The following is a 72,089-nucleotide window of genomic DNA, read 5'->3' as shown; positions in this document are numbered from 1 at the left end:
GATAAACAGTTATGCATCTGATTATCTCAATAGTTTTGGGCTTGAAATTAAAGCAGTTATCAGCACAGCAGAGAGAAAACAACCTTCATTTCAGGCATTTGCCTAGCATACAAGCCCTGATCCACAATTTCAGCAGCCTATAACTTTCTATTTTATTATTATTTGTACTGTTTTCAAAAGGTTCTAATAGTTATTTGCTAAAGAAGGAGACCTCAAGACCATGTCATGGAGTGTGGGTTGATCTTATTCTTCAGTGAAGATTGCCAAAACTAGCAGAGAAAATTGTCTCAGCAAAGAGGCTGGAGGCAGTAAATGGCTGCAGAACATGTGTGGAAAATGGGAGCTGAAATCAGCATGGCCTTCACTTTTACCTGAGTACGACAACAAGCATCCAAGGCAGCTGTTTAGGTTTGTATTGAAGGCACATAATAAACAGTAGTGGATGGAAGTGGTTGGAGAGAGGAGGGATGGCTCCAAATCTTTTTTTCTCCCCCATGAATCTTCAAAACACTTTGGCCAAAGAAAACAAAGCAGGATGTACCCAAGGTTGGAAATGCTAAGCTGCTGGAGAGAGTGCAACCAAGGTGCTGAGGGCAACGTCTGCCCCTTTCCACTGCTATAAGAACATCTATAGGAAGGCTTTATCCAAAGCAAACTGCAAGGAAGCTATTTTTTGTGGCATGGCTTTTTTGGGGTGGGTTATGGTGAAGTTCTTGCTTGGGTTTTGCGATATTCTTAATGTGGCTCGGAGCAATTCAGGTCTGTCCTGACCTCTGGGACTGGAGTTGAAACCTTCTTCAGAATTTCTCCTGGCTCAGTTTTTTTTTTTTTTTCCCTTTGGACAACTTTTGTTCCTGCCAATTATTCAACAAACCCTTCCTTGTCTTTCTGGAACAGGGTGGCTGTGTGGGAACCACTCAGTTTTATTTGGTAGGAAATGCCATGATTCTGAAATCTGGTTTTGTTCTGAAGTGGAAGAATATACAAACAAACACATTTTTTTTCCCCAAAGTTTCCTGCAAATCACAATCAAAATGATCTGTTTCAAAAACTGAGCCTTTTCATCCTGGCTGCAACCTTTCCAAATTTGATAGGAACATTTTAAGAGTTGGTAAACAGAAGCTAATGCCTGCCATTTCGACAAGTTCAAAATGTTTTGTTCTGATTTTTTAATCTGTAAATAAGATGATTCCAAAATTGACTGTTTCCCAGGACAAGTTTTGATGTTGAAAAAAGGGCACTTTGGGATAAAGAGCATTCCCTTTTGTTTTTCTGTAGCCATGCCTTATGGAGAATTGTGAATCTTCTTGAAATACAAAGCATAGTTTTTTTAAATGCTACAGCACTGTTATCTCAAAACCTCCTAAAATGCTTTACAGGACACAGATAATACATGAAACATAGCCACCTTAGAGCCGTATTTAACAGGTCATGTACAAAGCCTGGGAATACCTTGCAGTGCCAGGGGAGACAGACTGGAGCAGGCTCTCCTACATAACTGGGGAAGTTTAGGGGAAGAAGGAGAACGGGAGGGTGGGTTGTCGTCTGGAGGATAAAGTTTAGCCCACTGATCTGCCAGGACAGTGATTCAGTGGCTGGTAACAAAATGCATTTCCACTCACCGAGTTACAATCAGAGCTGGGCAATGTTGCCTAATGGATAAAATGCTGTGCTAGGACTCACAAGACTTTGATTCTGCTCTGAGTGCTACCCTTGAACTTCTGCGTGGTGCTGGGTGAGCCGTGCTGTGCCTTCAAGTCCCCATTTTCTCTCCATTGGCCTTTGCTAAGACGAATTATTCTCTCATAGGGCTCACAGTGTGTTGACTGCAACTTCCTTTGGCTCCTGACTCATCCCTGCCTGATCCACGTGTAGGATTTTAAGGATGCAGACAAGACTTTGTAACCTTGCTGTTCTTCAGTTAATGGAGCCGTTGAGTTTCAGGTTTGAGCCTAGGCAGAGCAGCTTCCCATGCCAGCTATCCCTGCTGAGGAGCTTTTCTGTGGGACCTGGGTGAGAAGTGCTGGCTCCTTCTCTCCGTGTTTTCTGAAGTCACAGCCGATAAACAAGGCTGAAGCGGGAAGCTGTGATTAGCAGGGGCTTCTATCTGCCAAGAATTCATTAAAAAAATAATTGTTAGCTTCCCACCCTACTGCTGCCCGGGCTTTGCGCAAACATGACCTGTATGGAAGAAAGGAAGGGGACAGCGCGGAGGGTTTGTCACGTACGTGCCCCGAGTTTTTGTAGGGCAGCTTTGTTGGTGGTGCTGAGACCAGCCTGACTCCTCCTGAGGACAACTGCCTGGGTGCATTCAGCGAGACGTGACTTCATGTGCCCTGGCCATTGTGGGCTGAGGTTTTTGTCCTTGGTTAACATCAAAACAGTAAGGGCAGTGACTGCCATGAGGGGGCAGAAGTTTAATGGACTCTTATGCACCTGATTCCCAAACAAAGCCAGCAGCCTGACCACCCAGGACTCACACCACCTGGGAGTCTGCATCCCTAAACGCTGCATCAGATGTGAAAAAGAAGGGAGTGGATTTCTAAGCATGCCCTAGTCCTGCTGGCTGTGATCAGTCTTGCCAGTATTGTGGGACTACTATCAATATCTTTGTTCTTAATATAATCTTTTTTTCATTTCCTTCTGTGGGAGTAAAATCCTATCACAGCTTGTTCTTCTTCATATGAAGCATCAACAGTGCCCTGCTGGGATACTCCCAACTCTTGACTTGGAAACTCCTGGCTGGTGCAGTGAAGACAGCGGGAGCAGATGGGTCTGAGCTGGCTGGAGCCCAGCCAGGGAGGGAGGGAAGCTTAACGTGGATGGGGAGGCAGCAATGAGAACAGGGTGAAGAATAACTCTAGGGTGGTGAGGTTGTTGTTATGTGATCATGGGATCACATCAATGGTTGCTTTTAATGTTTGCATTTTTCCTTTTCAATTAATGGTGTGGTTTTATACTCTAATTAATGGTTCATTCTACTATCTCCTAGTGATCTAGTTTTCACTAGATTACTGTAGCCCTTTAATGTACACATATATATTTGTGGCACATATTTCCAATAGATGCATCAGAGAATGCCTAGAAATCTATAAAAGGGAGAGAGTATATATCTTGGCACAATGTTTAGCTCCATGTAATATCTTGTGTTTGGCTCTGTACAACTCTTTTCACAGCCTTTTTTTTTTTTTTTTTTTTTTTTTTTTTTTTAATATTCAGCTCTGTACTTACATAGCTCACCCAGTGACCCAGGGTACCTGTGCACACCCATCACATAAACCAATAAGCACCAAGTGCTTGTCACTGGCTCTCATGCTTTGGTTACACGGGTAGGCAACAGGTGCAAGCTGTCTCCTCCATGACCCACTCTAACAGTAGCAAGGGGGTCTTAGGAAAGGTAAGCATGGAAACAGGTTGTGAGCCTGCTTTTTTTGTATGCCAAACCCAGAACATGGTTATCCACCGCCAGCAGATGAACGGTGATGGGACCTGGGCTTGGAGCCAACAAAACCAGAAGAGGAGGTTGGGGGAGCAGGAAGCATCAGCAGTTGGCAGATGGTCTGCGCAAAGGCAGGGCCTGGCTCTGTGTTGGCAGTGATTTTCCAGGCTGGAGTGAATATAAATACCAACACAGCTGCTGTTGTTCTTGTGTGGGGCGGGAATGGGGCTTGTGTGGGGAGGGAGGGGACAGAGGAGAAGGCGGATGCAAGCGGGCATATCATCATTGGTTCATTTCCACAGCAAACTCAGATCATGTCTGAGAGCCTGTGAAACTCATATTTCCTCGGTTAATTATAGCACTGATGCTGAGGGCAACAGCTCCCGCTGACATTTGTCGTGTTGGTTGAACTCTGCTGCTCTGTTTTGGGCAGGGGAGATGAGGCTGGAGTCAGAGAACATTGCAGGGTGGGCTCCAGGGAGGGGCTCTTGCATTCTCCTTTTCCTATTTGCTCTGTCTTCTTTTTCTTACTCCCTTTCCTGTCCTTCTTACTGTCTCTCTCCCTGTCCTTCCTAGTGTTGATTTTAGCCAGCTCAAACATTAGCTTGCTGTGGGTGATTAATTGCCAGCTTTGGAAGGCAGCTTGGCAAGGCAGACCATTTAGTTGGTGACTTAGCAAGCTCTCTGGGTGGTGCTTAGTGGAAATACAGCCCTGCCCACCTCAGCCAAAACATGAGTGCTGATGCCCTGTGCAGAAAGCCAGAGCTAGAAGTGGGAGGGCAGAAGGACAGGATCAGTTCCAGAAGCTGAGCAGCATTGGGAGCTACATGACCTGATCCATATTTCAGAGCGAGAGCAGCAGTTACTCAGCTCCCATTTCCACCTGTAAAATGAAAGCTGTTTGCAGAAAGTCCAGTGCAGAATTAAGTACTACTAAGGGTTTGACACATCTTAATGTGCAGCGTTAATGAGCTTGGTCCTAGGAAGTGACCACAAGGTCAGTTGAATAAGCCATTTTGGTAACAGCAGATCCCTTGTTCACAGGGACTGGAAAAAGCCAGGAGTCTGCATATGATGATATGGGCATGGTATGAGATGAAGCACTACAGCCATTCGTCTTTGGACGCCACATGCCTATAGAGTTTCACAAAGGCCACCTCTTCTTTAACTGTCAAGGTCTTTGTTGAGCATCAATAAATTGATGTGTGCTGGGCCACAATTTGTGACCTCTTCCCTTTATTTCCAGGTGCTTGGGAAGCCTTCCTCCCAGATGCTGAAACAAGTTAACAATTAGTTAACAATTTAACAAGCGTTGATGATACAACCTTAAAGCTGGGAGAAAAAAAAAAAAAAAGAAAAAAAAGAAAGAGAGAGACAGGATTTGACTCCGGTGCAGGACTGAAGATGACAGTAAGGTTAGGAGGAATGTCTTTGACACTACAAACAAATAAATTGAGCAACGCCTCTGATGCAACAGAAAAAGAAACATCATGGGAAAGATGCATAGAAACAGGTGAGGGGAATGACCTTGTAGAAGCAGTAGAGGAACTTCATAGTGGTCAAAGCCAGGGAGAAGGACATAGTAAGAATAGATATCCAAGATGATGAGAGTTTTAGAAACCTTATATTAATTTCCAGACTAAATTTATTCCCAGTTTGTTTACACCCATTTGTTTTTGTTCCAGCACTGTCCTTTAACTTGAATAACTTTTCACCCTCTGTGATTTCTACATCACCGATGTATTAATACACACCAACACATCTTTGTTTTATCTAGGATAAACAAAACAAGCTCTCCTAGTCTCCTCACAATTGATGGGCTTTCTGTCCACCTGATCACCATAGAAGCCCTTTACTTTATCTGTTCCACTTCAAATTCACCTTTTTTGGACTTGGGTTGCCAGAACAGTTTCTGTTATGCCAAGGGAGATCTTGTCCTATGCTATTAACGCTTCTCTAGCTTAACTGTAAATAGTTGTTGTACTGCGTACAGCTACTGCATTCTGCTTTTCCATAACTGCATCACATCAGCAGTGCCTGATCGTGCTATGATGAACGCATGGACCCACTTCCTTCTCCTGCAACTTCATTGTTTCCAGTGGATGAGCACCCAGCTTAAAGCAGCTATTCTTGTTACTAGTCTCCAAGTGCTTGGCTCTGTAATATTAGATTTCATTCTATTTCTAATTCTCCTGTGCTTAAGGTCATCCAATTTTTCTTGTGTATTTATACCAAGTGCCTTATAAATATGCAGGTTGATAGAGTGACTAACTTCTAACCATCATACCTCTGGATTATGGGATAGTCTTGTTGTATGCCAGCCCCTCCATCTAAGGCAGAGTTTTAGCAGAGTAAAGATCAGATGTGCAATGTAATTCTCCTCACCTTCTTCGGAAATGTCTGGCATTAGCTGGTAGAGGATAAGAGACAACAGGTGAGAGGCCTTTTTGCTCCGAAGCAACAGTTCTCCGGCTCCAAACCTGAATATAATCAGGCAGAACAAATTCAGAAAGTGGTAGGGTGGCAACTAGATAAGGGCAAAACTCAATGGAAAGTACGTATTTCATATCCAGGACCCAAATACATCACATCTTGGTAAAAGCACCAGGTCTATGTCTAGCCTTCCTGATAAACATGTTTTCCATAGAGTAAACATGGAGCCAAACAAACAAGAAATCTTAGTTCTTTTAATCTGGTTCCTCTTTTATTCCAGTGAGCTTTAGTTTATACACATTATGTCATCCTCTTTGTCATGTTCTCCCACTGCTTCATGGTTCCTCAGTTACTTTAACAATTTTGCCTGTTGCGCAATGCTCAGAGGCAGCATTTGCAGTTCGTTCCGAGGTTTTGGTGATCCCAGGACCCAGGTCAGCATTTTCTTAAAAGATGCTTACCAATTAATAAATCGAAGAACTGGAGATATTGACATCTTCAGAGTGGTGGAAATTACATCCCAAAGATGTCAAAAAAATGGAGCACACCCAATCTTGCCACCACAGTTTGATGCAGCAGCGTTGAAGCCAGTTCCAGGGGCATTACTGCAAATGGCCAAGTTGTTGTCCTTGGGATACCATGGGAGGGTGAGCTTCAGTGAGGAGTAGACTGAAAGAGAACTCTGCAGGGGAAGGTAAAGCACCTCTATACACAGCTAAAGTGAAGACGCCTGTCTTAATATCCAAATTTCATTATTCTAAACTCTCTTGTGCGTCAGCTGGAGCAATTATTCCACCTTTCCTTCTTGGACTGATGATGCATCAGCACCTTACGGGAAATTACTACCAGGTGCCTCTCCAGAGGTAGCTGTAGTTCAGCTGTGGCAAATGATTCCTTCAGAATAAATAAATAAATAAATAAAATAAAATAAATAGAAATCTCCCCCTCTCCCCCAAAACAAACAAACAAAACAAAACAACAACAACAAAAAAACACAAAGCAAACCAAAACAAAACAAAACAAAAAAACACACCTCGTTCCAGCCGCTTTACTGACAGACTGTGTGAGTAGCAAGCTAATGGGGCTGGGAGAAGCTGCTAGCAATTCTCAGCTCTGCAGCTTTCCACTTGAATGCTCTGCAGCTGAGCTAATAGTCAGCAAAACCCTTCAATGGATACAGAAACCATTTGCACAAGATGAGGGGATGGAAAAGAGAATGCCACTGCTTTTTCTCTCCTTTTTTTCTTTCCTGCTGCTGCTTTTCTGTGTTTAAAATGGGGGCTGGAATCCAGTGACCATTGCTTGCTGGTCTCTACCCTGTTCTGAGCATGCCTCGGTCTTGTGAAAACTACTTTGCTTCTCTCTCTGCTTATACTTCCCTCAAGAAATAATAAATAGTAATAATAGTAATAATAATAATAATAACAACAACAATAATAAAATCCAGGCCTCAAAACCTTTTATTTACTCCGGCTATTTTGGAATTTTCAGGTAAAATAGAAAAATAATTTAACCAGAGAACACGCATTTCTTCCACAGTACACATATTTCAAAGTAACAGACAGTTGGACAAGCTGATCTTGAAATGCTGGGAGAGGGTTTTCCACCTGGTAGAAATCAGATGATTAGTCAGACAGTAGAGCCTCCAAAACCTTGAGAGTCTCACCAGGCTATTTAGGCTGACCTAAGTCTTGGGAATCTGAGATATCCAGCCTCCAAGACATACCACTGAGATCCTGGAGCCTCTTGAGAGCACTGGGCTCCCCAGAGCATGGGCGCTCTCCATTGCCAGGCAGGGAATCTGAAGTTTTCCCATTGGAGCTCTCAGAGGCATTAGGCTTTCCACCCCAGGCACATCTCTGTCTCATTTGTCTACCAAAATTCTGAAATGAAAAAATGATATATTTTTTTCCCAGTGAAAATTTTCTTCGCTGAGGAAAATGAAGTAGTCTTTTTTTTTTTTTTTTAATTTCATTTGGAACTAAGTTTTTTAAAATAAAAATGTTGATTGATGTAGCTTTGTTCCCTGTCTTAAGGCATTGTTGTTACACTGTTTTAGTACGTAAGTTAGAGCAACACCAAGAAGTTCTGGGTGAAAAGGAGATTTTAATTTTAGATTGATATATATATGTAATGATGAACAGTCTTTTCCCCAGACAGCTTAATATATAAGCAGATTTATTGTCTGGGAGGCTGCAGCTGTGTCAGAATGCAAAGCATCCTGAAAAAGAGTTTCAAAGGTTAAGATCCTCTTGCCTTACTACATCTACAACTGTAACATCCAGATCACAGAAGTTATTTGGAAAATAAAGATAGTGGTGATTAAATCACTGTAATGTCCTGGTCTGACTCTCATTGACTGCCCACTGCATTCAGTGAAGATTTAGCGACTGTAAAAAGAAATCAAATGAAGTACATTGATGCAGAGCAACATTTCCTGCTAGCTCTGAGAAGAAGCAGTTGTCCCTTTAACAATTTTACAACTAATGAATTAAAATTGTCCCGTCTCAAGGCAAGCTCATTCCACTTACCTCTCTGCCCCTTTCCAGTAAATCCATGGCTGGGGATTATGATGGTGTTACTGTGATGGTGCTGCTATTTTGGGATAGGGATTTTGGCTGTCTGTTGGAGGCAAGAGAGGCTTTAAGCAGCAAGAGTTCAGTCTTCACCAGCTCAGCCGGTGGTGATAAATTAATGTTTATGATGACCGTTGGACATGCAGTTGAGGTTCTGGCCTGCCCTTTGGATTAAGCTTTGATTACCTGTCAAACCAGGCCGCTTGACAAGTTCTCAGCTGGTGTCAGTGAAATGTTCGGCACATTCCCACCCCAAGAGTGACCCTGTGAATTTACATGTGAAGTAGCAATGGACAAAAGATAAGGCCCTGTACTTTTTTTCCACTGTTTTCTTAGAAGAAAGATATTAATATATTATGAAACATTGACTTCGCTTTTTACCGAGTTCTTTCCAACCACAAGATTTGCATCAGTTCTCTTTGTTTTTGGTTTCTTCTTATCCAGCTTCTTTTTTCTTTTTCTTTTCTTCGTTTTTTTTTTTTTAATTTTATTTTTTCATTTTAACTATCACTCTTCCTTACTGCTCTCTCATTTCCTCTTCCAAACAGAAAGGGAATTTAAATTGCAACTGGTCGCAGATGTAAAACCGGCAAGAGCATGCTCCAAAGACACTCTCTTTTATTGGGTTCATCCAGAGGTCAAAGAGGTTGGCTGCGGGACAAGACAGCAAAAACCTACCCAAGCCCTACTGTGTCATCATCATCCTACTTGGCTGCCAGCAGGATGTGACAGGAGAGGTGGAGGAATGCTGCTCCGTCGCTGCGCTTGCAGAGAGTTGGGATAATGAAGACACGTTGCCAAGCCTTGGCATGGGCCACCACACTTTTGGGGTGGCCCAGGAGAGAGGCGGGCAGCCAGGTTGGCGAGGGAACGGGGAGGGCAGCCAGGAAGGGTGGAAGGGGGGACGCGGAGGAGACGCCAGCCAGCTGTCCTGCTTGCGCTCAGCAGTTGCAGCTGTGCAGGAGGGGTGCTGGGAGGAGGCCCAGCTGCTGCTACTTTTGCTGTGGGGCTGCACAGCATGCCAGCTGGTAGGGTGGGAGAAAGAGAAGGGGGAACGGGAGGAAGAGGCCAGACTGCAGAGATGGGCACCAAGGTGCTCTTTAAGGTGGGGTGATGGGGGGGAAGCTTGTAGGAACAAGACTTTGGTAGTCAGAGGTACATGCAGACATGAGAAATTCCCTTGACTTCTCCCATCAAAGGCAGCCCTGCCTGACATACAGTGCTTGGAGTGACAGGTCAAAGACTGTGACATGCCTAGTTTCCATCAGCTTGCCCATGACTTGAAGAATAGGTAGCACAATGACCCGGGTGCCATCTCTGAGGAGCTGAAAAACACAGAGAGAACCTGGACGAAGCCAACTGCTCAAGGAAGGCTGGCAGTGTCTTGCCCCAAAGAACTAGTTAAGAAATCCAAATTACCAGTCACATCAGGAAATGCAGATGAGGCTGGTCGCCTGCCCAAGCAGCTTGATGACACCATGGAAAGATGGCAACAGAGTCAGGAAGGGCATCTCCAACACTCGCTGACTGCAGTGGCATCAGATATACATGAGAAGGAGCATCCAGCTCAGATTTGATCTCATTGCTTACTTATAAGAGTGGGAGAGCTCCCAGAGCATCATGTGAGAAATGAATACCCTTCGGAAAAAATGCCTATAGGGAATCCCAGACATTGAGTAGAAATACATCATCACCAGGGAAAAATGGAAAAGCCATTCCCTGGCAAACCCTCCTCAGTCTGGAAGAGTTCCCCAATGAGGCCATAAAATAAACAATGACCAGAAAGAGGAAGTGCTAGAGTCCTCAGGAAACCCCAGGAAGATCAGAGGACACTGAAGCAAAAGAACTGCAGAGCAAGAAAATTAAAAGTTAGGAAGAATAAGAAGCAGGAGAAATGACTCAGAAGAGAACTGACTGTATGTCAGAGTTGGCACACAAAGAATGAAAGAATAAAGGTCATAACTAGATCCCATCATAAAGAGGAGGTCATTAGTCTATAAATCTCATGGCGAGACCCTCAGGTTGTTCTATAAAACTTCTGATAAAAGCCCGTGAATGCTATCTGATTACTGTGCTTGTCATGCTGTCACCTCTTAAATTTAGAAAACATCCTAAGCCTTTAAAAAAAAAAAAAGTGGCATTTTCAATTCATTTCAATAGCACTTTCTCTTTCGATATGTCCATGTAAAGCAAAGCACCACAGTGATCCTGGGGTGCTCCTCACAGTGGGACCTCAGCTTGGTTCCTGCTTCTCTTCATTAAATAAAGAGATCAGAAAAATCTACCCTCACCATATAAATCCCAGCAACCTTCGATGTCATCAAATCAATTCCTCCAGTCCCAGATGGTTCCAAAGTAAGTGTTGGTTGCCTTGCCCAAGCCAGTCTTGAATAGTTCACGTACCAGAGTTTCCTTTGAAGAGACAGTCATACAAACTGGCTGTACTTAGTTACAGAATGCTTGCCTTCATTATCACATTTTCCTTAGCTCGGTTTCATCCCATTACTCTGTGTTATTAGCTCTAATATCACCCTGATCTCTTTGAGATCCACAACATCCTCGTTTACAAAAATAGCTATCTGGCTTTCAGCAAACTGCCTATGGCAAGAGTATGTGAAAGTCAGTGAAATAGGACTCAAAGACCCAAGGGCCTATAGCGACTTTGAGGGTAAGGACACTGGCTTTTGCTATATCTGTGTAGCACTAAGATATTTGTGCTAGATAAGATCACCAGACAAGCAATAAATGATAATGTGTCTCTTTTGGAAACAAAACATTTATTAGAACTGGATGGAATTTGTTTCATTTAAAATAAAATAGAATTAACAGTTCAAATAATATGAACAATTTCAAAAGGCCTACAATCATTGAAGGCTATCTCTCTGTTTTGCTAGCTGAAGGTCTGCCTGGAATTTCCCGGCTTAAAAAAAATAATAATCAGAATATGCTTTTCTCCCTATGCTTCAAAAATTAACAGCGTGAATCCCATCTGATTTTTTTTTCTGAAACTTGATACTCTTTTTAAATTGCACTTTCATTCTATTCCAATTCATCTGTTAGCCTGAAGGTATTTATTTTCTATAGCATTTGTTGCACAAAGATGTGAGGCCCAGACTTGGTGACCTATCTCCAACTAGTGGTGAGAAGAATCATGGAATGAAATAGAAGAAATAATAGAAGAAATTAGCTGCTCCTATCAGGATTTTCCACAGGGACTAAGATTTACAAAGTTTTGATAAGGTAAATGCCTTAGATTTGCAGAACATAGTAAGCACAAGCGAGCAACTTAGAAACTGAAAGATGCAATACCTAGCCAGGGGTCTTTTCCATAGGCTCAGTCATTGAAAGGAGGATGTTTACATGATTTAAAGAGCACATGACAAATGTAAGGAAATAGTATTCATTATGGGAAATAGCAATGCCAGATAGGTAAATGTGAATAATTACTGATCTCAAGACACTAGGTAAAACAGGTTTCTATTTGCACAAAAGAAACATGAGGGGGAAGAAGGCAATGAAAACTGGATTGTGGAATCCTTCATCAAGAACCAAAATGAATAAAGTTAACGTATACTGAGGCCTGTGCAGTCCTGAGTGACAGCCTCTTTATTGGGACTTCATGGACCTTGGATAATCCATCTGAAGAGTGATCTTGGATGCTTTTACATAGTTATCCTCCAAGTTTACAAGCCCTTTGTGAGGCGGAGGAAGAGAGAAGAGCTGGTTTTCAAGAGGAAAAAGACTAAAAATAATATGTCTTAGATGATACAAAGCAAACTGAAAACAAATGAACAAAAAAACCCAACAAAACAAACCAAAAACCAAACCCTTCATTAGGCAGGAATAATGCCAAATCGGTGAGGCACATGTGGAGGGTGTCCCACACTACTGAATCCGGGTGTGGGATTTAAAGACAAGCAAAGAGCCACATGTTCTGTGGGGACAACCCGCTGGTGCAGGTGTTGCCAGCGGCGCTACCAAGATCTTCATCCTACGGAAGCATGGAACAAATTTTTTTTTCCTGATTCAGAGGAATCAAGGGAAGCAGAGATTTTGGACTCTGGTGTTGGGTGAGTGGTGTCAGAGTGGAAGTAAGTCCTGGTGGGAGGCACTCTGGGTTTTCTATGTAGATGTTAAATCTCAGTCTGCTTGTCTGGGAAAAATTTCCCTCCAGACAATTAATATTGCAATTTCACCCCCTCAAGTAAGGTTTTTCCTTCCCTGGTTCTTTATCCTAATGCAAAGGCCTTATCATACCTAATGGCATGAGAAGAGGAAGGGAAAGAAAATCACACATAAAGCAGAACACTTCCAAGACATGTAGAGGTGCAGTGTCTGTACTCATATGCCTGGAATTGCAACCATGAGGTTTATTGTCTGGGAGCCCTTCACTATCTTACACGTTGGAAACAAGGTTGGGGAGGAACAGGAATTCACCCCTGTTAGATATATCTGTTCCTCCAGATGTCAGTTTAACTATTTCTGAGCAGCAGTCACCTGTCCTGAGAAAGGACAGGGACAAATGAAATGCCAGAGATGTTCATCTTGGCTGCTGGAGGGGAGACACTGAGTTGGAGGGAGAAAAGCTGTGTCCTTTCAAAAGCCCTCAGGTTGCCCTGGCTCTGCAGCAAGTTGCAGGGCTGCTCAGAAGAGCTGGGCAGTGGAATTGCTGCCAGGACATGTGTGGGGTGGATGACCGTGTGCTGATGTGTTAAAGAGGTCAAATGGCAGAAGGGGGAGGAAAGGCTAAAGGGGGGAGCTTCTAGGAAATTCTCATGTCATCCATCATGTTGCTTTCCAGCCCAATGAGCCAAAGAATAGATATGGGAGGGATGTTCTGTATTTTTTCCAAGCACTGATTTTCCATAGAGCAGGCACAAAGGAGGCAGAAGTGTTCCTCTTCAGGATAAAGAGTTGGGATCCTTCTCCCCTTGCCTGTCCTCATTTACACCATCTCTGTGCAAAAGGAACAAAAATGAGCACAGAAACATCAGATTGCCTCCCTATTCCCTCACTGTACTGCAACAACAGCTCAAAAAAAACTAAATCAAGAAAGATTTTAGCCAGTAATCTATCCCCTTGGTTTGCAACAGGACTTTAGTTCACAAGTTCTTATCTTGTGTCTGCAAAAGATGAGCATTATTGCTACTTCAGAGAAGAGGTCACTGTTCCATAGAAAAGGGGACTAACTGCCCCAAAAGTTTTGGCAGACCCAGGAAGAGGCAAAGCAATTGTGCCTCCCACTCCAGGTCTGTTTTGAAAATCCTCCTTTCAGTCTGTGAACCTTTTTTCTTTTTGGCTGGATTTGGCCAGTTTCAGTCTGGGTGGCTGCCAGTCCAACCTGTAATTTTCCTATCCTCTGCTACCCAGCATTCACCCACCACCCGTCTCCTGCCTTGTTCTTTGGCTGAGAAAAGTGGGGTGAGAGCTGGAAGCCAAAAGGACTTGGCTTTGAAAAGGTTTTTGAAAGAAGATATAGACCTTGCACAACAAAGAAGATGGGGGAGATAATTCCAGGCATTGTTATCAGGATTGAGCAGGCCTAGAAAGGAAATATGAATGGAAGGAGAAGAGCCAGGGTGCAGGGCCAGAGAGAGGACTGGGATTTCTCTTCCCTGTCACCACTGGAGGTGATGTTCTTGACTGCAGAACAACACATCTCTTCCACATGTTCACCCCTTCCTCAGCCTTTTGCAGAAAGAATGCGTCCACTGCTATTCTTCCCTCAAAACATCACTGTAGAAAGCCATAAAGAACAGAGCATCACTGAAGGTGGAGGGCCATAGATGGTCCTGATAGGAGGACCCAACACATCTAATTGCGTTCCTTGGTAGCCACTGGATGCTGGAAAACTTTCAGTTCCCCTACACAAAAGACAAAGTTGTGAATGGCTTTCATTAATCACTGCTTCCTGGGACAAACAGTACTCTGGCCACAGAACAAATCCTTGGTCTCCAGTGCCTTGGATAGTTCCCCTCTTACTCTAAGTTCAGATGCCAAAAGTATACCCTAAGCAAAATCAATAAGTGAAATTCACCCTGACAGCACTGCCCTATCTGATCTGCAGCACAGCTTCCTAATATCATTCTGCTCGCTTGTTGCCTCAGGTGCAGCCATGCCATCTCACCAGTTTTCCCACTTCTTGTTTTTTCAATACACTCATTTCTGTGCTTTCTTACACAGTTACTCTCCAATCTGATATCCTCTGTTGGCTCCATTTAATAAAATTCCAGACTGTCTTTTTTTAAGAGACGTTGCCATTAACAAAAACATACAACTATATATACAAATACACCTACATGCCCATCTGCGTGGTTGCACAGGTATAGAGATGACTCCCCAGACAAATTCACTCACTCTGGTGATTCAAACACATATTTTTACCTCCTGACTCCCCAGTTTCTCTCCCTCTTACGGCATTTCCTCGCATACTTTTCCTTCCAACATATGGCTCATTCTACCCTTGCTTCTGCAGGATGCCACTTGCACCCAGTTAGTAACGTACCCAAGGAAAATATCACGTTTGCATATTGTCTCCTTTTTCAAACTCATTGCACTTCATATTTGCATGTGATATGAGCTATTCCTTCTTTATCTGAGAGCATGTGTTCTCTTTGTGGACACTCCCTTCCCCAATTCCTGATTTAAACAAGACGATCTACGTGGCCATAACATCCAGCACTCTAAGATCTGCTAACAATTTCTCTCTGTTTTTCCATCCAGATTTTTCGTAGTTGTTCAGGACACCTGTTAGTTTAATCAAGAGATGTTTGTCTGGCTGACAATGCTCATCCTCCTAAAACGCCAGCTTGAGGACACTCTCCTGAAAGTTCAGACTGTTTATCTTTTAAGGGAACTGCTTATTCAGAGCAAGCTAAGAGAGGTGATCCAAACTCAGGTCTGGTATAAATTTAGAAAAGCAGGATACTTCTGTTTGGGCTATCTGAAATTCAAGATCTTCTCCGTCTTGAACTTGTGATTGTTTGACATCCAGAAGTGGATTTAAGTCTAGACTACTTGATCACCTCAGAATGATAGGTGATCACATCACTGGTCTTTTGATCTGATCCCCATTCAAGAGCTCTGCACATGGGAACAGCAGCTTGTAAATCAATAACAAAGAGGAATAAGGAGAGGCACACACTTTGTCATTCCTCCCTAAACCCACTCTCCTTATTAAGCATGGAAAAGTTCTTGGACTTCTTGCAATACATGAGGGAAGCTCCGTGGAGACTCTTGGATTTGTACTAAAAGAGCGAGAAGGGAAAGTCCTGAAGTTTTGGAATTCTTCTGCATGCTATTAATAAAAATAATTCATAAATCAACAACGGCCGAAGGGTCACGCAGAAAGAGTCTGCTGCCTGGCTATATAAGAGACTCCTGTGTGGGTGTGAGAACCTCTTGAAATGGCAAAGGACTCTGGAAACAATGAAGGAGAAATGAATTACATTTTTTGGCAGAAACATATCAACACTTCCATCCCCCCTTCTTCTTCTTCTTCTTCTTCTTTTTTTTTTTTTAAAAAAAAAAAAAGGACAACAGAAATAGATACTTGAAAAAAAAAAATAAAAAAAATTCTCCTGACTCCAAAAATAAAACATTTCAATATCCAGAACTTGCTCTTTTTAATTTTTCCTACCCCCAGCCCCTCCCCTTACTTTTCAACATCAGAGTTCTGGCAGTTCTCATTACAAAAATGTCTCTCTTTGTCCAAGCACATTCATGTTGAAATTCAGACAGAAGACTAGATGTCTCTAGGGATTGGTAATGGGATACACAGCCTTTCACCTCGACATCATCACTTCAGCTAGCGCAGCTCCACAGTGGCTGGTTGGTGGTCCCAGCTCCTGGCACTTAGAGAGATTCCCCTGGGAAGGCCTTGGCCAGGGAGGTTTCCTGCAAGAAAGGGGGCACCTTCACTCCCAGCCGTGCCCTGCAGAACTGTTCGTGGATCATTCGTTCTCCTGGTGCTTCAGCCTTGCATCTGAAAACTGAGATTATTCCCTTCCCCCATAACGGATTTCCCTGTTGAGGGTAGGAGTCCAAGCAGCAGGGCAGAATGTCTCCCAATGATCTCGTAGTGCTCTTTCCACAGTCACAGCACAGTTGAATTACAAGGTTCAGAGGCTCTCTAGCACTCAGACAGTTTTCCATCCTACAAAATTAATGGAGGTCAATCTAAACAGGTATCTGTGCTTGTGATGCAGATTCTGCAAGTGATCTCAGCGAGAATTTTGTTGTTCTTGCTGTTGAGAGCCTTTCCCTCATGTCCAGCCTGAGTCTTCCTCATTTCGGTTTAAGGTTATCTGACTGGCTCTGATCTCTGTAAATGCCTCTAAAGGTCACTTCTGCGATAAAGTTTTTCTACACTTGTCTGTAATATCTAGAGGTGACATTTTGTGGTGTAGAGCTAACTTGATTACAGGTGAGGATGTTGTACTCAATGACGACCTAAAGCCCAGACACTGAGGAGCTGTGGAAGTACCAGCAAGGTGTAATCCCAAGCAAGGCAGCCTTTTTCCTTTCAAAAGTGCAAAATAGCAACTTTAGCAGCATCTGGTTCTTGCAGGCTGAGTGTCACCCCAGGCTGTTAATATTAGCAGGCAACACTCTGGAAAAAGCTGTCCTCGCTAGCCACCAAGAGTGTAATAAATGTACACCACCGTTTCTTCTGCAGGGTTAGCCACCAAAAACGTGTCCTGTTTTACACTGGGCCTGTCAGTCCCTTGGATGCTGGCCCACACAAACAGATAACCCTCCTGCTACCCGGGTAACAACACCGGTGTGCGGGTCAAAGTTATAAAGAACATTTTTTTTTTTTTAGGAGCAGGAGAAAGGAATGTGACATTCAAATAAAACTACGGGGGGGAAATTTTCAGATAGACAAAGAGTAAGTGATTACACAAGTCAGGAATTTTTGCTGGGGCTCAACAGTCTTGCCAGCAGTGGTGAGGACCCTCTGAGGGCCAAGATCAGCTGAGGTGCTGACTGCACATGCAAGGCCAGATTTGTGATGGGTGAGGAAGGAACCTGTCTCTTCTGAGCACAGTTGAGTGATACCGAGTTACTCTGCTTTCACACTGAATCCCAAACACACTCTGTCAGTAGTTTAGCAGTGGCTTTAAAGGAAGATTTCAACCTACAAGGTGTTCTTTGGTGGGCTCCTTCTGCTCTGCCCACTCCTGCGGCATGTCTGTTTATAAGAGCTGAGGCCATGGTGTCAGGACTTACATATGTCTCACTTTCCTTGGAAAGGAAAATATATATACCAGGAAAAAGGACTGCTCCGCTGCATCATCATTCACCTGTAGGTACCTGAGAGCTCATAAAGAAGCTTTTTGTGCTACACTTCCATTTCCATACAGGCCTTGTTTCTCTCTTATTTGTAGGGATACAATTTTATTCAACTTGCCTGTTTAGCACCGCAGAGGACCTGGTAGGAGACCCCTTTTTCTCCCTAAGGTGAGAGGATTGATTCAAAGTTCTTGGGAATCCTTCTAACTCTTGTACAGACTCCTGATGCCCTTAGGCATTCACGATTTCCTATTTACTGAAATTGATTTATTTCTAAAGGCACAGATGCCCAGAACCATTTTGGATACCTGGTGGTATCTGAGATACCTTCCTGGTACTGGCAGTATAGCATTAGACCTACAGAAGCTGCAGCCTAAGTGGGATTCCTATGCTCAGGCAACTGAACTGAACCCATTCAATTTGTTTTGTAGGCTCACACTGAATGCTGGTTCTTGTTTCCAGCTCTGTCCATTTATTTTACACTACTGACTCATAAGAGAAATTTATAAACAGAGTTGGGAGCAAGAGGCAAGAAGGTGAGGCAGTGTCTGAGGTCCGTCCTCCCAGCCCAGCAACGGTGGACCTTTTTTGCAGAAAAGCATCACAATTTTCTTCAGATTATAAATTTTTAATGAATGGTGCTGTGACTGCCTGGTGTCCCTTTGTGCTGGGATCTCCCTGTGGAGCAGGAGGGGACAGGGATTGAAGTGGTGTTTCATTCTACCGAGATGAGGGCTGCTCTGGCAAGTCACAACAGTGGAAACAAGTCAAGGTTGTGTATCCAAAACTAGTGCATGTATGAATGTGTCTTAAGTAGGTAAATGGGGATTTTATGAACTGTTTCTTTAGGGGTCCAAAGTCTGTCTTAAATGAAATATAAGTGTCTAAGTCCTTTTGTGAGCCTGGGCCTCTCTGGTACTTTTCTGCTTCTGTAATCTGAGGATCAGCACACTTGCCTGCTTTAGAGGATGTGGTAAAGATAAATATATTAAAGACGGTGGGGTGCTTGATATTGTAATGATTGAGGCCAGATATCTGTAGCAGAAGCAGAAGTAAAAAGAAATAAGATAATAATTGACAAGGATACTTGCCAGGGTATGTCTTGGCAGCCAGCTGCGCAGCAACCTATCATTTAAGATGGCGGGGTTCCCCTCACCTTCTAAAACCTAGCGGCACTGGGGGATTTGTGAATGTGAAACAAGCTCTCTCCAGTTCTCCGACTCTATTTCCTCATGCTGCTCTTGAGTCGTTCTTAGGCATGCTTCCCAATGGCTTGGAAATCTCCGGGCACGCACTGAAGCTTCTATATTTGCTCTCAGCTTCTGCCAAGATTAGCATTACCACTCTATGGAAAAATATCCGTCAACCGGATATAAAAGAATGGTGCGAGGAAGTAGAGCTATGTCAAGGCAGCACAAATATAGCTTATGCGTGTAGGGGAAGCTGGCATATTTTATTTTTCCATCTGGCACTCTTTTTTCAGATTACCGTAGCTACAGCATAAAACTTAGAATCCTTCTAAGACTCCTGATTTTGGTTCAAAGTATTTCCCCAGGCTGCTTTGGATAGGGATGGGCCAACTTCGAAAAGATGTGCAGTTTGCGTTCCTTCCAGATAAACATCTCGGGGTTTAGATGCTTATCTGTACTTCTCCATCTGATCTAAGCTCCTAGGACTGCATTCTGAGTGGGCAAGGAAGGTTATTTTGCTCATGCTGCCATAAGACCTGACCCTTTGAAGAGCGGAGCACTGGAGGATCTCTGTACACTGGTGAGAGTTGAAGGAACAGAGAAGGTTTCAGGGAATGCCTTTCACCCTGCTTACATCATGTTGTATTTCTACCTGCTTGCTGATACAGGATTGTGAACAAGCGTGACTTCCATTCCAAGAAGCTGAAAAAAGGATTTGAGGTTTTAAGGAGGAGCTAGTTACAGCAGGAGGTTAAAACACATTCCTCTGCTCTGGTCTCTCCAGTGTGGACAAAAGCGGCTTAGACTCCCTCAGAGTCATCAGGGCAAGTCCACGGTGACACATACAAGTTACCACGAGGGTCATGATGCTCGTCAGTGTGAGTCCAGCTGCAAACCATTTTGGTGCAGCACACACGATGAGGGGACAAATGTGTCAAGGTACCCGGGTTAGACACTCCCAAGGCTCACTGGGGCTGTCGGTTCATTATGGGGTGACTTTGCAGTGGCTGAGCCAGGCCGTCATCACCGTCTTCGCTTGATGATTCCCACAGTAAGGATATTCCCTCTCACATCCTTGTCTAGTCTTTTTCTTAACTTTGTCCCTCTTCTCATCCAAAATGGCCTGGTAAATGCATGTGGCTTCTAATAGACTGGCCACTTAACTTTGATACCTAATTGATTCCTGTTGTGGCTTATGGAGAGCCAGGTAATTCTAGGAGGTTGGCTAGAGACGGGAGATGAGAATTTAAGCTTTAATATAGGCTCTGAATTGACAATATAGGCAGCCTTGTGTGAGCACACCCCTGGCATGGGGTCATTGGCATAGGGACCTTGATTCAGGCTATTATTCCCAGTCCTCTCTTGATTATATGGAAACCACATGCAATGGGAGGAGACCTCCTGAATCTGCCATTGATGGATCGGTTTCTATTTCTGCAGGTTTATGAAGAAAAGGAGTGATAGAGGAAAGACTTATTTTCCCCATCTCCCTCGATCTCATTGCTTTCCTTCAGAAATGATAGGAGAAACAAGTCCACATTTGATGGTTTTGTTTCATTTTCCCCTGATGTCACATCCTAAGTGAAAAATCCACCATTTTGAAAGTTCCTTGGGGATTTCTTCATCTAGTTTTTGAACTAGTGTACTTCCCATTCGAAGCTGTCACTGAATTCCCTCCAAGAGTTTGTCTTACACTGAGATTTGATGGTTGGGATTAAGTCAAAGAATAAACACTAATGAAACTTAGCCCCAGTGCTATTCCCTGAGAAGTGGCCATTTTGGAAAAGTTTCATTATTAATATAGTATTGGTAGGATGTGATTGCAATCAGCATTAGTAGGATATGATTGGGATTCCTCTCTGCTGGGTCCTATACAAACACACCAAGCAAGCTATAGAGCAGTCACAGCACTGACCTAAGTTAAAGAAACCTAAGTTACAGATTAATGAGGCTGGTTACTCACTTCCTGGACAACTTTAAAGATGCTGCTTGTTGTAAAGTGACAGCAAAATGGCTACGAGTCTGAGAGCTGCTTGTGTAAGTACACTACACTTAGTCCATTCTGTATTGCAAAACCACTATTAATAATTATAACAAAAGGAAGGGAAAAAGGAACAGAAACAATGAGAAGGAAAATCGACCACCAAATCCCACACAGTTTCTTAGAAACAGAAGTTTAGTTATTGAGGTTTCTGGTCTTCTGAGGAGCTTTGTAATCTACAAAGACACACAACTCATGGTAGTACATCAGGTAAGCCAGAAATAGCCTGCAAGACTGGAGGATCAACCTATGAATGAAGACAGGCTGGGGTCCCCTGGTATCTTCAAGAGTAGTACAGCAAGAAGGTGAACTGAGGATTTGGGAGAAGAAGAAGCATCTAGGTAGACTTGCTGTTTCGTCCTCCCTGGAAGAGGGGAATGAGTAGTCCCATATGCTGAGCCAATGGTCTGAGCCAACCCATCTAGCCGTGAGCGCTGACCCAGGGCTGCTGTACAGAAGCACTCTCCTAAAAACCTGGCCCGTCTACTAAGTAAGCTATTTTCTTTCTTTCTGGGAGAATCTTAATGGGCAAAGATGTTCCAGATGGCAGGCAGCCACCTGCCACCAGGATTAACAGTCAACACAGAAAGCAAAGCTTTGGGAAGAGTGCTCCGCGATTGTTCCTGCATGCACAGAAGCAAACAGATTCAGAGCAGTGTTCAGCGTAGCTAAATCTTTCCCTTATTACCTTACTGGGAATTCAGATAGTATTACCCAGAATCCTCCTTGCTGCAACTCTGCCTTGAAAAACAATCTGTTTTGGAGCTCAGCATACCCTTAAGTGACTGTATTATTAGGATTTAACTTTGAACTGCAACATTTGGAATCCATTATTCAATCATTAATTTCCTCTGGTTTTTCCCCCAGCTTTAATGCTTCGTGCTGGATCCCTGGGCTCTGTGGTCCAAGCAACACTTCAGTACAACAGTTTGTACTTCAGCAAATGCCGTGCTCCATCACTCTTTCCTACTACAGAAGCCTGTGTTTGTTTTAACCACTGATCCAACAGTGTGCCCTGGCTTGAACGTGCAAGAACCAGACAATATCCTACTACCCTAGGCTGGCCTCTGCCATTGCTCACTCTGGCTATGCATGGTCAAAAACCCCAGGCATTTCTAAAAAAGATACTACAAGAACAGCATAAGAACAGTCCTTAAAAGGCTTTTCCCCTTCAGAAATAGAAAGCTGATTTATTTCTAGCATTTATCGATCACCTAACAGCGTGGAACCCAACCCATAGTCTGAGAATCAAATTGTGTTTATGCAGGCTCTGGTGGTCATCAAGATAATGTGCGCAGAGTTTGATCTCTCAGTTTAGTTTGGAGACCTGAGGTTCTTCTAACTGGATAAACTCCAAAACATTAAGGAAAATTTTTAAAAGTGCTTTCCCCATAAAGTAAGCAGTTGGAACCTACAGCTGTCAAGGGAACAATATTGTATAAGAAGGTGACATTTTAACATAGTGGCTTTAAGCACATAACTCTTTCTCCAGGGCTAGGGTAGACAGCTGATCCAAACATGGTATCACCCCTTATTCCAGGACTGGTTGCACTAAACTCAGTTAGCTGGAACCTCAGCTAGTGCAAATTGGTGTAGATTCACTGAAAGCCATTATTATGGCGTTGTACAAAATCTGAAAATAGATGGGCGTTATAGCCATTTATACCCACAGAGGTTCTGGCACAGTAAGGCCACTTGTGGATTATGTGTGCTCAGTGTAGGCTCAGATAGCAAAATTTGGCCCTAAAAGGAGGTAGAGAGGAAACATTAACTCCTAATGGCCCAGTTTATAGGAATTGTTGCACAAATACTGTCCTTAAAGGAGATAACATGAAAAAAAATTCAAGAAATATGAGTGGTAGCCTAGTTCTGGAAGCCAACTGAATGGGATTTTCTGTAAAGCACCCTCCATCCTACAGATCTATAGCAGTAACATGCTGGATTTGAAGACAGAAAGCAGAATCTAAGTTGCTTCTCAGCTGAAACAAAGAGAAGAGGAGAAGAATATAAAAAAGGTATAAACATCTCTATGTAACTGCTAAACCAGAATCTCAGATCATAGACATAGTAGTGTAGGAACTTCAGTGATTGCTGGGGCCTGAGATTTTGTTTTAAATCTCATTCAAAGTCTGTTGAGACATATGGAACACTTTCTCTCATTTTAAAGTTTCAAAGATTTTTACATGAGGGCTGTTTTAACTCTAAGTGGAAGGCAAATTTTAATTTGGTCTGAACTTTATGAGGCACTGACAGATTGTGTGTTTTGAGGAAGATGAAGCAAATGTATCAGGATTTTGTGGTCAAAGTAGGAGAGATGAATGCAGGTGACATGAGTTGTCTTCTTGGCCCTGCTACAGGCTTTCTGCAAAGACTTTGACTGGTTCTTTCCTCTTTAGGTCACCTGTGAAAGAAAGATATTATATTTTGCCTCATCTCAGTGCTTGGACAGCAAAATTATGGAGTTTCTCTGGCTGGTGGGAAGAGAGAGAAGTCCTATGGAATTATGGGGCCTTGGGCTATGTGGTGACCACTTCCAGCGTTAGGTTGGAAGTCTGAAAGGGAAGACACTTAAGCTAAGAAAGTTTTCAGTTTCCAAGACCATATAAGAGGATCTGGAAACCTTATTCAGGACATGCTCTCTTCCAGAGTGTTTATTGCATAGACAACAACCATCTTGCCTAGAGTGCCTGAGCAGAGCAAAAACAATCACCCCCACACAATACCTCATAACAACATGATGAAACATAACCCCAGGCAAAGTTAATATGATCTGAAGTAGAAGTTATATTATGCTGCTCAGGCAAATGGTATAGTTATAACACAACTGAATGTGAGAGTTTTAGGGCCACTGGAAATTAAACTTCAAATGCATACATTGAGTACATCTGAGAAGTCATGAAATAAAGGTTTAATATACTACTGTCAGTAGGTAAATAGAACAGATGAATTTAAATCATGTTTAGATTAAAGAAGACTGAGCATAAAAAATATTTTCATTTGAGCTTTACAGTACAATTAAGAACAGTTTAAGCTTTCAATTCTAGTGGCTCTCACTCAGGTCTGTGGTTAACCAAATGCTGAAGATATATTCCTATTAACTTCTACTGGGAATGCCATCTCTGTTTAGATGTAGAATTATACCTTCCTCTAAACAGCCCCCTTATCTTACAATCTGCAAATTGCAGGGTCTCCCACAGAAGGAAATCTTTTATTAAGCATTTTATTTTTCTTTGCTGCAGGCAGGCAGACTAAATAAACTCCAGCTTAGACTTTGCACGGTGTCTCTACGTTGGCCACATCCAAGAAACACAGACAATGCTGGTTTGCAAGAATGAAAGAATTTTAATAAAAACAAGCCATTCAAAACCCTTGTCAACTCCTTCTGCTGGATTGTTATAAAGAATTTATTTCATTACTATAAGTGCTGTTGACTTAGTGTTAGTTTCAGCACTTGAATTCTTGGATAGCCTGAATAAAATTATGTTTTCCAAGATAAATATATTATGCAAAGTATGACCTTCATTCTTTCACTGATATGTCTGCTGACTCCAACAGCTTCCTCCTTCAGAGGGGCTTTCTGAGTTCTGATGGAGAGAAGCTTTATTTTGGTTTTCCTTGATTAAAGCACTGCAAGCAAGGAAGACCATGTGAAAAATAAAAATAGAAAAGCTGGAGCCCATTTCTGTTGAAGTCAGAGACAGTGAAATGTCAGCTCAGATGGATTGGAAGTGGTAAACTGCTTCTATGAACGTGAATGGACATTTGTGTCCCCGGATGGCAAAAGTTCTCCCTTCTGACAGGGAAGTTGCTGCACAGTAAGCAGGCTCCACTGTGCTAATCCCTTGGAAATGGAGCAATTATCACCAACCAGGGAGGTGATGGTTTCAAGGGGATTATCCCTTATGCTGAATTAGCAGAGGGCAAAGGCAAGAAAAAGAGAACTGACATTTCTGCATGCAGAGAAATGAAAGAATGAATCTGGCCTCCTGATCCTGCCCTTGGTGAGACCACAGTTTCATGTTGTGTTGGGTATCTTCACATCCCTGGAACTGCCTTTCACAACCAAAGTCACTGGATATGCGTATCACTGGATATCACAGTGACACACAGCTCTGTGGTCTGCCCCATGTAGTATCATGTAAGTCCAGGAAATGACAGGCACTGTATTACCAGTTTTCCAGGGACAAAACTGTTACTTGTACCAGAGACCATTCCTGGATTTTCTTAGAAAAAAATACACTTGCCTGATACAAACCACTGCCTATTCCTGATTAGCTTGCAATTTCTTTCATCACAACAATCCAGACTTCTTCTGCTTAGTATTAAGAATTGCTAAGCTATCTGGTGGCAGCTTCTGTCATCGTACCCAGCTTGTTGCAGGCTCTGGCAGACTTCAGGAGGTTCGTTTTCTCCTAATGAGCCTAAGGTTTAATGAACCTCTAACTTGATATTATTGTTAAATAAAAGAAGACATTGAGGATTTGGCTGAAAATAAGGAACGAATTATAAGTGCTTCTTAGTATACTATGTTTAAAAAGAGGAACTTGAGACTCAGAATTTCTGAGAGTTTCCCATAATGAGTACTGACGACTCTTGATCCTATTTTTTAAGGTCAAGAACTGAGAGATATGACTCCAGACAACTTGTCCAAGTCCATGTGAGGAGGTCCGGGCCTGGAACATAGCCCATTGGAGTATCACGTATTCTCTCCTATTTGTCTTTGTGCCCCAGATCCTCTGTGACTCACTGCTTCCACCTGCCCCCTCCCTTCCACCAAACAGCTCTTTCTCATCAGCACTTTCTCTTTCAAAATGAACTTTCTCTGTTTCCCAGAAAACAGAGTCTGCTCTTCGTATCTCTCACCATCAGTGGAGCTCAGCTTCTGGAACCTCAGCTTAACAGAGCCAGCACACAATTTAAAGAAAGAATAGTCAACCTCACTGAATCCTCCTTTCCCTGATTTCATTTCTAGACAGAAATCTGAAGGAGTGTTGCCTTCTTTGGCTGTATCCTATGACGAGGAAGCTGAACAGATCTTCTCAGAGGTGATTATTGCCTAGTCCTGCAGAATAGCTCTGCGAGTCTCCTGCACATAGTCTTTTCCATACCATTGCTTCTGAACTTCCTAGTATATACATGGAACGTAAAAGTTGCATTACCCAACTCTAAAATGCATCTGCCTCTAAGTTGGAAAGTGTGCAACCATAACCACACATGAGTTTAGCACAGGAAGAGAAAAGGATGATTGTATCCAACTGAAGAACCGTGTCCAGTTAAAATTACTGTAAAAATAAATGTGGGTAGGCAGAATATGAATCAGATTTTGGCCTAGAAACCAGCATACACCTACTTTTACTTAAGAAAAGAGAGAGACTGAAGAGCTTGGATAACTGGGAGTGGCCACTGGGATTTTGGTTTATGTCTTACCAAAAGAAAGACCCTCCAATTAGTTCTGGCAAACAAATTTAATGCCAGCAAAGAAGAGAGGTTTGTGTTGCATCACTTAAACTATTTTTTGGAAAACTTAATTTGTACTTAGAGGGTTCCCACCCTAAAATACCACCCAATTTGATACTCTTCTCTTGATTCCTCTGAAATAAGAGCAATAGGTGATGGCTCTAGCAGTCTTTTTTTCCAGGCAAAGTGTTTCAAAGAGTGAGTTATTCTCATCCTAGCTTGGAAACCCTTCAGTCTCTTTGAATTCCTCATCTTCTTGGTACTGCTCTTAAGTTATACACAAGGATGTTTCTGTGCCTTCATGACATCCTATTTCTTCATATCAGAATGTCGAGAGAGAAAACATGGTGCAAAAAGACCAGAAAGACAGCGTTTTCATGTCATAAACTGAAGGCAAAACAATTGGCTCTGAAAAAGCATGCAATAATCATGTGAGTGAGTAGGGTGACCCATTTCTCCATCCCACGAGCAGTGCCAACGGCCTCCAATGGAGGATAATGATGGTGTACTTTGTTCAGATTTCATGTTCCAAAATTTGGCAAACATTGTCATTGGTGCCAGCCCAAAACTAGAACTGGGGCAGTTGTTTCCCATGAATGATGCAGTGGCTCTTGTTTTTTTTTTTTTTTTGGTCAGTATATATTCTATTGCCCAGCTGGCTGTTGAAATATTTTCTCATTTTTCCATTGCACAGTTTAATCCTATTAATTCTGGGTATAACCTCCTTGGACCATGCTAAGAAATTCCATCCTGAGAGTGTTTTAAAACTCTTTGTGTGACTATTGCTTTGACACATCCAGGGCTCATTTCTGTCTGGGCAATTATTTCTTCCTCTGCATATCTTGACACATTTTCTGAGCCGAGTGATTTGTGCAGAAGTAGATGCAGCAAGTAGCTGAGCTGTGTCCAAATCTCTTTGCCACTGTTCATTCCTACAGTTGGGCCGAGAAAGAATTTTGGGGGGGTGACAGGCAGAGCTGACCAAGATTTTCAGAAGTAATCAACAGTTTTTAAGTTCTTCCCTTTACAAATTCCCAGTTCCATTCAATTTTATCAGTTTTGATTTACTGACAGCATCATCTCAAACACTTGCACATGAACACAAACACTTGCACAAGGGCTCTTTTCTACACAGTTTGGCTCCCCACAATGGCAACATCCTAAATCATCCTAGAAACTTCTGGAAATCTTGACTGAGAAGATTGACTTAAAATGGACAATGACAAAAAGCCATTAAAAAAATCATAATCCTAGCAGATCAGGCTTTTTTTTTTTTTTTTTTTTTGCCTCCCCAGAGACAAAGCCTCTGCCTGCTGTGAAGGAGCATTGTATGTGCTGGAATTATCATTATGTGGATGGGATGTAAAATCAAAGCTGTATCATTTCAGTCTTATGGCACTTAAATTTCCTCATGAGAGCAACCAACAAATGCTCATATTAACAGTACTTTTCCAACACCAAGTCCTCAGCTATTTTCACACCTTTGCTCCACTAAATACCTGCCAGTTGCCACAGGAATTTGCCCAAATCTCCATTAAAAGTAACTGGAGAACAGAAGGTAAAATAAGTTTGTTGTTCACATCCATAGCACTAAAGTCCTGCCATCGTTGCATGAAGGATGACATAAATATTTACAAACAGCCAAGGTGACTTCTCTCTACTGCAAGGAAGGTGGGAATGGAGACCATTCTGCATTCAAATATGAAATGAAACAAGAACAATTCATGTTCATTTATTACTGTTTCTCTTCACACGTTGCAGTTTGATCTGCCCTAGCACAATAGCAGATGGCTGGATTAGGACTTACAATCAGAACCCTTAAAGCCACCAAAGAAGATGCTGGAGGGACTCCCAGGTCCACTGGCTAGCTCTGCCAAAAGGACCAAAGGTCTGTCAATGACATTAACATCCTGGTATGTGAACTGTATTCATAGGTCTTTGGTTTTATGGTTCCCACTAAGTCTAAAGGGTTCTCAGAGACTCACTGGAATCAGGGATGGAAAAGACCTATTACACTAGGTCATTTGGTCCATCCGCTGACCCCAGACACGGCAGGATTTTCCACACTGTATAGTCCCAAGAGCTTTGTCCTGGCCACTTTGAAATGACTGAAGTCATGGGGCTTCCACCCTTGCTCCTCTCCCACTGGGAGACCAGTCCTCAGCTCGACACATATTCACTTACAAATATTTTCCTGAGAGCACATCCAAATTTTTCTTCACTTCATTTCATCTTGTGACCCTCATCCTGAAAATCCTTCCGCCTCCTCCATTGGTATGAACACTGAATGTGTACACACGTACATGTGAACGCCTGTATATGGTTTCATCACACCCCTCACTATCAAAGAGCTTGGGGCAGCCAAAGGGCACTGATGGAATTCCTTCCCTACGAGAAGCTCTGAGTGAGAGTTGACCACAGTTACAAAACCAGTGGCTTCCAGGAAGAAGGGCTCTTTGGAGCTGGTGTTCATGTGAGCAGAGTGGTCTCCCAAAGAGAGCAGGCAAAAAGGACCACCGTTCTATTCCCCATTCTATCCAGCAAAGCCCTATCACCAAAAAGGGCATAAAACCCAGGAGCTGGAGGTAACAGCATTACAATGATGACATGATGCTGTCTTTGAGCAATCTGAATTCAACCCTTGACTAAGCTACATTCTTCCAGCATGGCTTTAGCAACCTGCGTGCTCTCTCTGTGCCTCATTTACTTGTGGTAAAAGGATGGTAATGGTAATTACCTTGACACCTATTTCCGTTAGCCTCTGCAGGAAAGGGATTGCTGCTATGTGGATAAGCTGGTTCGAAGAAGCATCTTAGGTAGAAGGCACATCTAACATCACACTGCTTCCAGTCGGTCATGAAGACAGCAGCACCTTCCCTTCCAGGGCTGGGAGAGGATAAGTCTACTGAAAATGTTATCAGTGGAAATATTCAGAATGATCAGGGATAAGTGTATGCCTTATTTCAAAGCACTTCCTTGGGAGCTGAGGAACCAAATTCCTTTGGCATCTTTGAGAACAATCTTAGCTTCGGTATGCAAAATTGCTCTCCAAGAAAGACTCAGGACACAGAGTGGGGACTTTCAGGCTGGGGCAGGGGGGTGAGGAATAGCCTGACATGACTGTTTTCTTTTCAAATAAAAGTTGTCTCCTGCAGTTTTCAGATAACGATGCAGAGTCCTGGGGTGCTAAGGGACTGCATGGAGCCCTGGCCTGTGTGTTTGCTAGCTGTGCATGTGAGTGGGCCGAAACATAAATATACGAGTGCTCAGGAGGAGTAAACTATAAACAATGCTTAAAAAAACACAGCAAGCAGATCCAACCCCATGCTTCCCCCAGGCCAGCCCACCACAGGGAGCTGGATGAGAAGGAACCTGCTGTGACTCAGCCTGGAGAAGGCAGGAGTGATGCTGGTTAGCAGGGAGAAGGAACTTGAGGAATGGGCAAAAACTGTGACTGATGCATCCATCGAAAGAGAATGTCATTCCCCAGCCAAGTTCACTGCCAGTGCCGGCTGCACAGCTTCGAACAAAATATCTCCCTCCAGGAGAAGGGGGTTCTGTATTACTTTTATGGAATTTTTTCCCCCTGGCTTTTTGACCTAACAAATTCCCCACAGCTGGAGCGCCTCTTGCATTGCTCTGGACTTCAGCTGTGCCTTACCTGTGCCACATTTCACCTTGTGAAGCTGATGATCTTTTGGAGCCAGGGCTGTACATTAATTATGTGGAGCACCCAGGGATCTGGTGTGTGAGGATTGCAACCTGGGCACTGTATAGACAGAGTTTCTGAACTGATTGCTGGCCATGAGGGACCAGCCTTGTCTTCCTCTTCATCCAGGCACAAAGGCAGCCTTCAGCACCCTCTCTGTCTCCCAGAGTTCACTATTCCTTCTCACTACCTCTGCTTGTTTCTGAGATTTTCTCTTCCCTGATGCACCATCCGCTTCCCTGTAGCTAAGCCACTGCTGTGCCCCTTGGAGTTTCCCTTTTATTTCCTGCCTTTGCTCACTCTGGGTTCCATTTCTCAGCTTTCTTTCTTCATCCACCCTGAGCACAGAAGCATCCTGTTAGAAGAAAGAAGTGGCTTTTCTGGGGAAGGACATCAGGGAGCAGTATTTGAGGTACCAACACTCATGTTCTCTATTAGAGCACAAAAAGACAGAGAGACAGTTGTCAGAATGATGGGATCAAATATTTTTTTTCCTACTTTCTTCTTTTAGAAAGCTTGCTGCAGGAAAGAAAGAAAAAGTGAGGTTACCATTTAAAATGTCCTCAAAATGCAGGAGCAATCTGCATTGCCTAGAGATACATCAGTACCCCAACCTGCAATGTTCTTACTTTCTAGCTGTGCATTCCTCCAAGTTAGCAATAATGTCTTTTCTATCTAGAAACTAGAGATAAAAGCACTGTAGAGTTGTCTAGTCTGTCTCTTTGCTAGTGCAGGCCTGTTCCTTATATTTTTGTCCTCCATCTTATGTAGGTGTAAATATTCCCAATCTAGGGGCTCTCACAACTTCTTTATGAGATGGTTATTCCATAGGTTAATAATTCTTACTTCCAGGAAGATTTTCTTGATGCTCAGCCTCAGTGTTCAGGCTCCACCTTCAGGCTCGCTCCCAAGCCCTTTCCCTTCATACTTATTCAATTATTGTACTTGAGTCAGAGGTTACGTTTCCAGGATGGTAATTACCAGGAGTGCAATTCTTTTGATTGTTTGGAAGTCTGGCACAACCTTAACTTTTTCCAAGTCCTCTGCTCTCAACCTGTTTCTGCAGGGTGGTAGATAGAATTTGCTCACTTGTTACTATAGTATTTCCAGATCCATATCACCTGGCAATGACCAGTTTGCGTCTTATCCAATTTTCCACATATTTCTCTACCTCTTTTATACCAACAGCAATTTTTGCAGATTGATTCCCAATTCTTCAAATGTCTTTCTTTTATTTTCCTTTTTCCCCCCTTTTTTGCTTTTTGTTTCCTTGTTTCTTTCTTTTTTTTCCTTGCTGATAGAAGGTTATAAGAAGGACACAGTGTTTCAGCTGTCTGAGTCACTTGTGCACTGTGCCTCCCTTTTCTCCTGAAACATTGGTAAAAGCACATTTTTATGCTGCTTATCCATTAACCCAGACCGCTTTTTGGCTGCCCTTATCTTTTCCCTCAAAGCCTCGGCTTCCTCTGAGTGTTTTTATTTGGTTGCTTCTCACTTACGCTGCTTCCCGCCTTCCTGTTCCTGCCTGACCTATGGTGCTTTGGCATTGCCTGTTGGTACTCTGTCAGCCTCAGGAAAATCACTGCCTATGCCCCTTCAAGAGAGGATTTTCCCAGTGTTTTACTACATCAGTCCTCATTACCATATTCCCATACACCACTTCACTTGCTAGATTTCCTCCTATGCCAAGCTGCTGTTTTTGTGTGTGTTGATTATTGCTCTATTCTATGTTGAAATCCTGCCAGGTTGCTTGATATTTCATTTATTTGACCTTTTTTTTTCACTTTTTCCTTTTTTTCTGTTACTTTTTTTTTTTTAATTATTATCATACAGAACTTGCTTTTTTCTTTTTCTTTTTCTTTTTCTTTTTCTTTTTCTTTTTCTTTTTCTTTTTCTTTTTCTTTTTCTTTTTCTTTTTCTTTTTCTTTTTCTTTTTCTTTTTCTTTTTCTTTTTCTTTTTTTTTCTTTTTCTTTTTCTTTCTTTTTCTTTTTTTTCTTTTTCTTTTTCTTTTCCTTTTCTTTTTCTTTTTCTTTTTCTTTTCCTTTTCTTTCTTTTTTCTTTCTCTTTCTCTTTCTCTTTCTTTCTCTTTCTCTTACCTTCTGTTTTTACAATGCCATGTATCACATTCTCCTAACTGGATGTCTTCCAACCTATGGAAATTAAGCCATAAATGTTCCACTGCCTGATTTTCCATCCTTTTATCCCCAAGGAGATTAGCAGGCAGAAGGGAGGCTTGGTCAGTTTTCCCAAGGTTCCTCTAGATGTTTTCCACCAAATACACATGGAAACCTTTCTGTGATGGTTACGCCTGCCTACTACTGCAGCAGCTAAAAGACAAACATGAAGAGGATTCTCTTTTACCTGTAGAAACCCTGAGAAAAGGATGTTTCTCGCTATGAAGCGATTAACACTAATCTGCTTTTAAGATAGAATTTGTCAAATGTATTAATGGGTTTTGAAAATGTTGTTCATAACAGTGCAGAAATTAACACCATTATTAGTGGCATTATTATAATACTGCTAGTTAAGAAGGATAGAAGAAGATCCAAGATTTTTTCCCTTCCCTTCCCTTCCCTTCCCTTCCCTTCCCTTCCCTTCCCTTCCCTTCCCTTCCCTTCCCTTCCCTTCCCTTCCCTTCCCTTCCCTTCCCCCTTCCCTTCCCTTCCCTTCCCTTCCCTTCCCTACCCAGGTGAAGTTCTCAGAGGAGCAGGCAGGCAGAGCATTTCTGATCACAGCCCAGGCAGTGCGTGCATGTGGAAGGCTGGAGGTTTGCCTTGCCTTGTGTTTTAATCTGGTTACTGCCATGTGAAGCGGTCCAGGAGAACTGCCTGTTCTCACCATCATCCTCCACTTTGCCGCAGGCTGTGGTTTGTTCCCCGTGTGTGAACGGGAGTAGGAACAGAGCTGTCTGGGAGAGGAGCAGACCGTGCATGCAGATGCAATCAGGAATGTTCTCAGAGTTACCACGCTGCTCTGTTTGCTGCCTTCCGTGAGCTCTGAAGGAGACTCCAGAGAATTGCTTCTTGTTCATTCATTGAAGTCTAAAGAGGTTATGACACACATAAAGAACCCACAACATGCACACACGTATACCCAACACAACACTAACTGGTAATTGAAAGCAGGAAAGATCAACATATTTTGCAAAGAAAATTTTAGCGTCAAGGTAAACCATTGCACTCAGAAATGTTTACAACAGTCGCAGTTGCATAAACAAAAAGAACCTGTGGTTGCAGCGAAGGCCCCTGGCATGAACTGGAAAGTCTTCTCTATGCAAAGCAGAATAGCCAATGTTTCCACAAGGCCAACTCAGGAGAAATAAGCAGGGTTGCACAACGACCCACTGCAGGACTTTACCTCACGGTCGCCCTGCCTGCAAATAGCTGTTCTTAATTGCTGCTATTGAACTCTGGCCAGCTTCAGCCTTTGTTGCCTTTTTTTCCCTTGAAGTACTTGCATGTGGCTCACTAATAGCTTGCTCCTTTCCCCAAACCAAAGGGTTATTTGCAGCAGGGAGGAATTAATTTGGCAACAAAATTGTGCCCCATTAAAAATGCCTTTTACCTTTGCTGGGCAGAACAGAATGGCCTGTGAAAGACCAAGGGTCTACAGTCAAAACTAACAATACAGATAGAGTACAGTCTGGTCACCATGGATTAGGGGTCAGCAGTGCTGAAGCTAATTCCTGTTTCTGCTTCTTGACTTGCTTTATGATTTTGGCTCAGCCTCTTCTTCCTGTGCCTCAGAGATGTATCTTTTTAGCCTCTAAATCCTTTGGGGTACCAATTATCTCTTTAGTGCCTGCACTAATCTAATGGGAAGGAACCTGACCTGTGGGTGGTTCTGCAGGAAGGCATATGACCTTCAAATAAAGAAGAGAAAAAATGTCTGCAAGGCTCTTCAGGGGTTATCTTCTTTGTGCACCTTGTCTTGAGGCAGGATTAGATTTTTCTGACCAATTCTGGCAGACGTGTGTGGCTGTCTGCCTCCTTCCTAAAATCCTCTCGTGACAGAGACTTCACAGTTTCCCCAGGCGGTGAATTGCATTTCTTCCTTTCCTTGCTGACAGAAAGAGTTCCCTAATGTCCAGTGTTCACTGCCATCCAAAGACATGGCCTCCTGACCTGTCCCTGGTAGGGAGAACAACTTATTCCCTTCCTCTTTGCTAAAACACTGTGTTACTTTGCAGATGACCAAGCAATTCGGTTACACATAACGGTGGCTGTAAGCATACATGGAAACTGCCTGAGGGTGTCCTTTAGCTCTGAGGGTGAGGCTGCTATGACCTGATTAAAATCCAGAAGCGTAGCCATTGAGAGGTAGCGTAGATACCCTGAGATATCCTGCGTGACCTCCAGCTGCCAGTACACAGAGGCGTGGTTGTTCCGTCTTATCTCTGCCATACTGACATCTCCCAGACTTTGGGGCACTTCAACTCTCCATAAACAGCGGTGTGAAGGCTAATTGGTCACAAAGTAATGACCAATCACACCATACTGAGAACAATTCTGCAATTTCTCCTATCCCAGCATGAAGCCGGTGTAGGACATGATTGCCACACCATCGCCCCTCCCTGCCTGCCCTCCCAAGAGGGTCCTGGCTCTTTGCACCTCCAGCCCCTAGAGGCAATGCTGGTACATGCAGCCCAGCACAAACTGCTCAGCAAAGATCACTAAAGCAACAGCAGCTGGAAGCCAGCCGTGATTTACTGCCGGAGCCGTTCCTAGGGCTTGCAGTGTGTTGTGCTGCTATGCAGACCAGAAGATGTGGATTTATGTCTTCTCTGCAGAGAACAAGTGCAGTCATAGCATGCCTCTGCTTTCCCACTGCTCAAATTACCGCTGTAACAAGAGCTGTTATTTATAAGCAATACGCAGCCCGATAGCTCTGTTTTCTACAGATTTATGTCTGGAGGGTGAGCTCCTATGTGGATTCTCTGATGACTAATAAGGGGCATGTTTACATTGCGGCCTTTCCTTAAGGGGTGCCCTGCCTCCATCTGGCTGCCTATCTGCACAACGCTTGATAAACTCAAGTAAGTTTTTGAGATCTCTTCCTCTTGTTCTAGTCTCTTTGACAATGGTTAATAAGAGAGTTATTAGGGAATACAGACATAATGATAAAGAACCTCTCAGCATGCGTATGTGGACACCCACCTGGTATGATCCCATCCTTGCACAAAGAAGCATTTGCTCCTCACCATTTATGCTTCAATATCAATACAGGTGACAGAGCAAAGCATCCTCAAGGCAGAGGTAAGGGCTGCAAGAAAGAAATTTCCCACTGCTGTCCATTCCTTAGCCTTCCTCCCTATCCTCATACTCCCATGGCACCTTTCCTCATGATCTATACATGGTGAGGTCTATTCAATCTGCAACAAGTAACCTGAACACCTCTGATCCTAAATTATAAATGGGGGCCAGGAACGGGTTTGCACTTGGGCCTATGTAGCACAACAATGCCTGAGTCCTCACATGCATCCCCAGGCACCCCAAATCCATTGGACCCTGATTTCCTTCTGGAAACATTCAACTACGAGGTGGAAAGCCTCTCAAAAAAGTGAGCAGACCTGATCATGAGAAGCTTCTAATAACTAAAAAACAGTTGGTCCAAATTCTCTCTTCAGACATTTGTTTTGACAAATCAGTGATTTTCATCACAGTGAAAATTTCCACTGACACATTAAACTTTGATAGTTTTTAAGTATCCAATGAAAAATTATAGATGCAAAAAGCAGATTTTTTTTTTACTATTACTGAAAGTTTTAGTTTTCTTTCCCCTAACATTTTTCTCTTGCCAAAAAATGAGAAAGGTTTGTTTTTCTTTTTTCACCAAAACCTCTCCAACACTTGAAGTTTTGACATAAACTAAATATTTTGATGAAAACTAAAATTCTTTGCTTTTAATGACATTCATGGGATAAAAGACGTATCCCAACCAGTTCAACTGCTCTGTAAGAAAGGTTTATCTTATATCATCACTATTCTGATCAGAAACATATTTCCAGAATGTGTCTGTTTAACGTGTTTAACATGCCAGTAACAACAAAGAAGAATCTCTTCATAGAAATGAATGACTTTGCTTCCGCTAGGTTGCAAGTCAACAAGTGGGCATTTCTGATTTTCATTTTGGAAAAAGAAAACCAACAAACTATTACTTCAGCTACATTCAGAATCCCAAAAGATGCTGCAGATTTTTAATAGAGAATAATTAATCACTTGATTTTTATTTTTTTTTAGTCAAGGACTATTCTAACTTCTTTGTAAGTTGCTGTCTTTAAATTAAGGCTTGATGTCTTTCCAAAATACATAATAAACAAAGCTATGGAAAAGATGCAGCATCATCTGTGCTAGGAAAAGGTCATCCCATCTGGCCTTAATCTACAGGGACAATGGATGAAACGTTTATGTATCTATTAATGGGTTAGTAAATAAACAAACAGAACATGCCTAAATAAAAAATAAAATGAGAGGCACTTGGCTTGATTACTTGGCTAACTACCAGGTACTAAAATTATGAATTTCACGTACTTTCATCCAGGAATCTTGAGGTACCTTACAAATCTAATTCATAATGATAACCCACTTTGAAGACTGCAGAAGGATGTAGAGGTAGGATTACTGAACGAGGCATCCCATTTTCCTCACGAGTTCCTCTCTGCTCAGGGGTGATTCCATGACCACCCACCAAGCCACTGCCTTTAAACCCCTTTCTGCCACAACAGCTACAGCAGCTCTGGCCCAGCACCTGGTGTGGGTGACCACTGACTTTCAGGCTGAGTGGGACTGTCACAACCTTTCCCTGTCCCGTCCCCTCTGCTATTGACACTTCTTGTCTAGACCTGTACACAGAAATAATCAGATGCTTAAAAAGGGGCCTTCCTTTCTGCAGCTTTATGCAATGCTGCCCTGATCTCATGTTTCACCATTATGAGAGTCAGAGTCTGCAAGAAAAGCATTAGGGATCTGCCCATGGGCTTGCAGAAAGCCCTCAGCAAGAAGTGATGTCCATCTCCAAACTTACAACATCATTCACTCACCTGCAAAACCGAATCCTTTGGTTCCTTGGGTAAAAGAGATCTTTCTTGGACCACAGCTAATGCTGAAAATAACTGCCAAGAGCAATGAGCCAAACAGCCTAACTCACCAGCATCGTGTGTGCTGAGTTATTGTTTGCATCTGTGCAAACTGGAAATAAAACACAGCTTTCCAGCCTGGACTTTGCAAGATGGGTCAGAATAACAACCAAAACCAATCTGTCATTATTTTGGGTATAGGACTGATGCTGCAATCCAGGACAAGAACAATTAAGTGCTTTGCAATGGTATAAGCTGTTTTGTGTAGTAAAATTGGAGAGACAGCTTGAAAGCTGGGAACCAGTAATTTTCCCATCCTGTCGAGAAAAGAACTGAGACCTGGAGTGGGTAGGTATTGACTCAAGGACATAATCAAGGGTGTATCAGTGACTAAGACAGATACAGACCTTGCATCTTGCAACTCACTGCACACTGTAATGCAGATGTGCTTTCTCTCCAGCACACAGTACAGGGAGTTTGCTCAGAATTTAAACCCCAAACCTCTGCCTCCCTGTTCCTTCTTTCCCCTACCATCTCCGCATTTACATCTTGCTCTGAAATACTCCCCCACTGTTGTAATCAAATTTAGCATTTTTTTGGTAAAGGACCTAAATCCATCAGAAACCCTGGCATGTCTCAGAAGCTCTGTATCTGGGGGCAGAGGAGAGAGGGAATAGAAATGCAAGAACCTGGTAGGACTGCTGGGGGAATCTTATTTGGGGAAAGATGCTTTTGGAAAGGAAGGGGTAATTGGTGGAGGGACAGTAAGAATCGAAGCCACATTTTCGTGGCTTCTAGTGGCAGAGAGTAGCACCCTTAGGAAGAGTAAATCAAGAACGGGAAAACAATAGCGCCTTGTATGTTAGGAATGTGAGTGGTGATGAGACAAGGGGGGAGAGAGTGCCTTGCCTGTATGGTAATGTATTTTTTGCTGAGTGTTGCTAGATTTTGGACCTGTGGGCTACCTCCATCTGATTGTGAACCTTCCTTTGCTCCTGGACACATTCCTTCCTCACTGTCATCATGCTCCCAGCACTGGAGTGACCACAGCCCAGCTCAGGTATCACTATAAATACATGTCAGGGAGCCCTCCCTGACGCCTCTTCCTTTTAGCATCGCCGATGGATTGGGCTGGCAGGCACCGTTGTGATAGGAAGAGTCTGAGCAGAATAGTTTGTGGGGAGGATGTAAGAGTGACTTCACCAGCCAACCGAGTCCCAGGGGCCGAACTTATGACAGCTCTTGAATTTGGGCCAAGATGTGAAGGTGATGGTCTTTGACAAGGGAGCGTCCAATCTCCGCAGCTTTAATTTCTCATCCGTATAACTGGATGATGTTCATACCCTGCTCTGAAAATCTTAGAGCCTAAATGTTAACACAGACTATCTCTAGTAGGAGCTGACGAATGATAAAAAGGAACATTTCCTCATGTGTTTATCTGAATTGCTTTATTAGCTCAGCTAATTCACTTTGCCCCTATGCTCTTCACTTCCAGCAGGAGAACCAGAGCGAAGACCAGAGCCGGATGAATGAAAAATACCATTTGTGCGTGTGAGTGCAAGAGTTTGAAAACTGAACTTTGTTTTTTCTCCAGTAAAAATTTCCAGCAAAATGTTTCAGGTTTCTCGTAAAATAACAGCTATGTCACACATCAAAAACTGTTTAAAAAAACAGTCTTTTGAATAAGGAATGTGGTGTTTCAACACATCCAAATTAAAAATTTTTGCTGAAAACAAGGAAAAATATATATACTGAAAGATTTTAGTTTTGGGGAGTTTCAGGTCTTTTTTCTCATTTAGACATCGTAGAGTTGCCCAAAAATGAAAGGAAAAATTATTCTAGCATTTTCTCTTTGGTCAAAAGGTCATTTTTAAAGCAATTGTAAAGAAATCTCAACATTAAAAAAACATCAAATCAGCTTCAGTGAACATATATTTTAAAATATAATACTACTATTAAACTTAAAGGCAGCCCAGTATTAATACTGGCAGTAATCCAAATACCAGGAATTAATCTGAAAATACATTAGTAAATGCTTTTAAATAATGAATATTTGGGGGTATGCGCTCATTTATACAAATCTTAAAATATATTTATATTTGTATCTGAATATATGTGCCCTTTGTTAATGGTCAATTGACAGAGTGGAATTCATGAAATAAACTGTTCATCAGAAATGTGACCTAAACCCAGCCAAGATGTTGGGCAGATGCTTAACTTTAACCAACATCCCTGCTGTGTGTGGGTGATTCATAGTCCTCAGAGAGAACACACAGGTTTTCTTGACCCAAAGATCTCCTTTCCTTTTCATGCCTGGAGCAAGCTTGGAACACATGATGCTACTGGTGGGCTCCCAATGACCATTGTCAAATTTAGGGAAAAAAAAATCTTGTGTCATTAAATGAAGCACAGAGAAGCAAGTCACATCTCACTGCTGAGATTCAGGTGCCAGATCTAGGAACTGTCCCCAGGACCTGGCAATGGGAAGGGTTCTTGTGCTCTAGTTCTTGCACATCTCCAAACGGTTTTGTTCTTGACATGCCAACACTGTGTGGCAATCAGCACAGTCGAGAAGCCAAGGACTAAATGTGCCAGGAGGATAAATATATTCTGGGCTGGGCATTCAAGGGCAGAGGTGGTTGCTGCTTCTGCTAGGAAGTACGGTCTTGCTCCTCAGCTGTCAGTGACTGCCAGTTCATCCTCTGCCAAGATCATGGGGACCTTTCACAGGCACATCCAATTGCCTCCTGATTCTTCAAGGTATGTGCATGTAGGGTTTCCGCTGAAAGGAACTCAGAGATGCACAGGAGGTTATTTAGAGTGGTTATTGTTATGATTCTGCTCTTTTCTTGGGCTCTTTCCTTGGTGCCTATTGGCTAGCATCAGAGACAGGCTGCTGGGATAGATGGGAATTTGGTCTGATCCAATATAACTAGGCTTCAACTCCTAAACTCATGTTCTTTTACCAATGAAAGTAGAATTAGAGCCTTATTTCCACATCACAATCTCACTATTATCTGCCTCACTGATATAGAAATCCCTGACATAATCACAGAGCTCTCTTTCCAGCAGGGTCTTTGGTGAGTCTCCCTCTTTGGGGAGGCAGCTCTCAGAGATGTGCTGCCCTGCAAACATTTGGGAAGACACTGACCCTGCTTTAGGGAACCTGCAGCTTCAGGCTTGAAATGTTCATTTCCGTAAGGTTACTCCTAAATGGAAAGGTCAAACACTCACTTAACGGTTTTCTGCCATCATCAGAACCAAAGTAAAAATGCTTCTACTCTTTGGAAACAACCTAGCACCTGTATTTTTTTGTCCACCTCTGAGGTGAAATTTGGCTTTTTTTTTTTTTTTTTTCCCTACAGGGAAGGGTTTTGGAGAAGAAGCACACTCTCCAAAGAACAGGGATAGCAAGTGATTTAAGCTCAGTCGTTTCTTGGAAAGGAATTCAGACTTTTCTTTTTGCCTAGCAGAGTCCTGAGAAGAGAGACAGATGCTATCCACCTTTCCAGAGCAGTCAGGACTGCTGTCAACACAGTGCATGTCAAACAACCTGTCCTATGCACTTATTTAGAAAAAAAGCATCATAGAATCATAGAATCGTAGAATCATAAAGGTTGGAAAAGGCCTTAAAGATCATCTGGTTCAACCACTCCCTTACCACCAATGTCACCCACTGAACCATGTCCCCAAGCACCACGTCCAACCTTTCCTTGAACACCCCCAGGAACGGTGATACCATCACCTTCCTAGGCAACCCATCCCAATGCCTGACTAGTCTTTCTGAGATGAAATGTCTCCTAATTTTCAACCTAAACCTCCCCTGGTGCAATTTGAGGCACAGAGCTCCATAACCAAGCAGACCACTGGGTACGAAACCATTCCCTGGCATCAGGAAAAGCCCCTGACCTGCAGGTACATCCCTGGGACAGACACACCCCAGGCTGGGAAGTCTTCTCTGTCTTTCACCCAATCTGGTTGCCTTTCCTCCCGGCCAGAGATCTTGGGAAGGGATTTGTCTCTCTCCTATGTCATGGAGATCCCCATCCAACACCTTTTCTAGAAGAACTCTAGCTGTTTCCGTACCACTCTCCAGCCAGCCAGGCCCGTGATTTGCTTAACCTCCAGGAACGATCATGGTCTGGAGACGTACAGCTGGTAGGAGAGAAAGCAATATCCTACTAGACAATGCATGATGGTTTATTGCTTTGGACAGAGATCAGTAACATTTTCAACCTGCTTTGCCCCTTTTAACTCTGTGCTTAATTTATTCTGTATTATTTATAGGCAGGTAGGTTTGCACATTCATAAAACGTTCAGTTTCCTGTTATGTCTAGAGAACTGGTAGGAGGTATGGCAAATATATTCGTAGCAGCTCAAATCCCCTGTGTGGTTTCCATTGAGTGAAATATTCATCACTTCCTGTCCTAAACTCAGTGAAGCACTGCCAATGTTTTAACAAGGGGCTCCCACAGAAATGTCTCCCTCTTCTCTCTTTTTACCTCTGCCTATGTCTTTCTTTCCTTCCTTCCATCCATTCACCTATTCACCCATCCATCCATAAATCTCTGAAAGGGTCAGTCATCACTTATCCCCACTAAAACCAGGTAAGCAGTATTGCTCGAAAGAGTTCCAGTCTATGTTTTTGTAGTTGCAGGTGGAAGAAAAGGAGAGTCCCTTCTACCTCTTTTCTTCTGGGGAACCTGAGCAAGAACCCCACTTTCAGCCATTTCCTCATGCACTTGTTGAAAATGAAGAGGACCATTGCTGGGACATGCTAAAGAGAGCTGCCATTTGCTTTGGAGGTACCTTCAGACCAAGGTCCAGGTGCCATCAGTCATCCTAGATAACATATCGGACATTGAGAAGGTCATCACTGAAGCAGTCAGGAATAGGTTTTCCCTACTTTTCACAGTGCCTAACCTGTTGGGCTGCATGGCCTCCTGTGACACTCACTGTAACTGAATCTCACTAGAGCTATTTTCTCTGCTCAGTGTGGGAAAATTCCGTACCATAATGACGGTTAATAATAGAAAGTTCTTATTTTATTTGAAAGTTTGCCGAAGAGCAACAGAACCATTTCCGATCCTCTTTTCTGAGAATATGATTCCCTCAATCATGTATTATTATTCTGGGAGGGGGAGGCACTGGGGGAACAGGAGGGGGGCATAGGCCTTCTGCAATGAATGGCTGGGCTTCTGAAATAAATGATTGTCACCTCCTTGTTCATATGTATGAATCAGCGGCGCCTGTCCAGATGCAAATGGGAGCCAACGCACCCCGTGCACCATCCCTTGCAGAGCTTCGAGCTGCTTAAATTTAATTTAGTTTCCTTTTCCTTACACAGTTGTACTAAGAAGCCACAATAGAAGCAAAGAGGAAATCAAATCTGGAAAATATGCATTCATCTTGAAAGGCATCAGAAATGTGTTGACAATACGATAAAACACGCATGTGAAAAAGCAACATCGATAGACCTCCTCAAATTCTTCTACTCAGTAGTCCCAGCTTAGGTCAGATTGTCTGGCAACCTGTTTGAAAGTTGTAATACATCTTCCATGAATAAACGGGCATGGTTTAGATGCCAGCTCTCTGCATGGTGAGATTTCCTACTTTTTCTTCTTAATTTCAAACAGAATTGTGGTGCTTTGTTTAAAATGACAATCTTTTGGAATTTGATACCTAAAGCCCAAAAATTTGTTGAACTTCCATAAGGTTTGACTAGTACAAAGAGCAATGAACAGATGGAACAATATGTAAATATTATGAAGGCAAGAATGACTTAACGATTAGATGGTTAGAAGTATATATATTGAGGAGAGATAGATGCTCTGTCTAGAAGAATAGCTGGCTAGAATGAAAGGGGATGGAGAGCTCCATAAATATGCCTTTGTAGAAAGCTTCAGGCAGATTAAATGCTTGCTTGTCTGCTAGGAAAGTGCTGTGTCTTGAAATTAATAAGACAATAAGAACAAAAACATTTCCTCCAGTGTGCTTTCTGTCCCCTCAGTTAGGTGGATCCTCACAAAATACTTTCTGTATCAACTTCAACTTCATCCATACATTTTTGATCTACTCCGTGTCCTCATGGATAAAATGAGGAAGGTAAAATTTCTTTGGACAACCCTCTGAGCTAAAAATAGCATCTAACAATGTTATCTATTCTGGTAAGTACACTATTATTAATTAGTATATGTGTGCATGCTGTTCTAGAGAAGTTGTAGAAATACGTAAATAGTCATGAGATGGATTTGAAGCTGTCTACTTTATCACTTCCAAGGTGAAGAAAGAATGATGATTACCTCAGGTACCCTTACAGAGAAGACAGTTGAGGGAATGTACCTCTGCAAAATTCTTCAATGATCTCAAATGATGGGCAAGTTGAATATTTTATTTTCAAGTAGCAGTTTAAAGACTTTTCTTACTTGATCTGTGAAAAACAAGCAAGAAAAGCCAATTCAGGCATGTGGTGTCTCCAGACAGTGTGCCGCAGGGATGCTGCGTTTCCTCACAATCATTTCCTCATCAAATGACTGACACCTCTGTGGGAGTGTTTACAGAAATCCGAAATGGCAAGAGGCTGAAAGGCACTGACTTAGAACATACACCTAAGCCTGTATCTACAGTGGAAACTATGGTGATCTTCCTGCAACCCAGACAATATTCACCACCAATCTCTTTGGCAGGCCAGTGCCCAGTACCCAGCTTGGATGTGGGGAACTCCTGGAGTTGGTGAGTTTTCCGCAGTGGGTATGGAAGTTATTCTCTCATTCTCTGCCTGAGCACAGAAAAGATAAATGAAGAGTGTTTTTTTTTTGTTTTTTTTTTTTGTTTTGTTTTTGTTTTTTGTTTTTTTCCTGAATGCAACAGCCAGGAGCTGAAACTCTTCTTCCTTGGGACTCCTCATGGGAGGAGACAACTGAGCTGCTGTAGAGAAGCCAGGACTTCCAGACTTCAGGGTAAACTGACAGGGCTCAGTTCCAAGCTGCTGTAATGGTTTAATGGTTGCTGGGACAGGCAGGAGCAACAAGGTCCTTTCTGGTTTTATCCATATCACAGAATCACAAAAACTGAAGTTGGAATGAACATCTGGAGATCATGAAGACCAACTGTCCTGATCAAAGCAGCGTCACCTAGAGTTGGTCACTCAAGGCCGTGCAGTCAGGGTTAGAGTATCTCCAGGGGTGGAAACGCAATGACACCTTGCAATGACACCAGCCAGCTCCCTTAGTACTCATGGGTGCATCCCATCAGGCTCTATGAACTTGTGTCTGATTGATTTAACTGATCCTCCTCCACTGACATTGTCTTCTTTGCTCCAGACTTCCCTTCTCTTCTCAGGGTCCCAGTATTTCTGCAGGCTGATGTTACCAGTAAAGGTGGAGATGAAGAATATTGAGTACCTTAACCTTTTCTGTGTCCTTTGCCATTTTCTCTATTCTTCATTTTTCTGCTGATGTACTTGTAGAAGCCCAAGCCCCCGTGACCATATTGCTGTTGCTTACATGGAAAAGCAGCAGAAGGAAATAGTCTGAGAGCTGAACCAGCCTCATCAGTCTCTCTGCAAAGTCCCTGATTTGAGAACCCATCAAGCAGCAAACCTCCCTAGACAACAGGTCAGGCTGTCAGATGTGGGCCTCTGTCCCCTGTGAACTTAGCTTGAGAGCTGGTGCAGGCATTGCTATGAGGTATCACAGCTAGTGGCACCTCCATCACACTGCCTTGAGGACCTCGTCCCCAGCCTGTGAGATATGATTTCTGTATCCAAAAGGTAACTTTTTGCTGGAAGCAAAAGATGGCATGGCTGCCAGCAGTGTCCCATATTCAAGGGAGCTTTTAACTATCACAACATCTTTTTGATTTCACCTTGTTGTTATCTCATTCTTTCTCTGCCTTGCCCAGCATCCCATGCTTTCTCAGGGAAATCTCAGCACCCCACTTTTAACTCTTTCCCTAGCACCATGTTCTTCAGACCCTAGGACACACCTGAAGCATTTCTGTGACACTGACACAGCAATTCCAATGGTGTGCGTGGTCCCAGGAGCTGATGGATGTGACCCAGTGTTGTTCCCCCTCTACACTGCACTTCTCGTGTGCCAGGAGCAGTCACAGAGCAGCGGCCCTTGCACAGCACGAGCATATTGGTTTAAATATTATACCTGTTCTCAGGCCACTAGCAGGAAGGAAACGTGAGCTTCTTCAGCAGCTCTTGAACCCAAGAGGACCTAAAACTACACTAATCAATTTGTCCAGGCTGTTGGACAAATCACTCAAAAAAGCAGCACCATGTTGCATACGTTATATTCACTATGACAGGTTGCCACAAACGGTGTTTCCCATCCCAAAAATGAGGTATCAAAGAGATAAAGACAAGCTATCAGATGGCCCAGAGAAACAGAAGAATATTCACATGAACGGCTGTCCTGGCTTTTTCCCAACACAGTGCTCGTGGAAAAGATCTAGCTGCATTCCCAGCTTAGTTTCCTATTGCTTTGCACTCTGTGCAGTAATTTATACTGGTGCATTCTGTTTTGTTGCCCCCTTTGCACTGGTACCTATAGCCCAACTTTCTGTGTTGTAAGGAATTAACTCCAAAGCCCCACGTGGATGCCAACAACATTATTCCTTTCCAGGAGATATACCCTGAGTAGTGACATACCCTGAGTAGCACCACAGTAGCATTGGGTTGGATTCCTAAGGCCGCCTTTTATCCTGAGACCACAGGTTTGACAGAAGAGTTGGGACAGAGAGCCTAAATATAAACCAACCTCTCCAAAACCACGGACTTGGTGGCAAGGAGTTGGTTCAGGTTTGATGTGATCCAAGCTAGTAAATCTTTCCCTGGGCTGTTTTTAATTTCAAGCCCTCCAGGGAAGCAACGAGGACTCAGGGATTCTTGCTGCAGTGGATGGCTGTGGGTACTTGCTCTGTTTCAATGACTGTAGTGTCACATCTCCTTTCCAGCAATCTCTGTTTTTGCTCTCCTCCCACTGTTTTGGATGTTAAAGAAATCACTCACTGCAAAAATAAAAAGAATCCCTGACCTTAGAACTTATTATAGTGGAACTAAGCTTTTCCCCCACACACAACACAGCTTTTTTTAGGCAAGTTACATATATATATATATATATTTTTTTTTTCCAAGCCATTTGTAATTAAGTGGCTTTTGTGTGTGTGTGTCATTGCTGCCCTCTACTGCAGGGAATCAGAAGTCATTTGCTGCACATCGTGAACCTGGGGGGGGGTGTGCAGGGGCCTTCCCTCAGCCAGTGCAGGAACGGATGTTTTCAGGGCACAGGCAGGACAAGGAGGTGATCTGAGGCAGCCAGCATGGCTTCACCAAGGGCAAATCGGGCCTGACCACTCTGGTGGTCTTCTGTGATGGAGTGACTGCATCAGCTGACAAGGGAAGACTTCTGCAAGGCCTTTGACGTGGTCCCACATGACATCCTGTCCTCTACATTGGAGAGGTATGGATTTGAAATGTGGACTATTTGGAAGGCCACGAAGATGCTCAGAGGGCTGGAGCACCTTTCCTATGAAGAAAGGCTGAGAGAGCTGGGGTTGTTCAGCCTGGGGAAGAGAAGGCTCCAGGGTGACCTCGCTGTGGCCTTTCAGTAACTAGAGGGGGCTTATATAAAAGATGGAGAGCAACATTATTTATTTATTAGTGAAAGAGCAAGAGGGAGAAGTTTTAAAAGAAAAGCAAAAGAAGATTTAGATTAGATGTTAGGAGGATATTATTTACTCAGAGGGTGGTGAGGCCCTGGAGCAGGCTGCCCAGAGGAGCTGTGGCTGCCCCATCCCTGGCAGTGCCCAAGGCCAGGCTGGATGGGGCTGGGGGCAGCCTGGGCTGGTGGGAGAGGGCCCTACCCATGGCAGGGGTGGGCCTGGGGGGGGCTTTAAGGTCCCTTCCAACCCAAACCATTCCATGATTCTATTGGAGGCTTATAGTACAGGATAGCTCATTTATTTTGTTACTTGAGCTTATCAAAAAATTCTTGTGCTTTCAGAAAGTGCTGTATTCCAGCTATTCCTGAAATCTGTTAGGTCATCTTGAAACAAGAACTTATTTATGGAGCTCTGTGCATCACCCTCAAAAACAAACAAAAACAGGTCAGCATCTTTCCTTACAATGAGCTCTGCTACGCCAGTACGACGACAAGAGGGGCATGATGTCCTCTGATTAGGTCAGAAGAGCAGATTGGGAAATGACACACACTCCAACATGAAGAAATCAACAAGTAAAAGTAAACAAGAATAACTCAAACAGAAAAACTCACATGGGCAACTGCCTCCAGTATATGAGCTGTAAAGTGTCAACTCATCTGGGGCATTTGGAGGGTAGTGGAGAAAAGGGCTCAGAGGAGTCACCTCATTCATGTATTTCTCTAATTGTTTTAAGGAGCCTTTCAGTTAAACCCTAGAACTGGATAGTAGCCATCAGCCAAATGTCATCCAAGGAACTGTTTTGATTTTTAACAGACAAGCTTCTTGGAGATGTCACCTAAAGTAGTTTTCGTTGTTGGACAGATGTATGTTCAGGCTAGGGAGAATACAAGTTTATCCTTGAGGATGTCACTTGCTACGACCACTTGGTGCCTCAGTTTCCCCCTCTCTGAAGGAAAGATAGAGTGAGGCCTGGGGAAGAAAGGCCAGTCCCAGCGATGCCTGAGCTTCATTTGAGAGCTGAGGTTTGGTGAGTGCTCCTTTGCAGGGTCTGATTACTTTCTGGGGGCAAAAGGAGGTCATTCAGCATGACAATGTTTGTCATACCAAATGGCTAAGTACTGTTCAGTTCAAAAGAATTTCCTAAGTAACAATGCAGATGTTTATATGAATGAACTTTTCAGAATGTTTATCTAATAATAACAAGCACTTACTCACAGTCAAAGCATTTTACGCACATTGTCTTAACTCTACCAACACTCCTGTGAGGTCAGCTGAAAGGTGCTATCGGCAGCACTTTACGGTTGGCAAAGGTGAAGCAAGGAGCAATTCCTCTAAATTTGGAGGCATCACTTAAACCAAGCACACACCCCTCACCTGTATTTCCCACTGATTGCCCAGAGTTCTTTGGAAACACATGAGGGGAGGCACCATGAAATTGTTTTACCAAAGTAAATTTGCAGGCATCAAACACTACCTCCTAAATCTTAGTCTCTCTAGCCAATGTGGCTGGGGAATTGTTGCTGCCCTCTGAAAACATTCTGGAGATTTAATTATTATTCCTGTTTCATTTTTTAATTCATCTCTTTCAATTTTGTACCGAATAGAAAAAAAAAAAAGAAAGTTGTGAGATCCTATAGAAAAATCAGAACTCCAAATAAAATATTTTTTCAGCCTAGCTGTAGGGAGTTGAGAATTTTTGCTTTTAGATGAAATCCCCTACATTTTTAATCGGAATGGGTAAATGGAATATTTTTTCCCCAGAGATGGTCAATAAGTTAAAAGCACTCTTAGTTAATAAAAAAGTTCTGATTGGCTTTAGCCACATGTATCCTTTTACGCCTGTAACTGTGGCTTTTCTTCAGGTGAATGATGAAGGTACAGCGATAAACCAAGATGCAGAAGACTTGAGTTAGGAGTTTAAGGGCAGGCAGCCTGCCCTGGATTACTGAGCCAACATCTGCTGCCGCAGGGAGCCCTCGCACACAGCTTTTCCACCTGCTGAGGTTCATTGCCCTCCTTGCTCTCCTCAGGGAGGTCTTTGCAGGCTCTCACTTCTCCCTCAGGCAGGGATCTGCTGCCTCCTTCCAGCCCATAGCCACTCATACTGCGTCACTCTCATCCCCTTTATGCCCAACATTTCTCATCATGATCAGGTCTTTTCCTTCCACGTTATCTGTACCTTAGCATATTGATAAAGAGAAGTTTGATCATCAACTTCTCTTTTGCTAGGCTGAAACACAGACTGCTTTTCTCCAGCCTTGACAGCTCTGGTGAGCACCTGACACTTACTGCCCCTCCTTTGCGTGACTCCACATGGACTCCATCTGTTGTGGATGTGGTTCACCAGACCTCTGCACTGCAGAACCGCAGTGACCTCTCTGGCAGGTTCTCATCACCTTCGTACAACAGCATTGATCCCCTCTAGTCTCTGTTGCAGATACCTCATCTGGTACAGTACAGCACACCACTACATTTTTAACAGCACTGTTGTTCGTTGTCAAGGCAAACAAAGGTGTTGCAGTTTCCAAAAGTGTTGTTTTCTTCTCAAAATATTCTTTTTTCACAGGTGAAATCCCTTCATATCTGCAGCAGAAGAACCATTTCCTTCACCATGACACCCAAAGCCCTTGCTTGCAAGCTAAGGCGAGAAGAGCCTAGCAGAAACAGAAAGACTTCACCTTTCCTAATAAATAAAGTGGTAAACAGAGCATTCATGAGATATGAAGGCAAATGACACGTGATGGGTTGCATCCCTATAGTTACACTTTCCATACATCTCTTAACAAGTGTGGCCCCATCCAAACTGCCTGCTGGAACTGGTTTGAGCTAACTCCTGCCCCATGGTTAGGAACTGCTATTTGAGCACCAAAAACTATTTCAGGGAATGAAAGAATAATTAAACATCTTGGCTGCTTACAGGCTTGTGGGTCCCACTTGCTTTAGTGACAGAGATTGTACAAAACAGGACGTTTGGCTGGTGTGCTCCACCACAGCATATAATTTGTGTTTGAAGTTGCATCATGGATAGGAACAGATCTTCGTTTTGAAATATTATGGTCGCTTTTCCCACTCAAAACTGCAAGTCTGTGAGACACTATGCCCACAGTATTGATGTCAGCTTTGTCTTGAGCTCAGGCTGACCTCTTCCACAGGCAAGATGAACAGTATCTCTGCCCTTTCAGAAAAATAAATAAATAAAACTCCAGGACTACACAGCAAAAAGATTATTTGGCTTATTTGGGTCTCACCACTCCTTATCGCTTATCGCACTTTATAGCACCAATCCTAGGTGGTGCTGATTTGGAACAGGAGAAAAATAACTCTGATGAGGGACTTCTGTGTCAATACCTACAAGGAAAACTACGTGGAAAAGTGGCCAGGAAGGATGTTAAGGTTTTGCAATGGTCAAAAACCCTAAAACAGGACATCTATAGCATATTCTTCTAGTTCAGCTGTATAAAAATACAGAGACAGCAAAAGCAGATCACATTTCTCTCTTTATGAATGCATGAACCTATTTCAGGACAACTGAAATATCTCAGTTTCTTATTTTACCATTCATGATTTTCCTGTACTGTGACAGTATTGCTACATTAAGACTTGTTTTCAATGGAATTATAATAAGTAGCAGTCAAAAGGGATAAGGATTGTATCTGGTCAGCAAATGACTAGGAAAATCAGTGTCTCCTGCACTGTTCTGTTGTTCAAAGAAAGTGCTGACAGCACTTGCCTGTTTTTTTTTCAGGAAAAACGTTCATACAGACCCCACTTTACTGGGAAAGAACAACTATTCTGTAAGAAAGTTGAGTCAGAAGTTAGTGGCTGTTACCCCAGTACATATACTTTTGCCTTTTGTATTTCCCAACCATAGAAGAAAGATCACAAATGTGTCCAGAGCAATTACTTTGAAGATATAGTGTTTTAACTAGGCAGGCATGTGTAAAGCATCACCACCGAGTCTGTGTGTAATTTTCCACCCCACTCCCTGTAGTTCTTTGGGTTGGGTCATCAGGCTCTTCCTTCCCTGTAGCAGGAATCGTCTTTTCTGTCTAGAAGTCTGCAAAGTAGCTAAACCATTTTTTCTTACTCTATCAACAGCAGGGATAACAACTGCACGAAGATAGAAGTCAGGACTCCTGTTTTTGCTCAGATGACCTCTCAGGCTAGTTGTGGTCCTCAGGGAGAGGAAGGACAAAGGCATCTCTGCATAGTGGAGCACTCTACTGAGATTTCTGCTTTTGCAACATGAGCTAGGATGAGATCTGCACGTGGCATAGCTGTGGTACAGAGCAATGTTAAGTCCTCTTGGAACAAGAACAAATCTGCAGCACAGCCTGGATTTACTGACCAGGTTTGGTGCTGGTTTGGAAACTTAGGTGCTCTGCTTCTCTTTGCTGTGTAGACACAACCAAAATGGTCTGAAGCAGACCCTGGAAGCCTGGTTCCATCATGTCTAGTTTTAACAAAGCAAAAATGTTATTAGGCAAAAGGATTCAGTGTGGCACTTATTCAGAGCCCTTTAGGCGAGATCTCAGGTTCCAAAACTCACAATCCATAATGGCTGGCTCAAGACAAATGGAAAATGAAGTGCTCTCCAGAGATGTGGTGACTCTGTGTCTGATCCTAGAAGACTGTAGTAATACCAAAGCATGTGAAAATGGAGAGGGTGGAGGAAGAAACACCACCAGAATAAATGTCTACTCAGTGTTTTCATAACTCAGAAGGGGTTTCTTCAGGATTCAGCCTGGGTTTTAGGCCCAGCAAATGGAGCTGTTCCCTCCCTCCCTCCTTCACCTCCCTTGTTCAGTTCATAAATGTGATTTGTCTTGTGTCATTTGGGGATATCAAAGAGCTCTCCTTTCATGGTTATTTTCCTTTCTACAATGTCTCACATTTTCTGCTGTGCTTAGCAATTTCCAGGAGCTGGAAGAATATTCAGAGAGGGCCATGATGACTCCATTTAAATTGGCATGATAAGAAGAAATGCCAGATGAACAGAATGAGTTTCTCATCCTGAGACTTTGTAATCCATAATGAACAGAACCTGAAAAAAAACTTTGCCATATGATGCACTCCTTGAGACTATTTTTTTTCTTTCCTTTAATTTTTCCTGAGTATCTATTCTAGATTTTGCTAAAGCATAAGTTACAGAACATGCAGTTGTCTCCAAATGTGATAGCAATACGTACATGTGTAAATAGCCAGTAACACGAGGGTGTGTTTCTCTTAGGCACACCACACCTGACTGCCACTTTACAGACTTACCAGTGTTACAAGCCTTAGCAGAGACACTTGTGGTAGTGCTGAACCACAAGTAGTTGATCAACTTGCTGTAGTTGATCTGATTTCATTTTGGCTAAAAGCTTGCTCCCTAGAATCACCTGGGGCTGAAGGTATCATCTTTGCCACGCACAAAGTGCATGCAGAAATGAGACAAGATAAGAGCAAGGTCTACAGGAAAAGGATGCGGTGAAGCATGCCTATGTTGGGGGAGAGTCTTTCAAGTCAGCGTTGTTAGCAGCGTATCAGGATAAGAGCATGGGAAAATCAATATAAGTGTAGTTTACTGTTAAATCTGCTACATCTTTGGGCAGTTCCTGCACTGAAAGGAGAAGTGAGGCTTGATTATTGAATGAATCTCCCTTCCTTCCAAGAGATGCACTCAGTGAGACTTTTTGCACCCTTAAGCGACAACGTGAAGGTGTTTCCTTGGACTGTCAGGCAAAGTTGCTATCAAGCCAGGCAAACAGTTTCAGTCACAGAACCACAGAATATCCTGAGCTGGAAGGGACCCACAAGGATCACCAAGTCCAACTCCTGGCTCCACACAGGTCTACCCAAAATCAGAATTCAGACCATATGACTGAGAGCATAGTCCAGTGCTCCAAATCCAGAACAACGAGTGCTTAGTAATCTGTGCTGTCACTGCTTCTGACAACTGAGCACTCAAGAGGAGGCAACAGGAGAGCACGAGCAGCTTCTCTTCATCACAACTGAAATTTCCACCAAAAGTTTCCAAAATGAAAAATTTCTGATTTGAAAAAGTGTAAAAAAAAAAAAAAAAAAAAACCAACAACAACAAAAAAATCACTCATTTGCTGCACTGAACAGAAACCAAATTATCTATATAATATCTATACATTATTTATATCTTATATGGGTGTGCTAGAGTTTAGGCAAAGCCCCATCGTACTGAGACCAAGACCCCAGTTTGCCATCCACAGTTCCACCAGGAGGGATAAGAGAACCTGACTGGGTGCTGAGGCTTTCTAAAACCTGTTCCTCACGCCCTGAGACGTGCCCACAGGCCAAGCCCGTGACACCCAGCTAAGGCAGCGATCCTGGAAGTCTCTGGAGGCTCTCCTGATGCAGCCTTCCCTAGAAACCTTTCTCACATGAGGGAGGGACACACCGCAATTCTTTAAAACGCTTTAACTCCTGCTTTTAACACGGAGAAGGCCGGAGGCTCAGCCGCGGCTCCCACAGGGCAACAGGCGGCAGGCCAGCACTGCCTCCCCGCGGCCAGGCCGCTCCCCCTCGGCCCGCCTCACCTGATATGAGGTAAATGGCGGCGGCCCGCGGGGCAGGGAAGGCGCGTCTTTTGAGCTTCTTTCTTTATCAGAACTTTTCGAGACTGTCCTTAAAAGCATATAACCTCTTTCTAAATGCCAGGAGAAGCTGAGTTTTTTGTTCCTGTTGCATCACAGAGGGCTCTGTCATAGCGAGCAGACTGGAAACACTACAGCCGAGCACTGTGCCATGGGGACTGATAATAATTTGCTCCTGGAGCCAGTCCAGGAGTCTTGAGAACGTAGCCTGGCACTTGTTTCTAAGACCCGGATAGATCTCCCCTACCTATGAGATCCTACCAGATTGGGACTCTTCTCCAAATTAGCTAGGGAAGGAATAAGAGGTAACTTACACCCTCTGTACCACTAGTGAGCACCAAGGTGTGATTTACGCCGCCACATACCTGGGTCTCTCTCTGGAGCCACTCGGTGGTTGGCCATCCTGCCTCGTCACCTCACTTTTCAAGTGCTCAAGAGAGTTGCAGCAAATCTCATCTTTGGCCCCTAACTCAGGCAGTTGAGTTAGGTGGAAAAATCTGGACTTCCAATGACTTCACTGAGACCACACACAGAGTTTATGGACAAGGCTCTGAAGGCAGTTCTCCCAGGATCCAGACTGCACATGGAGTTGTCCATGACTTCCAAAGTTTCTGAAACTTTAGGATTCGTGTTTAAACTACATTATCATGCTCAGGAATCACACAAACAGGGAGGGAATAGGAAGGAGAGAGAAAAAAATGAACAAAGTATGCCAGAATCTGTTTGTTATCCTGTATTTTCACAACCTGAGGAATTAATAACCCTCAATAATAAATCTCAGGGGCTGGAGGCATTGTTTTACGGGGACTCATGGAACAAGACGAGGTCTGTGTTGTCTGACACTGTGTCATGGTGACCTGACACCGGGCTCACATCTCTTGCAACCCTACTGTGAACCTCCCTGTGCTCCAGAGGGAAGAATTCAGCCTGCAGGGAGGGACGTACCCTCACAACCTGGGGGCCTCGAGGCAGGAAGGCATGTGACAGATCCATCCAGGACGTGCTATAAACAAATGAGCCAATGGACAAAAAGTCAGTTAGGTCCTGGGGATAAGGATTCATACACACACACACACACGGTGGGGTTTTGTTTTGTTTTTGTGGGGGGGTTGGCGTATAAGTTCCTGAACAGTTCTCAGTGGATCCGGAGTGATCCACGTACTGAAACTAAACTGACCCTGACTCACCCTGGATTCATGTTTCTGTTGCTGTCAGCTTGCTGTCCTCTATGGGATATGAGTTGCAAAACACAATTTTATAAAAAAAATACACTGTACAGCCATCTATTTTAAACACAATGTCTATTTTTCATTGCATATTGTAAACCACTTGAGCATTTCTAAAATGATTCATTCCTTTATCTTCTAAACAAAGAGCTTGTGGCTGTGCAGGGCTGGGAATTTATGTCTAGCAAGTAAAAGGATTTCCAAGTTAGGATTGAAACAAGGATGTAAAGAGGTCACTTGAAAGCAATGTATTGCTAGAATATAATAGTGTTATTGTCTTTTAGGATAATTTACGTATGATTGGACTATACAGTCACGAACCAGTATATGCCTTCAAGACACACATGAAATAACAAGGAAAGAAGGAATAACCCTCTTAAAGTTATCCTCACCTTTCAACTGTACCTTGGCTATTTGTGTACAGCATTTACTTGCAAGAAGTGAGTACGCTCAATGACATTTTCATGATGAAACCTTTCAGTTATCACAGCTAGCAATAAGTTTCCTGAACATATAACTAAGTGGGTACATTGAAAGAAATGAAGCTAAATACTTCAATAATAACATGCCTCTTCAGAAGGCTTTCTCAGTCTTGTAATCCTAGAGAGTCTGCAGTCTCTATCCAAGTCTATACATCAACATCTTTTGAGAACTCCTGGCTCTGATTCTCCTGTTGTGCTTCCTATGAAGTTACTTAGCCATAAGAAAAAAAATTTTTTTTTGTTTTTCCAATGTATCACATCATTAACATGTACTGCAAATATTTTTTTTTTCCTGTCCTTCCTCAGGAACAAAGCTTCCTGTTTTTTCTACTGATGTTATTTAATAATTTTAATATTTGATTTCTTGAACTCATAGTTCCAGGTGTTCCATGTTGTTGTTTTGTCCCAGCTCCTTCATTAGTACACAAACGTTTGCAGTTTTTCACTAACCACAATGGGTGTTGTACATGGATAAGGAACAGGAAGATTAGACCTTTCTGAATGTGAAAAATCTGAATCTCATGAAAAAGGAATATGAAACCATATCAAAATTCCTGCAGAATAAAATAGAAACAATCAGGGAATCCTGAAAGAGCATGAAAGATAAAAATACAATAACACTAAAATAGATTAATTCTTCCAATGAAGCTCTACCTGGGAGACTAGTGGGCTTTGGGGATTAAGTGTGCATTGTCAAGAAGGGTTTGACTTGTTCCTTGATGAGAGGTATTAAAATAAGCAGCAGAAAGTATTTCAGCTATGCCAATAAAAAGAGAATATAGGAATAAAAAAAATGCAACAAATATTCATTGGGTATGTATTAGAGAGAGAAAACATTCTGAACATGGCATAAAAAAAGAAAACTGTCTGGGTTTTCATTTAAAATCATGATGCTGTACAGAGCAGTGAATGTGTCGAGTCACCATACTCAGAAATATTCAAAAAGCTAGTCAGTAATTGCCTTGAGCAACTTGTTCTAGGTGACCCTGTTTTGTGTAGGGGCCTTGGCATGGATGGTTTCCAGAGGTCCCTTCCAATTGTAACCATTTTGTGATTCAGAGAAGGCAGAGAATGACAGCCAGCAAAGCAAGATCTAAGCAATGATCAAAGCTGGAGAAGAAAAGAAAAAAACAGGATCTTCTCTGTCCCCGAATGCAAAAGGAACTGGCACATGAATCTGCAAATCAGATAACATGGATGTTAGCTATCTGTGTCAAGACCAGACTAGAAATGTTTGGCTGTATTACAGCAAAGATGAGTCCTAGCTTTAACAATAGGAAATGAACTTTTTGTGAAATTAGTGATTACAATTTTATCTCAGCAAGATAAAAGTGAAATGTTTTCTAGATAAAGGAAATGAAGCTGATCTCATATGACCAGAGTTCAGTCAAGACTTTGATAGAGTGCCATGTGAGGTGTCTTTAGTTAAGAACAACACAGTGATTGAAATAGAAATCACATCAAAACTGTCTAAAGAGGAGATGAGAAGAGGCATCGTCAATAGAGATTATATCAGACTTGAAAGAGGTTCATATAATGGAACAGTCTAAGAATAATATTAGTAACCAAGTTTATTGAACAAAACCTCACCCTGAAAAGGGGGTGCACTCTGATGAAATCTGCTGCTGAGAGAGGAAGCACTGTCATTATAAAAAAAGGCTGAAATATTAAATAGGAGGTAAGAAACACATGACATTGGTAAGTGACATAATGAAAATAGTAATGTAAAGCCCTGCAATTCAAGACTTACAGCCAGAAATTCTTCTTTTTCAGTTGGATATAAGGCAAAAAAAATTGTACACATACTATTTTTAAAAAACCTAAGCCTTTTAACCAAAACTCAGTTATTCAAAGATCTTGTGGGATGCATCAAGCCAGGTACATCCAACAGCAACAAAGCAGTCTTCCTGCCTTTGCTGTAGGTATGCTCAGACCTTGTGTTAACTCCTGGAGATTATTGATCATCCAAACAGGAGGAACTGACACTAGATGAAGGATCATGAAAAAGAAAAACTGTCTTCCAAGTGGGGACAACATAACACTGATTTGACTTGGCAAAATGAGACTGTTGTGATTGTTTTCTAGTCACAGACGTGGATGATGAAACATCAGAGAAGAAGTAGAGAAGCAGTGCTGGCAAAGTGGCTAAAAACTGGCTGTGGATAAATTTAGGTTGGACGTGAAAGTTTGTGACCATGAGAGCAGGGAGCTTCTGCTGTTGTCCTCCAAGGAAGCTATTGGAAGCAAACAACTTTAACATTTTAAACACAGGCTTGATCACTTTAGGAAAGCAATGATATGTTGTGGTTGCCTGGCTTGGCCTGGGGTGGATTAACTGGCCCAGAAAGGCCCTTCTGGTCACATGTTCTTCTATTCACATTTTTTTTCCCCCCCCTGTACGTGTCAACTAACATCTTAGTGCTTCCCTTCCGCATTTCCCTCTCCAAACAAAGGTCTGGTTTCTGGTGAGCTTAAATTTTTGTAAGTGGATCCAGGGAGTTATGGACAAAGGAACTTTCTTTGGTCCGGTATATTGTTTATTTAATTTTAGCAATCTTTCCAACCTAAAATCAACAGCTCCCCTCAGCCTCTATGACTCAGTGGTAGGTGTTGATGTATTCATTCTCTCCCAAGGGAACTTTGGAGGGGAGGGAAGGGGCTGTCAAACACATTATGCTAATACCCTCTATTCAAAGATTGAGGAAAAGAGAGGTAAATACACAACAGCTGGGGTAAGACTGAACTTAGGTGAACCAGAATTTGAAAGGTTGAGGTCAGAAGAGGTTCGCCTGTGGGTGTGTGATCTTGTCCAGTTCTGCATTGCGGTGGCAGATGGGATCCTGAATCAAGGCTTTCACACAGATTCCCTTCTCCTTAATCCTCTCTGTGATCACTACCTTGCTCTCCCTGCTTTTCCCATCTCAGGTGCAAGCTCCTCAGCTTCTTCTCCACAATTATGAATCTTTTAGTTCCATTCAAAGCCCCAGCTGTGATCTTTTTTCTTTTGCTTTTTCACTCTTTCTTCTTCTTTCTACTATGTGTAACACCTCAGGTTCATTTACTCTTCGTCTGCCACCAGCAAAGCCTCCCATTTCCCTTTGCATTCCCTTTATTTTCTCCAACTGGATTCTAGAACCACCCCACAGGACAAAGTTTCTCCTCTTTTTCTTAAGAGAAGTCCAAGATAAGCCCAGGGTCTGGACACATCTAACACACCATCATATTCCAGTGAAGAAAGCTGCAATGCAAGAGCCTGCAGCAGACAGACACACGAGACGAGGTCAGGGAAGAGTGGGACACACAGCCTGAGAGCATCAAGCTTACAAAATACATATCTGGAAAGTGTTTTGGAAGACCAAAGCCAAAAACCTCCTTTCTCTGATCATCTCTGCTGCTAGAATCACAGGAATGCCCAGACCAGTAGTGCCATATACACCTACTTTTGTCCTGATCCTTCCCAGGTGAAAGGGAAGTAATAAGCAAGGGTTGGAGTAGTGTTCAGGATTTGCCTTACCTGCTTCTCTCTTCTCCATGGCAGCCCTTGGTTTGCTTTGTAGGAGGCTTTTCCATCTTGCTGAAGCTCTGAGCAGCGCTGGTAAATGCCCTGGTGAAGGCACATTCTTCTCTAGGCTCCAGCTGCACTTTGCCCTGGACAACGTCTGTGTCCTGTAGGGGGCAAAAGGTGCAGCAGCTGATGTTGCCTGGTTTTTCAGAACCTCCAAAAGCCTGGGGAGAAGTAGAAAACCTCGTTTTAGTGCTCCAGAGACTGGAGACCTGGAGAAGTCCTTTGTGAGGAAATGCACACCATGACCTTCTCCTGCAGCGTTCACACAGGTTCAGCTATTTTTGGCCAAAGACAGAGGCAGTCTGCATCAAACAGAGCAGAGTTCTCATCTTATTATTTCACTTCATTGGATTAAATGAGGCAATTTTCTCCAAGACAGACTCTGGTGTAGGATTAATGGTGGTTCTTACCACAGACCTCTTCCTACAGGCAGCAAGGATGACGGTGGCATGCCACAGGACAAGCAACACAGCCCTCAGATGTGTATAGACAAAAACACCATACTAGTGAGCTGGACCCTAGCCTTCACACTACTTCAGCCATTTTGAACTGCAAAAAACGTCATTGAATTAGGTATGGCAACCTCAGACATACGGGGTCTTTGCAGTGTAGGCAAAGCTTGTTTTAACCCACATACCTGTTCCAGAGCCAAAGGAGGATTCTAGCTTTGAAGCAACATTACTCTCAAATGATGACTTTTTGGCTCTTTCCATTGTACGGTTGGGAGTTACTTGTAATGCTCTGCTACCACTGACCTGCCTGACCCCATGCCTGGGAGGCTGGTTTCAAGATGTGGTTTGTTTACAGCCTGAAAGTGTCCAGGCACAAAATTCAGGCTTACGTCCATGCCCCACATTCCCCTAAGCTCAAGGGGAGCAAAGTGCAAGATAAGAAAAGCGTATTTAGGGAAACATCATACTTCTTCAGAAGTCAGTAATTGTAAAGATGGCTGTAGTCATAACGTAGCGACGTTATTCCTAAAACACAGCCAAAATCCAGGGACAGTGAGAGGTGAATCACACAGTGATCATTCAGAGAGGGGGGAGCACACGTATGGGAGTGAGCTATGTCCAGAGCATGGATAAGAAATGACTTTAACAAAATCTGAAAAGTGTTCAGACCTGACTTATTCAGATCTATTCTGGTATACAAAATTTTCACGTAAAATTGCCTGCTTCGGGACACGTGACAGCTTCTAACAAATACAAGTCAGGAAGTAATTTTCCAAGGCAGGGCAAGGAAAGAAATACATTATCCTACAACTGTGGCCCGTTCTTCCATTTTCCTATGCATTTCCTCACTTGAAGATAAGATTTCATAGCTTTCTGAAAGGCATGATTTTATCCAGCTTCTGGGAAAGAGAAAAGGTCAAAGAAAAGTCCTTTTCCAGACAGTTGTGATGAGCAGTGACTGGGTTAGCCTGTATGAAAACTGTTCCTATGTCTCTGTAGCCACTTGCAGTGTCCAGTCCCACATAAAAAGAAGTTCCCCTTGCCCTGCTTTCACCACAGAAGGCTGTTGCCTTTGGTGCCCTGAGCATCCCTTTGCAATCTGGATTGCAGTGCTACAGGGGACAGATGGAAAGAACAAACAAAGCTCCCCTTGGCTATTTGTGTACTATAAATAATATATTTTTAAAGCTGGAAGGGAGCCCAGAAGGCGTTTTTTGGTCTTGGCCACTGGTCCCAGGGGAGGTGATGGTTCTAGTGGGGTTTGGGGCTTAAGGGGAAGCCTCAGACAGCTCCTGCAACATGACAGGATTTTTCCAGATTTTGCTTTTCACTGGAGCAAATCATTCAAAAATATTTAAAAAGAAGGGCTTAATTCCGCTGCTTCTGGGGGTTACACCAGGGCAGCCAAAGGACACGCACCCAGCCAACAGCCCCTGAATTGTTTGGTTAGGAATTAGTGTGTGCATGCACACGTGTGGGAGGGACTGGGGGGCCACGGAGGGGTCGCTGAAACTTCAGCTTTGTTTTTTGTCAAAACAGATCGCACGTGGATGGCAAGCAGGTTTGCATGGGAGGGGCTGGGGGACACGGACAAATTACTTAGCTGGGCTCTGGCTGGGGCTGGAGATACTATTAGCTCATAAAGCAGCTAGCTTTTCCTGAAGGAAAATGAAGAAAAGAGCTACCCCTGTCTCTCCCAAGAGGACTCTGCAAACCCAGGGAAGGATACAGCCTCTCCCTGCACCTCCCAGTGGTTCCCCACTCCATCCTCCCCACTCTTCCTTTCCTCTTCCCCTATTCAAGTCACCCTGGTTTGAAACCTCATCTTCACCACACCAGCCACTATCCTTTCTGCTACCTATATTCCCCTTTTCTTGCTTTCATATCATCCCTCTTCTCTTTTTCTTCTCTGTTAGCTCCTCTTTCCCTTCCCACATCTCTCAGATATTTTTCTCTCCCCTTTGCCTCCCTTCTGCCCTTCCCTTCTCTCCTCAAATTATAGTCATGCCATGGGTTGGTATGCTCAATCCCAGCTGAACAATTGAGCTGCTCCTTACCTCTGCAAAAGGAGAAAAATCCACATTTGCCAAGACCTTCCCAAGCCCAGAGGATCAAGTACATCTACCCCCAGCATAGAAGGGCCACATGTGAGCTCTGTGCAGATTTATGCCCTACACCAAGATCAGCTGTGCTGGATCTCAGCTGGAGAATGAGGCTGAGCTATTTCAATGTGTGCCAGCTGGTGACTGTTACAAGTTCAGCTGCTTTTGCTGGAGTACTATATCCTCCTCTTCAGGTTTGGCTGATGACTTCTCTTCATAGTGCTGAGCACACAGTCCTGATTTTTTTTTTTAATTTATTTTTTAAAAGCTTGTTTCTGCATGTGCGTTCATCTATCTGGGTTGAAACGTGGTGATGTGTTGCATTTGTTGTGCTCAGAATTTACTCCAAAAATTCCAAGTTATTCCAAAACACAGAAATGCATGAAATAAGAGGTGCATTTTAAACATGCTCTTAAGGAACTCCAGGAGCAGCTATCTGTAAACGTCAACCCTCAGCTTGTCAGGGGTCCTCTGGGATAGCTTGCCATAGAGAAGAAAGGTTAATAACAAGCTGTGTTTCACTTTCTCTTCCACTCTTTCACAATGAAAACTGAAGCAAGAAGCCCTGTAAGCCTCATCAGGCTGAAACTTTCAGTGGTGAGCTGCGTACACATCTCATGTGCACGAGGAGGTGTTGCCCAGGCCAGCTGACTCCCAGTCACTGCAGGGTGACAGGGAACCCAGCCCCAAAACAAGCCCAAATCTTCAAAGGGAATTTGTCATGGCTGAAACGTCAGCTGTGTTGCAGTTCTTGTACTGTTTTCTGATGCTGTTTCATGGTGTTTTTCTTACAGGTCTCGTAGGCAGGGTGTTTACCTGAGATCCTGTCCTTAAGGCTCCAGCTATCCTATAGACTCTGTGATGGATGTGCTCTCCCCATCACATGGGAATTTGTTCAACTCACTATGACTTCAACCCTGTCATCACATTATCAAGAGCTAAGTGGGTTTTGTGTACACTGATAAAACGGGAAGCTTCACATCTAGGTCTAGGTTATGTTTCCCCAAAAAAATACAAATAAAAGAGATGGTCTTACCCGTCTTTCCATTTACAGAAAGTCCTTGACTGAAGTTATCCTCTGAACAGGTATTTCTTGGGAGAAGTCTGTTACTTGGAGCTGGTTAAAACCATACAGAAAAAGAGAAGGGAGGGCTAAGGGGAAATCTTATTGCTATCTTCAGCAACCTGAGGGGAAGATATGGAGTTAGTGGAGACAAATTCTTCTTGAAAATGCATAGCATCATAGAATGATTTGGATTGGAAGGGACATTAAATTTCATCTAATTCCAACCCCCCTGCCATGGGGAGGGCCCTCTCCCAACAGCCCAGGCTGCCCCCAGCCCCATCCAGCCTGGCCTTGGGCACCTCCAGGGATGGGGCAGCCACAGCTTCTCTGGGCAGCCTGCTCCAGGGCCTCACCACCCTCTGAGTAAAGAATTTCTTCCTTATGTCTAATCTAAATCTACCTTCTTTTAGTTTAAAACCATCGCTCCTTGTCTTTTCACTACACCCCTTGACAGAGTCCCTCCCCAGCTTCCCCATAGACCCCTTTAGGCACTGGCAGGCCGCTGTGAGGTTTCCCCAGAGCCTTCCCTTCTCCAGGCTGAACAACCCCAGCTCCCTGAGCTTGTCTCCATAGGTTCTCCAGTCTTCTGAGCATCCTCGTGGCCTCCTTTGGACTCACTCTAACACATCCATGCTCTTCTTGTGTTGGGCACCATAGAGCTGAACGCAGGCTCCAGGTGGGGTCTCATGAGAGCAGAGCAGAGTGGGGCAATCCCAGCCCTTGCCCTGCTGCCCACACTGCTTTTGCTGCAGCTCAGGATAGGATTGGTTTTCTGGGCTGCAAGCCCACATTGCCGGCTCATGTTGAGCTTCTCATTCACCAGCACCTCCAGATCCTTCTCCTCAGGGCTGCTCCCAATCCATTCTCTGCCCAGCCTGTATTTGTGCTTCCGATTGCCCCAGCCCAGATGCAGAACCTTGCACTTGGCCTTGTTCAACTTCATGAGGTTTGCACACACCCACAGAGCAGCAGGAGAAGAGGTAACGATGCAAGGTGCAATAAGGGAAATTCTGATTACATATTAGGGGGAAAAAATGTATGTTTTTACCATAAGGATGACCAAACCGTGGGCTAGGATCCGGTGAGTCTGTGAAATCTGCATTCAAATCTAACTTGACCCTGCTTTGAGCAGGGTGTTGGATAACAGAACTCCAGAGGTCTTCTCCAACCTGCATTGTTCTATAACCCTATTGACAAGTCATTAGACCATTGCTCAAGTCTGGCATCTGGCCATAAACTTTCACTAATGTAGACGAAACTTCAGAGTTCAAAACAGCTTCTATGTTCTTCTCTGATTTCTGTTGTTCTTTACTTGTCCTCCTTGTCATTTACTTCTTTATTTTCCCCCCTTTGAGTGAGTTTTGATATTTCTGTTCCTTCAGCCATCTCCTTTCATATGCTTCTCCTGCTGTTTAGTGTCCTACCTGCTGTGGCAGATGCTCTGCCTTTGCATTTTCCACATAGCTTAAATATATCCCACTGGAGATAAGGGGCTGTTAAAAACTTGAGGAATCCCAGTATATCTTACAAACTCATTCCATTTAATCCTCAGGGTTTTGTTTTGTTTTCATATGGCATTTGCTTTCCAAAGCATTGAGATATCTTGTTTATACCTTTGGTGGATTTCCAGCACTCACATCTGCGTGTAAAGGTGAAAGGAATATCTGAGCTGGAGAGTCAGAGTTTGATCTGTCAGTTATAGGTTTTCAGTGATCCAGGCTCCTGAATATCAGCAGCTGCCTTGCCAATTCATTACATTATTTCCTGTTGAATTTCCACATCAATCATGAGTCTGCCAAAGCACGAGTAAGTTCACCTTTTGTAACCTTTTGCCCTCTAAAAGGCAAGCCTTTAGCTGGGAGCTGCTGGGAATCTCATTGTCTGTATATTTTCATCAGAAGCTATTAACCTCATGTTGGATTTTGTAATTTGGACAATGGTTTGGTTTCTGCCTGCAGAGCGGCCTAGCTGTTGCTCAAGAAATCTGTCTTCAGCAAAAATGCCATATTGTGTTCATCTACTCCAGAACTGTCTCTGCCTTCCATTGGAGAAGCAGGTGGTGGTACCATACAGGACAGGTGATATAATTCATCCTTATCTCACATTGGTATTTTCCTGAACATATAGACTCAGGACTGCTTATCTTGACCCATGAAGACTGCCCTCTGACCGATAAAAAAAAAAAAAAAATTTGATCTTGTTGATTATTTTTCTTGGAATATCCCAAAACTTCAGGATGTCCCAAAGTGAATCATAAGAAAGTCTGTCAAATGCCTTCTCAAAATCTGTTCAGTGTGGATTTTGCCATTTGATACTTAATTTGATAGCTATTCTGAGGTCAAAAAATCTGTTTGACGTATGATCTTCCGAGGTCTAAGTAAACCTTGTCAAAACGGGGAAAAAAAAAAAAAACATCGAAGGAGCAATTTTGAACTGAGCTGAAGAACAGATTCCACACACTATAAGATCCACCACAAGAAGACAACACAGGCATATTCTGGTCTTCATGCTACAGTATCTGTAGTTGTTTGGGTTCATGAACAGCATACCTAACTTCTGGATTAGTAAGGACTTGTTGCACTACATAAAGAAAGATGAGAAATCAAAAAAATATATATAAAATGCAACTAAAAATATCTACTGAAAAAGAAGTAGCAAGAACTTTTCATAAAACAGAGGAGTACACAGTGAGGTCTGTGAAAATCCATGAAAAAGTTATGGAAATAAATGGCCACAGAAAGAAGCGAGAGAAATTTTTGTTGGATTTGCCAAGTCTTTTACCAACTAGTAATTCGAGAGAAGCCTAAACATGGAGGAAAAGTTTGGAAAATAACAAAGGCGGTGAGATTTGGAGTGTATTTTAGAAACATTAAGCTCAGGTATTCTTCAAATATCCTTTGATTCTGACAAGAAACAAGCACCTCAAACTAGATGTCGTATTGTCACAAACCACACTTATTGATGAAAATAAAATAAAATAAAATAAAATAAAATAAAATAAAATATAAAATAAAATAAAATAAAATAAAATAAAATAAAATAAAATAAAAAATAAAATAGAAGAGAAGAGAAGAGAAGAGAAGAGAAGAGAAGAGAAGAGAAGAGAAGAGAAGAGAAGAGAAGAGAAGAGAAGAGAAGAGAAGAGAAGAGAAGAGAAGAGAAGAGAAGAGAAGAGAAGAGAAGAGAAGAGAAGAGAAGAGAAGAGAAGAGAAGAGAAGAGAAGAGAAGAGAAGAGAAGAGAAGAGAAGAGAAGAGAAGAGAAGGGAAAAAGGAAGAAAAGAAAGAAGAAAGAAGAAAGAAAGAGAGAGAAAACTGTCTTTCTGTCTTTCTTCCCAAATACTGTAAAGGTTTAGATTGCCACTGAATTTTTGCTCCAACTGTAGACCTTCTAAATTTAGGAGACCTCAATACAACCCGAAGTATTTCCAGAGTCAGGCAGCCCTCTGCAGTATCTGTTGAAATAGCCTTTTTTTGACCTAAGCTCAGTGCATTGACACTGAAGTAGTAGGTGTAAATACCACCCTAGATGAGTACGTTATGTGTAGTGATCTATCTTTCAATCTATCTATCTGTCTTCTATCTATGCGTCTCATGCTGATTGAGTAACCAAAGTGTCCCTTGATAGTCTGAAATTGTATGTATCAACACGATGTTCAGATATGATTTCCTTTACAGCCCCATCTTTAATTCTATTTCAATTTCTTATTTTTCTAATGTTCACTAAAAATAATACACAGCAGCATCCATTGTCCTCATACATGCATAATCTCCTGTAATTGGGTATTTCCTCCAATCCATCCTGTCAGCTCAAAAATATTGAATGAACTAGCTGTCATGATCAGTTAAGCTTTATTAAAAACTGCAACCCAATATCTTTGATGTTGGCTCACTGGGAACTGTCTGACATAATCCCACAAATTCTTTCGAAAGCACGGTCATGGGCATGCCCTGTATGTTTTCCCAAGAAGTTTAGACAGCATAGGGCTGTACTCATAAAATCACAGAAATTAGAGATGAGGAAAGGACTTGTTATTATAACATCATTTTGGACATTGATGGGCAAATTTTCAAATAATGGCAGGGCTCCAAATAGGATGCAGGTGCTCTGTCTCCTGGGATCAAGGAACCGATGAGTAAATCTCGTTCTCTCCTACACATTAATGCTAGGGCTGTTGTGGAATCAATATATTTCTTCATTGATAAATTCACTTTACAGTTGACAGCACAAAGTTCAGGCCCTACTACAGCCAGCTGGCTTGAGTTCTGATCGGCAAATCTTTTTGCTTGTTTAAGATTGTCTTCTGACTGTCATGATATTACAGTGCCAAATCCAGAGTGATATGACTTTGGAGAATCTTATTTTTCTTTTCAAAACAAAAGTGAGTCTAGCCCATTTGTTGGTGATAAAAGCTCTATAGCATTCAGCTTTCAAAAGCTGGAGGGAAAAAAAATCCACCATTACCTCCTTTTTTCCTAAACTCATGATTTTTAAGCCAACTTGAAGAAGTGTGCCAGGGAAAGGGGAACAGAATGCCGCTTCATGACTTCTGAGCATTGGGAACCAGCAATGCAGAACATTCAGGCTTTTGTTGCTTTGCACAGAATAACATTTTACACTCCAAACCTCACCAATCAGCTTTACATAACAACAGCTTTTGTGCTATATGACTCACAGCATCCGATACCAAACTGCCAGGCTGCCTGACGTGTACATCTGGCTCATGCAGGTTGTTCCTACTAAATTTCAAGTTACAGGTGAGAAACAGGGAGTGAATTTCTATCCGCAGAAAATGCACAGAGAAACTTCAAAAAGTAATCAGTGGGGTCCTGAAACAGACATTTTCTTCAGACTTCACCAAGCTGCAATAAGATGACTCAAAAGACTTGGGAGGCAGAGAAGAAGAACATTTCCATGAGGCTTTTAGATGGACATAGAGTTAACTTTATTGTCTAATGAAGGTATCTAAAGCATTGACAATTCCACTGATGAGCAGGTAGGAAATGGTCCAGAAAGGGGTGTGAGGTGCAAGAAAAAATAAGGGGAGAGCTGAAGAAGGGGGAAAGGAAATAAGAAAACAGAGGGAAAGATTCTGGCAGTCATTAAAAGCAGAAGATCTTCCCACTGAGCTAGGCTGTAGGCAATAATGACATACTCAACAAATAATAAATAATAACAACTTAATATTCTGTACTACATGAAGCCCATATTTTGGCCCTGATCTCTGTACTCATCACGGTGACGTCAATGGGAGCTTTGCAGTTGATCAAGGAGTGTTTACAGCCTTCCTTTTTTATCCCAGCTCATACCAGCCAAGGTACATGTTTAAGACAACATCACTAAACCTGGAAGTCCGCCCTTTCCATTGAGGTTGTCAGCTCATACTCTAGAACCTGGGGGAACCTTTTGCTGACAGATTGCTACTTTTTTTTTTTGCCATCTTGCTCAGAAAAAAAAAAAGGAGGTAATTCCTTTTCCATGATGTTCAGCCATGTTTGGCTTTCTTTTGCACACTTGGCAGGAGAGCAGCTTCTCCAGAGCTTCGAGATCTCTGCTCTTATTTCCTGCATCTCTTGGTGCTTGCCAGGACTCTCTGACATGCTGGGCAACTTCTTTCACTGCAGAATATCTGTCAGATGAAGTTCTCCAAAAACTGTGAGTTGACACAGCCAACTTGTGTTTTTAATCACTGTCCTGATGAACAAATGAGCAGCGTATCTGTAGGAATCATGGAATTATCAAGTCTTTTCCTTTAAACGGTTGCCCTGTGGAAGAATTACCCCATGCTACTGCAAACAACAAAGCAAGCCACTCCCAGCCTAAGTCCCTCATGTGCTTCATAAAGAGAGCAGGAATGTTTCAATTTCTTAGAGCTTTTTCCCCCAAAAAAGATTCCAAGAGCTGAAAGAAAGGTCTTGCGTGCTGTTGACACTTCAGAGGCTGGTGGATGGTGATGGAACAGACATCAAAAATCTCCTTCTGCTTTGATAAAGAGCTTGGAGTCTCAAAGACGGTTGTCATAAGGCTGAGGACAGTTTCTGATTGCCAAGTTCATGCTAAATAAGGACTTTATCACTGTTAGGGCACTAGTGTGTTGTTAATGATGTGTGAAGGTGCCCAAAAGGTCTTGGATTAGATACTGGTTTTGTTGGACTAATCCAAGACAAATAAATAAATAAATGTGTAACTTGCAGTGAGCTCAGCAAGCAAAGGCACCGCTGACTCTTTATCAAATGTGTTCCTGTTTCTTTGTGGCTGTATTCCCGAGCTTTAGGCAGCCTTATGCTTTAGCAGAAGACAAATAATTTCATAGAAAGAAAACAGCAAAACCTCAGCCTGGGCGATACTCCAGGCCTGTAGCAACTTATTGGTCCCACATAAACCTAAGACTTCAGTCGTGACTAGTCTATAAAGAATTAGTAAACTGCTCACAAAGAGCTAGAGAGCATTATACAATCCAACAGTGCAGGAAATTAAGTGGAAATATTTATAGTGCTTTCCACTGAAGTGCTTCTTACTGTCTGCAGCACATGATCCTCCAACCCATAACTTGGACATGTTCATGATTTTTGCTGTTCATATATTCATCCTCCATAAACTGTACTGAACAAAGTCTTAAAAAGGAGTATAACCAGTTTATTAGAAATAAAAAGTCACCTGTGGGAAAGAGAAACTTTATCAAGTCAGAGAGTCAGGCTTTTAGTACTCCTTACAGCATCACTCCAGAGACCCCAGATATTTCCTACAGTAGTAGTTTCCAGTGATTTTTTATTTGCAGAACTCCAGACACTTCCAGGAAACGGGCCATCCCGATTGAGTGGTCTGAAGCTTTCTGACAATGCGTTAGCACCTCTTGACCTCTTGGCTATCTTGCACGTATGTCTTTCGTGTATTCCAAGGATTTCCAGATATCTGTCAACTACAGCTTGGAAACCACCTTCATAAAGGAAGAGTCCTGTTCTATGTCTGGACATCATTTGTCCAAAACTTCTCTGTAACTACTGTAACAAATATAGCAATAAGAAACACTGCTCCCCTATCCAAAGGGTGAATATTTCATTGACAGACAGTATTGGGACTCAATACTGGCTGACAGCTTGAAAATACAAGCCTGATACGTGGGTGAAATTTGTACCTCGTGAAAAGTTATTGCTATTATCATTCATGACAGAACTGTGCACTATCTATGTCTATTGTGAGTTTGCATTCAAAAAATGTTGCCTTGGCAAAAAAGTCATCTCCTTTTACTTCATACATTTCCAAAAAAGGCCATGATTTGCAGGCAGACAGCAGTCCCCACTAGTTTGAGAGCAGGTGGAAGTCATCTAATACAAAGCCACCAGAAATCAGTAGCACTGGGAACATGCCACAACTTTGAGGCAGAATGGAAAATGGTGACATTAAGTCAGAAATGAGAGGGGAGAGGGAGGAGATGAGATGCTCTTCATATAAAAGTGGGAGTCTTTCATGTACAAAGAGTAGTTCCCAACTTCCAGGAGGCCACAGCACCAGCTCCAAGCAAAACCTACCAGGTTGCTGGATGACTTATGCTTTTTTTTTTTTTTTTTTTTTTTTAATACAAGTGAAAAAGATTTACATGCCATGTAACATGAGACAATTTGTGTGTGTCTGTGTGTTTTTCCTCCTAAGTCGGTGTGTTTTTAGGCAAAATAGCATTCATGAACACATTTGGCAAGTTGAGACATTAAAAAAAAATAAAATAAAAAATAAAAAGAGAAAGACCCAAACTCTGATATTTTGGCATTCCATCAAATCCCATTAAAAAGAGAGAAAAACCCACCCTAATATCTTTTTCATAATCCAAAATGCAGGGACATGTTTTAGTCATTTATGGCTTATGGGCTAAGAACTCCCACAACTGCTTTGAATTACGAAGAGTTTTTGGTCCCATTTTCCCAGATTTCATCCTGTTACAAATGCTTGTTTTCTTCTTCCTTCCCTCCTTTTTCAATAACATAACATATGGATTTATGTGCAGATTTAATCAGTTCAGCACTGTTCCCATTCTTACTCTTTTCCCCATCGAATGCAGGTGACAGTGAGTGGGTTTCACAGCAAATATCAGGACTCACCTTAGAAAGAATGGCCTTTTACTTGCCACGTATTTTGTTATGAGTTGACATGTTCTAGATGTTGGATCTGCCATGTAAATTATGCCAGGCAGGGCCATTCAGAAAATCAAATTTGTTACCTTTCTAGACCATCCTGATCTTCAAACCTGTAAATGAATACGTGGACTGTTGTAATCTGGTGAGACACTGGATAACCCCAGGAAGTGCAGGACTCTCAACCTGCCTGGACAGAAGCCAGCTCATAAAAATATAAATAGGGCCATAGATTAGAGAAGTCCATCTAGCCTTTTATCCTGTTTCCAGCAGTGGTCTTCGTGGATACTCAGCACAGCATAAGGACACGGCATGTACAGATTGAGCTTTCTTTTTCTCTCTTCTCCAAGCTTCTGGCTGTCATTATATCCAGACCTTCTTGCAACTTCTTGATGGCTCAGTTCTGCGCTCTCTGATGTCCACAGGAGTTCTGCTCTCTATTTCAGCATCTGGTTCTGCTAAAAGAGAAAGAGAAGCATGGAGAGAGCAAAATTTAGTAGGAGAATATTTTTTTAGGTAGAAGTGATTTTTTTGTTGTTGTTTTTTTTTTCTGTCGCTGATGTAAAGGCAACCTCTGAAGTTTGAAAAAATGTTGAGTCACATGTCAACATTGAAGCTGTGATTGTCTCCACAGAAAATTTCTACTACATTAAAGAAAAGGCTACTATTGAAACAAATATGCCCAAATCAGTCAAATATTTGGGTTTATGAAAGCATAAGAGTAGGTTTAAATCAGCTGTGTCCACACTGTCAGTGAGATGTACAAGGTAGCCCAACATAAAAAGGATGGAGAGGGACTCTTTACTGAGGTAGATAATGACACGACAAAGGGGAATGGTCTTAACCTAAAAGAGGATAGATTTAGATTAGACATTAGGGAGAAATTCTTCGTTGTAAAGGTAGTGAGGCACTGGAACAGGTTGCCCAGAGAGGCTGTGGATATCCCATTCCTGGAGGTGTTCAAGGCAAGGTTGGATGGGGCCTTGGCCACCCTGATCTAGTGGGTGGCACCCCTGCCATAGTTGGATGGGGATGGAACTAGGTGGCCTTTAAGGTCCCTTCCAAACCAAGCTGTTCTATGATTCTATGATTTTATGATTCTATGATTCTGTGATCTTATTCCACTGAAATATAACACAAAGATCTCCCATTACTGTGTAACAAATGGGAATTAATGGCATAGATGAATGGCAGATTTTCCTTTTTGTGAGAGTGGCTTGGGGACTGGCAATGCAGAAATTCAGCTTAAACCTTGCAGAAATTAAATTTAAGCCTTCCTTTGTCATGTTTGTGTAGTTAAAAACACTCTCTGCCTCCTGCAGCAAAAACCTGGTGTCCTTTCTCCCTGGAGGCTGCTCCTCCTATTGACTTTATCCCAGCTATCCCATCTTTACATGAAGGCAAAAGTCTCAGAGCAAACTCTCAAAGGACAACCTGACTGTTTTTTCCTGGGTCATTCAAAGGGAGCTCCCTGCAGAGCAATGACACAAGGGTTCAGCACAGCTGATTGGTATGAGGATGTCCAGCCACAGCCTGAGTCCAGTGGGGAAACTGAAGAGAGTTTGTGAGGACACTGA

At 42.8% G+C, this 72,089-nt stretch overlaps 1 long non-coding RNA gene across 2 annotated transcripts; it reads right to left on the bottom strand.

The window, feature by feature from the left end:
• Window positions 1-44,557: 44,557 nt before the first annotated feature.
• LOC125179706 (uncharacterized) lies at window positions 44,558-63,295 on the bottom strand. 2 transcript variants are annotated; one of them, XR_010831617.1, is made up of 3 exons: window positions 61,278-63,295; window positions 58,718-58,929; window positions 44,558-46,233 (listed from the first exon to the last, which is right to left on the bottom strand). It is a non-coding gene; the product is annotated as an uncharacterized lncRNA (long non-coding RNA). The 2 variants fall into 2 exon arrangements; XR_007157362.2 differs by lacking the exon at window positions 44,558-46,233 and adding an exon at window positions 52,965-54,498.
• Between the last annotated feature and the right edge of the window lie 8,794 nt (window positions 63,296-72,089).

This window comes from Anser cygnoides, chromosome 4 (assembly GCF_040182565.1).
Source record: "Anser cygnoides isolate HZ-2024a breed goose chromosome 4, Taihu_goose_T2T_genome, whole genome shotgun sequence".
Lineage (NCBI taxonomy): Eukaryota > Metazoa > Chordata > Aves > Anseriformes > Anatidae > Anser > Anser cygnoides.
Note: the sequence above shows the minus strand (reverse complement) of the source record. Positions and strands in the feature narration are given on the sequence as shown.